Source organism: Mytilus edulis, chromosome 4 (assembly GCF_963676685.1).
Source record: "Mytilus edulis chromosome 4, xbMytEdul2.2, whole genome shotgun sequence".
NCBI lineage: Eukaryota > Metazoa > Mollusca > Bivalvia > Mytilida > Mytilidae > Mytilus > Mytilus edulis.
The window spans coordinates 88,333,222-88,405,310 of record NC_092347.1 but is presented as its reverse complement, the minus strand read 5'-3'; the positions used below and the strand labels follow the sequence as shown (position 1 = coordinate 88,405,310).

Here is a 72,089-nt window from a genome sequence, read left to right as displayed (position 1 = left end):
CTTAAAGGAGAGCATTACCATTTCACGAACAACTAAATTATTAAAACTAATTCCGATGTTTAACAGTTAACAAAAAATCCTAGAGATTTCCTGTCAAAATATGTCACGGTTATACTGTCAGTAAAACTTTCAAGCTTCCAAGCATGGAGTATTTAATCAATCAATATATAAACCTTCACATAGCCGTCCCTTGTAACCATCAGGACACAGACAGAAAAATGAACCATCCACTACTGCGCATGTGCCACCATAAAAAACGTGGATTTACTAAACAAGATGAACCTTTAGTCTGCGAATTGCATGCGCAGTTACCTGAAAAATACAGCACACTTTGATTTAATGTTATCTTTTAATATACATTGAAATTTTATTCATCAAAGTGTATACATGTAACTGATGTTTGGAGTATTTGAATCGTTCGAAAGTATGTTTGGTACATTGGTTATGTACTCTGTAAGATCGCTTTACACTTTTGTTTACAAGGGATATCTAGCAGGAAAGCCTAGGTCCAGCAACATAACGACATACGAAAATTTTTAGAACTCCGGTCATATATCAGCTAGGACCAAGTACAATGATGGAGTAAGGCAATATTAATTGAATTGAATATTTAGAATAGCTTGTTTGATACATTATGATATATATTTGATTTGCCTAGTGATAGTAATATAGTGAAAAGTTCTTCATACTGTTGGACAACCGTTATCAATAAAGACTGGTTATAACCATATTCTTTACATTGCATAAATCCGTAGTTTCTTTCTCACTTATTAAAATATCTTTAATTTAGTTGTGTTTACATTTCTTTTTACAAAATTGACTTTAATAAAAGCAAATGATTTTTAAAAACATGCAAATTAGATTTATCTGATTAAATGATTTGTAAAAGAATTAATTTTTACGATGATGTTTATTATTTAAGTCCTCAATAAGGATGCAACCACTTTTATTTGTCCTTCGAATGAACTAATTTTAAAGCTTCACGATCATTTAATATTGTAATACAGAACGATACTAACATTGATTCTATCAACTACATCACTTTTTAACTAAAAATGAATAAGGATTATTTTTGCCAATGAGACATCTATTCATTTACAAATTCTACGTCACAGTACATACTATCGAAATGATCCAAACCGATACTGTATAGTCAACTTAAAAAATTAAAAGTAAATACACAGAAAGAAACACAGAAGAGTGCAAATGATCAGCCAAAGTGAACACAGCTTCCATTCTAGATATTTTCCTCTCTTACGAATTGCAGCTTCAGTAAATTGGTTGTTCGTTTTCTGTCCTAACTATAGCCTTGTTAGATATCAGTGGTGTCACTGCAAATATATGTAAAAGTCTATATGGACAATCATAGATTCAAGAAATAAAAACAATAACAAAAATAGTTTCGTTTCTTTTCTTTTTCCTGCACTTTTTTTTTAACTTATTTACCATCATATCTCCCACAAGCCACTAATTTGGAATTTCATTTCTATTTAGCAACATTCCAGCGCATTATAAGAAGGATATATCAACCAATTGAAAGAAAGTTCTAGACCATGAGATTCCTATCATCATTTAATTGGTGGCTCCAAATTGTATTCCTTCGAATGATGATGGACTTCCCCACGAGTGAAATGAACGTAAGGGAATATCAGTTTTTAAGGTTGTCAAATCTACTTTTCTTCTATAAAAACATCATCAAATGAAACTCAAAACAGAATCTGTATTTACCACGAGTAACGCGCCAAGTACTATTATAGGAGCAGGAATTACCCTTACGAGATCACCACAGTTCTAAATGAGGCTTTTTGTGCTGATTTTTTATTTGCTATGTAGATTTGTTTGACTTTGTTCAGTTTTTTCTTTCTACTCTGAGTTCATGTTTGTTTAGTTATTAGAAGAAGCTAAACACAACATACCGATCAAATTGCATTAACTGTCAATAACTTGAAACATTTTCTAATATTTTTTTTTCCTTTTTGTTTATTTAGGTCAAATATTGTATTCATATGCCAATTTTTAAAACATTTGATTTGTGCACATGATTCAAAAAATCACTTTTTATAACTGTCTGGATAGTTCATACATGTTATGTGTGCAATATATAATTGTCAGACTACTTTAATAGTTTATGTAGTTGAATAAATCAATAATTAAATACTTGACATACAGCATATACAGCATTTACAACAAACAAAGGTTGCATTTATAAAAATGATAGATTTAAATTTTTTTTTTTTTTTTTTTTTAATTAAATTTCAACATCGACACAAGGACATCCTTCGTAAATTTAAATCAACATGTAGACATAAAATCTTTTATGGTAATATTCAGTACAAAGCACACACATATTGGCATTTACAGCAAAAGCTAATCAAACCTTTAAACAAATTTATTCAGAAGGAATATCGTTACAATGGCTTTGCCCATTGTTGAAGGCCGTACGGTGACCTATAGTTGTTAATATCTGTCATTTTGTGGATAGTTGTCTCATTGGCAATCATACCACATCTTCTTTTTTATAATACTGTTGTCAGGTTATTAAAGATGGACTATTTTGTTATAAATATTGATTCAGTCATAGGGTCTTTGCATTAGGAATACACTTTTTCTAAATAAAGGCAACGATACTATACCGCTAATAGAAAACCAGTTGTTGAAATGATGAGGGTTCTTTTCATATATTTTATGATATTATGATATTTAACCCGAACGGAAAGGATTGTGCTTGATTATCATATAATGAAGACATAATAATGTAAGCAGTTTAATTGAGGTCTGCAGTTGGCATGTCAGTAACTGCTGTAGTCATTCGTAAATTATGGAATCATTAGATATAGGAAGATGTGGTGTGAGTGCCAATGAGACAACTCTCCATACAAATAACAATTTAAAAAGTAAACCATTATAGGTTAAAGTACGGCCTTCAACACGGAGCCTTGGCTCACACCGAACAACAAGCTATAAAGTCTATTTGCCTAGTATCTTTTGCTACCTATTCTAAAATCGGGCTCAGCATTTTCAAACTGAATTCTACTTTGCATTTTGTTGCGTGGTTGAGTTTTTTCTACATTGGCTAGAGGTAAAAGGGTAGGTTGAGATCTCACTAAACATGTTTAACCTCGCCGCATTTTTGTGCCTGTCCCGATTCAGGAGCATGTGGCTTATGTTAGTGTTCTATGATTTTTATTTAAGTTCATTTATGTGTTTTGGAATGTAGTACACATTTTTGTTGAGGGGTCAGCAGTAGCCCATCGCCGGGTATAGGCTTTTCTCGCTGTGTTGAAGACACATTGGTGGCCGTCGGTTGTTTTGTGGTCTTTGGTTGGGATGTTGTGTCTTTGACACATTCACCATTGCTATTCTCAATTTAATATGTGTATATAAGAAAAACGATTCTCTAAATTTTTATTTTGTTATTTTTGTGTAATTGTTTTTCATGGTAAAGTGTATTTACGTGTGGTAAACTATTTTCATTTATATGAGTGGGTTTTCTTATGCAAAAATCTTTTGTTCAACTTTTTTTCAAAACAATTGCTGAAATCGTTCTCATTGATAATAACAAATTAAGTATGTACACCTCTGAGGAGCCAAATAGTTCCAGAATTTAACTTTTTTTCTTAACAAGATTTTTGGGTTTATATGACTTTAAAAAAATACAGAAAAAATCTTATGGTGGTGCACTTCTTTTTTGGCCCTTTGAAAATACCCAATTTTGATGATTTTCCCATTTTGTTTTAATTTTTACCTATTTTTGGGCTATTATCGTGACAATAATCACAGTTCTACAACTAAACTTTTCTTCATACGTTCAATAAAGATGAAGCGGACCAATCTCAATAAATTTAACTAAAAAAACTATAGGTAAGTGTTAATATAAGACAGTTTTATCATATTCTGATGCTTTTTTGTGTCACATTTACCATGCTGCCAATTTTGTAAATTTGTGATTTTTCTCAAAATGCATATTATTTCAATTTTTTTGTTATAAATGATTGAAAAATATTGAAAAGACAAAAATGATATGGCATGTACATGATTCTTATCAAATCGTCTTTTTTTGTACCCCTCACCCATTTCTCAAAATTTTGGCTAAAAAGACTGACTTAATTTGTCGTAAAATTTGAAAACTAGATTACTCAAAAACTATACATTGTAAATACACAATATTTTCACAGAGTTATGTTTGGTTATACTATTTTTTAAAATTCATTGATATTTTCCACTGGTATCACATGTATTGGAAATAATTCCAGAACGAGATTTCAACAAGACTGAAACGTCAGAAGAATACATCCTTAAGGATGATGCATTGTATATGTTAACGAGAGATCAATTTAACAACAACAACAAACAAAATATCTTAACACGATGACAGTAGTATACAAAATAATAACAAAAACTTCCGAGAAAACAAAAGAAAAAAACCCCAACTCAAACATATTACCGTTACAAGCAATACTAAAAGCAAGCCAAAATGACTTAACTTGTGCAGATGAAATCTTGTTTAGCTTTACTGTAATGTCGGCTCTTTGAGTGTATTTGATTTAATAATGTCCAGGAAGAAACTTTGCATTGCATAGGGCACATCTCTAGAGAAGTTTAATGCAGAAATAAATATTGTTTAATTTTATAACACGATTACTTAGTGGAATGATATAAATGCCCTTAAAATCAGATGCAGATCTTCTTAAAATGTCTTGTACCAAGTTAGGAACATGGCAGTTGTTATCAAATAGTTTTTTTTTTTAATTCAAGCATGTTGCATTAGCGTTTGTTTTTGTTGCACTTCAGTGTTTCCGTTGTTTTACTCTTATAGTGTTTTCCTCGGTTTTAGTTTATAATTCGAATTTGTTTTCTCTCAATCGATTCATTACTTTTGAACAGTGGTATATAAAGGCAACAGTAGTATACCGATGTTCAAAATTCATAAATCGATAGGAAAAAAAATCAGGGGTACAAACTAAAACTGAGGGAAACGTATCAAATATAAGAGAAATACGACACAACACCGAAATGTAACACACACAGAAACGAACTATACTGTAACATTGGCCATTTTCCTGACTTGGTACAGGGCATTTTATGAAAAAATGGTGGGTTGGACCTGGTTTTGTGGTATACTACTGTTGCTTTTATCTATTATCATACTTCGCGTCAAAATACCAGATTAGTATTGGTTAATACGAGAGAGACAATTCACTTTATCCCATGGCAAATACTCTATTACCCTTCACGGAGAAAGAAGTAAAATCACAAAAATACAGAACTTAGAGGAAAATTTAACCGGAAAGTCCAAAATCAAATGACAAAACACGCTTATTAAAAGCTTAATATTAAATGGGATGACACCTGCATACTTATATGAGTTAGTCCAGCCATATCTTCCCAGACAAACCCCTTATACTTTGAGGAATGAAAATAACACTTTTTATCCGCCTCTTGCTAGAACTAGCTCTTATTTCAATAGTTTCATTCCTTCCACTGTAAGACTTTGGAATAGTCTTCCTTTGAGTTTACAAAAATCCCAAAGTTTGGGTATATTTAGAAGTGGACTGGAAAAGTTTTATAGGACTGATGATATATTTAAACCCTTCAACTATGGGATAAGGAAACTTAATATAAGTCATTGTCAACTCAGAAATAATGCTAGCAACTTAAAATCTCATCTGTTTAATCAATTCTTATCCGAGAACACTTTTTGTGCAAACTGTAATCACCCTGTTGAGGATAACAAACATTTCTTTTTCATTTGCCCTAAGTACAATGATGAAAGACAGATCCTTCTTGATTCCATTAACTCCATTGCTGATAATGTTGATATAAATATTGAATTATTACTTTTTGGAAACAGATTATTTTCATATGATATGAATATTGCTATTTTTAAATCTGTTCATAAATATATCAGTGACACTCAACGTTTTGTCTGAAACTAACTTATTTTTTGTTTCATTTAGTTTTATTTTTTATTTTTTTTCCTCCACTTAAACATTAATTCATTTAATCCACTAAGCAAGCTTAGTGTCTCTTTCAAGTCATATATATATATATATATATATATTTCTAATGACTTATAAAGGATATTTGCATGTTTCAAGGTTCTTGAATACATGATGAGTAATTGCCTATATACCTAAATATACTTTGCATTTAGTAAGTAACACTGTAAACATATATTTGCTCGTGTGTGCTCATAAGTAGCATGCATGTTCCACTACATGTATATTGCATTATTTTAATACAGTTGTTATAATTGAATTATACCTTGAACATGTAATATGGAGAGAGCTTTTATAGGCTGTGTTGCTCAATCCTTTTCATATCTTAATGAATAAAATATGTTTAAAATCAAACAAAACACGCTTGGTCAAGAGACGCTTGGTCAAGTTTGTGCTTTATCAAATACGTATGTTTGGTATGCACAAAACTGCAGCGTAAAAAAAAAAGTAAAGTCACAAAAATAATGCAATCCGTGGAAAATTCAAACGAGGAAAGTCCTTAATCAAATGGCAAAATCAAAACCTCAACTGAAACAGTGTTCCATGTAGCAGAAGAGGACCTTGGTAACCCAGGTGACGTCCAAGTCTGTTTGTTCTTTGTATTATTTGTTTTCATCATGCATAAAGCTACCAAGTTATAAATATCATTTGAATAAAATATCTTATAGACAGTAATAACAGAACATTCAGAATAACAAATCAGATAAATTCGATAACACATATCTGAGAAGGTTAAATGTAATTGAGTAGATTGTTTCCTCATGGAAAGACATTCCAAACTTGCCTTCGCCTTAGTTTGCAGTGTTTTCTTGTTGTAACAACCTACACTATTACCCTCTCATGTATACGTGTTATTTCTATGATACACTTTATCTTTATTAGTTACCTCCTATACACATAGTATCTTTTGTAACTCCAAATGTTTTGCTGTCTTAAATCTTGATCAGTTTAATTGAGCTAATCATAAGTACCACATTCAAAACTGTGTACGCAAAACGCGCGTTTCGTTTACAAAAGAATAATCAGTGATGATCGAAACAAAAACAAAAAAACTTTATTAGCTCAATGAAGTGAATAGCATTGATGGTCGAAAATTCTGTAAGGGTTTGCCAGATACAGCTAGAGATAATTATTCCTGGCGCAGAAAATCCGTAGTATTTTGAAAAATTTGAATGTTTGTCAACAGTTAATTTTTAAGTATTACCATATGAATAATGCTTCGTGTCGACATAGAAATACCGACTGCTGCGTTTGTGACCCTCTGAGAGAAAATCTCAACCATCAGTGGTATGGACTCATGACAACTACTATTACTAACTAACTACTGTGTTTGTTGTATTCTTCTTTTTTTTTAAATAAATAATTTCTATAACGTTGTGTATTAATCATATTAAATAATCATAAGTATGAAATTAATGTTGATTGTTCTGATCCTTGTGGGTGCTGTGATTAGCAATAAAAGAGAGACGAAAGATACCAGAGTGAGAGTCAAACTCATAGAAATAAAATATTTGTTTGTTTGTTTGTTTGTTTGTTTGATAGATACCTACCGTTACATTGTGTACGCTAGACGCACGTTTCTTCTATAAAAAAAAACTAATCAGTGATAATCGCATCAAAAAAATTAACAAGTCCAAACAAAGTTGAGTTCAATCTAGACACAAAATTCCGTAGGTTTTGCAAAAGATAGCTAAGTTTAAATATTCCTAGATACTAAAATAGTGGCCTGATCAGTAATTTTACTGATTGAATCTTTTTCACGATTGTGTAATATTTTCGATTGTGTTAAATTCCTGACTGAGATATCTGTATTGAGTTTTAATTTCGCATAGCAAGTGATGCATGCATAGCAGAAAACAATTTACTTGTCAACGCACCTGTTCTCGCTCCTTTTGGAGCTCTTGCGGTTTCCTCAGTTTTTGTTTACTACTCTGAAATCCCTCTTCCAAATTGACTGACGAGAATTAAATATAACTAGACTACTGACACCTTAATCTCTATCTGATAAAAAGTATGGATGACATTGAATATAATTAAATGAAAGAATGACATGAGCCCTCCCTTAAATAAAGTACGTCTCTGAATTATTCCAAAAAATGTCGTTCTTGTAGATGTAAAGTAGATAATTGATACACAATATTCCTATTTCGATCTTATGAATTAACTCTCCCGGTTGATCTCGGGTCATCCGGGGTAAGACGTGTCTTGAGATAACTGTATTCTATGCTGCACATATTGTAAATACAATCATTATGACGCGAAGATGTTTGCTCTATGACGACAAAGTTGTCCGAGAAAAGCACAAGTTGGATGATCATATAGAGTTTTATTTTGCATATCAATTAGGTCTTAAATAAGAATAGACAAGTGAAGATGTGCTGTAATTTACTACAAATCCCTTGTCGAAAGATAAAATATTTACTGAATGAAATGACATTTTTTTATATTTGTAGCTTAAGTTACATTAACACATTTAACTTGTGTATTTGGAAATCAAATTCCCATCAATTTGATCAAAAGACCATCTAATACAATCATATAGAATAGTTAAATTCATTAAAGGGATGTGTGAGACGATAAACTGAACAATACATTTTAGTAAACAGTGTCTGATTTATATCTTAAGGGTCGGTTAATAAAGCCATCACTGGTAGATAACATATATATCTACCATTGTACACACAACAGTAAAAGACAATTTAGACGCCATTTAGGGATCAATTGCATCATGCATATCACTTCTTATAAAAACAAACAAAAAATAGTAATATTGACACTTAAATTATGGGATACGAGCAACACTCTCAATAAAACAAAATCTATTTTTTTGTTACCACTTGCAACAATTCTACTTGTATATTCAATGTTTCAAAGATGTGCACGACAACATCTATTTTCTTTACTCATATTACTTTGGTGGCTTGTTTTGAGAGCACAATAAACTAAAAAAACATCTTTGAAAGTTTTATGAAAGAGAAGGCTACACACTCATGTGATCCTCGTCATTTTCATACACACTATTATTTGTGTTTTGGTTTTTTTTAATTTATAGGTTTCTCTGTACTGTCTGAATATTATAAGTCCTTAATTGTATTCTATGTTGCACATATTGAATAAAATTGGTCCAATTGAATTCTTGGTTTAGAAGATTCCTTGTCAGAAGCAACCCTCTATCAAGAAAATCATGATATAAAAATGCAAGCATCAATTGGGAGATATATTCCCCAAAGACGGACACTGCTCAGATATTGCTTCAGAAAAACGGAAAGTTTATAACTAGCTAGGAGTCTGAAATCATCTGTTTTGTAGTAGATATTTTGTGAAAACCGACCCTCATTGACAGTTTCTAAATAAAAGTCAAGAAATTAAGCATACTTAACTGTACATACTGTAGCTGTGACGTTCTTTATTTAAAGTTAGATGGGATAGATGCATAAAACAAGCCACCAAAATTAGAATAGTCTAGTGAGAGGAAATAATCTATAAAGTAGAACGGAAGGTAAAGGCTAATGCTAGCTTCTTGACGATCTTCAAAAAAAGCTTTCAGTGTGAAATCTCTTTCTAGGAATCAAGGAACAATTTGCAAGAAGAGGAGCACAGTTTGTTCCATGAATTTGCAGATCGTTTGTGTAAAACGTGTCTGCTGAACGTAACAAATATGTCTATTAAGAAATCTAAATATCAATATTCATAATGTCAGTTTCAGAGTGTTATCTGTTTGAATCAAAGTGTTATTCTACTTTGAATTATTTTTTTCTTTCCTTAAACAAGATGATTGTATCTAGTAAACCTATCTTTGTCAAATTGTTTTTAAGTTTTTAATAGGGAACACTGGTGTAGATGGAGGGAAAAGTCAAATGTTTTTTAAACTACTATAGTATTGCAAGAGGAAAGAGACTTGGATTGTAGCACTATAAAATTGCTTGGATGGACGTTTATTTGGATCAACACCATCGACATTTTCTTCATTTATGTTTTACTTGTTTTCACTGGTGCACGGGCTTGTTGTTGTCTGTATCTTCTGCAATGTAATTTGTATTTATTCAAGTCCAAATAAACGTTAAAAATCTAGCCTGCATACATTTTGAGGTAAACAAAATACGGTCTAAAACAGACCATTTTGTACTTTAGAGACTATTGTTATCAATGTTAATGAGAATATTATTAGAGATTTCCCTTTGCAACCTTCTTTCCCTTATTGCTTCAAAGAAGAAAATCGTCTGTTTGTGAACATAATAGAACAAATATACATTGGTTTTAAAACAAATTAACAACTCATCTGTAGTTGTACTGACAACTTCCAATCATTTTTAAGACAGACATATAATTTGATCAGACATTAAGATCATCACGACATCTTTGTTTGTAAATAATTTTCTTCGATAGTAATGTCATCAATTAGAAAATACTTCGTTGACAATGAGTCTGCGCATGCTCATACCCAAAATACAATGACAGCCCGTTAATCATCAATTTGTCTACAATTTGATTTACCTCGGTAACAAGACTATCAAATCATCATCTATTTTAACGAGAATATCAAATACAGTCTGTCTTTTATCTGTCGCTATACGGATGTTATTGTACAACAAATTACACCCAAAAGTAATAAGAGAAATCAATGCATAGTATTCTGATGTCAGAATCATCAGGACACAACAAAGTAAATACTTCAATCCCGCCGCGTTTTTTTATTTATTCCATAGAAGGTTGATATTCATAAGTTTTATCTACCAAAAAGTTCTAATTCTTGTAAAGTACTTCATGCAAGCTTTTTGTATCGGTTAACAAAAAAATAAGTCATTATCAATGAAATCAAATTGTTTTTGATATCGTTCTGAGCATCAAATTCTCTGTTGTTTTTTTTTTTTATTATTTAGCCACAAAACATCGTTCATGTTTTGAAAATGGTTGCATATCATATTTAAATTATCAAATGAATTTAACCAATATTACTATTAGATATATACCAAATCAAATACTTAAAATTATTGAAAAACACTTCCTTAATAACAGCAGTAATATCAGCTGCCAAAAACATGGAATTCAATGTAAGGATCTATGGTTTAGAATTTTGTATGCAGAAATTTTAATTCATAAATTATTTAATCCAACCGTAAGAGCTAGTTCACAAAATTGACCTTGACGAATTTTGTTCTGCAACTACTATGTTTTTGGTATAATTTTCTTAAATGTTAGATGCAAAACACGTAGATAACATTAATATCGGATTAAAGCAATGGGTTGTGCAAGCACCCTTTTAAGTTTTTGTTGTCTTTATTAATTTTTTGAAAAAGGGGGTGGGGAATTTTCAAAAGATCCAACCGGAAATCAATTTTTGTTAGTTAGTAAAAACAAAAACACAATTTTGATTAATAAATATATAACGTTAGCAGTTAATTTTGAGGACGTCAAAGCTACTTTTATATTTAGGTGAAATTATAAAATGAAGTTACTGAAAGTTATCTTACTGATGTTGGTTTTAGATGTTGTCTATGTGAGTAAATCGTTTTCAGGGTTATATATTTGACGGACAAGTCTGTCTCTGACCGCCGCTATTTAACCAGATTTATCTCGTTTTACTACATTCGACATAATTAATTACCGTAAAATATGGCTGATTGGAATCCTCAAGTTTGTCCACAGTGACTCAAATGTTTCATCGATCAACTATTTGGTTTTTTTTTTCCCTATTCATCTTTTGGCAATCAATCAGATTGAAGATAGAGATATCCAGAATAAATGCATAATATCGTTCAGTTGGTATGATTTATTCTAAACCTATTTGACTTGATCTTTCAAGCCATTGATTGAGGTTTAAGGGAATAATGACAACATAAAGTTCGTGATTAGTTCGAGGAAAATTTGTTAAAATTTAACATTAATTGATATAATAATCTCTATGCTATGGATCCTGTGCTTCAAATACTTTAAAAGATACTTAAAAGGTAAGTAAATTTGAATTTGTAATTCACGAATTGACGTTTTCTGACGGGAATTTCAATAAACCATAAACATTCATCTATTTGTAGTTGGAGCTGTATTTGAGTAAAAACAACATTTGTACATTATATATGTTCTGGACCATCTGAGTATTTGGACCATACGCGTATGGTCCTGGCCATATGCGTATACTCATATGGTCTGACCATACGCGTATGGTCGGACCGTATGAGTATATTATACTTGTTTAGTTATTCACGGGCCTGACTATACGAGTATTTGGGCCATGTAGGCATTTTTTCTTCTTCAAAAAACTACACAAGAATACAATAAACTTTATTTAAAAAAAACCAATGAAGGCTACATGAAAATGTAATAATTTTATAATTCAAAGGCTAAATAAAAACTTTATATTGATTCCATAGTTAGTTTTCATCACTAATTGCTTAGTGTATGTAGACTAAAGATGACATTTACTTCCTCACGATACTATAGCTTTTTTTTGTGCATGTGCACGTGTTTGTTGTGCAAAATCCTTTCCTGCTAAAGTTCTTGCTTGCAAGTGAACAGTTAGCCTTCTTATCACGTGCATTCCAATGTGTCTACGGTGTTTTATAGAAGCCTTGGATCTCAAATATCGTAACATGACTGCAGTAAACCGTATTAACAAGATAACGTAAATAAACTATGGTCCTTGACGGTGACTTCTTGTGTAACATATAAAAAAAAAGAATATTTGGTATGATTGCCAATGAGACAGTTCATTACAGAAAGTTTTGAAAGTTATCTTCCCAAGTCGACATTTTGTCATTAACTCGTAATAACAAATCGGTAATTACCATCGGTATCAAATGTGTTTCTTATAATTTTAATTAGTGAGTAAATTAACTATGTGATACTGCTTATTTTTATTTAGTTAATCATTTTATTATGATTTTATAATAAAATGACCTATATATATATGATAGCGTCTTTTTAAAGACGTGACGGCGAAAACGGTCATACCATGCGAATATTTTTTCAGTGTTTTAAAATTATACGTGTAACAGAGTGTTGATTACCCCGACCATACGTGTACAGTCAGACCATACGCGAATGGTCCAAGTACTCATAAGGTCCGGAAAATATATAAGTATAAATTACCATTTTTAGATTTGAAACCTCTTTCAGTATATTCGAATTTATAATGAATCAAGTAATGAAAAAACTATCCCTATCATTTTACTCACAATCCTCTGTGTAAATCATGAATTTACAGTTCAATGAATAATTTAAATGTTGATGCATATATTGATCGCATCACTGCATTTAAAACTCATCAAAGATACCAGGAGTAAACTCTTGTATGCAAAACGCCGGATTTGTCTTCAAAAGACTCGTCAGTTACGCTCGAAATAAAAAAAAAATTCAAATAAGGTAGGAAGTTTAGGAGCATGGATGACGCAAAAACTCCGAATGGTTTTGCCAAATAGTGCTAAGGTAATCTTGAACACCACAGATACAGGTAAGTCTGCTACATACCGTAACTCAGACATTACATGGAAGTATCTGTTCATAATTAAATATTACGAAATATGACATTAACCTAATTTTTTAATTGTAAAGACTCATTATCTATATATAGCTATTAGTCTTGTTCTTTATTTAAAAAAAACACTCATTGCGATATAGTTATAGTCATCAAAGGTACCAGGATTATAATTTGACATACGCAAGACGCGCATTTCGTCTACATAAGACTCATCAGTGAAGCTCATATTTAAATAGTTAAAAAGCCAAACAAGTACAAAGTTGAAGAGCATTGAGGACCTGAAATTCCAAAACGTTGTTCCAAATACTGCTAAGGTAATACATTGCTGGGATAAGAAAATCCTTAATTCTTTTCGAAAAATTTAAAAGTTTTGTCAACAGGATTTTTTTTTTTAGATGACCATATAATTGATATTCATGTCGGCACTGAAGTGCTGAATTTTTGTGCCGAGGATGCGTAAAGTGATCATAAATCAATCGTTCGACTTTACATCTACATCGGCAAGACCTTACATCATGAGAGCTAGACTTTTTTTCTCCAGCGCTTAGTTAATATCTTTATCTCTTCTGTACTAGACTTTACATCTCGTTTTCTAGGCTTTGAAACTACTACTCTTTATTATCTGTATAACAGTAATAGACCTACAAGACTCGACCAACCCAAACTAATTTCAAAACAACAACAAGTTACAATGACAACCACTAAACATTGGTTTCATGAATTTTTACGGTCGTATCTGATTGACATTTAACTAGTTGGAAGTTTTATTTGACAGAAAATCTCAACATTGTTCCAGAATATCACAACCGATACCAGGCAATCTCAACCTTACATACTTTAAATTTTTTTTAGCTTAATAAAATCATATTCATAAACAAAAAGAAAATGAAACTATTACTATACGTTTAAAGTGACAAAGTAGAACACTTATATGCTGAAATAGACTTTATATAGCTGACTATGAGATATGGGCCTTGCTCATTGTTGAAGGCCGTACAGTGACCTATAGTTGTTAATGTCTGTGTCATTTTGGTCTCTTGTGGACAGTTCTCTCATTGGCAATCATACCACATCTTCTTTTTTATATTTACATATTGATGAACTCTTTGTTATTTGGTCAAAACTTCACAATGCTGACCGTAATCTACCTGCGGGAGAAAAGTCAAAATCATATTGGTCCGAATAATGAGCGAGAAAAGCTCTCATATAGTTATCTGTGACATAACATTCTCCTACTTATCCAAATATTTACAGCTCGACAATACATTGAAAAAACGTGCCAGTAAACATATTTTTCTCACATAACCATTTGGTGAGATTTTATGGTTTACAGGCGTTAAATAAAAAGTAGGGTAAATTTAATGCAACTGACATAACAGTAACAATATATAAAACGGCTTCCTAAACTTTACCGTTCTAACACTACTATTGTAGAATTGGGCGACTAATCATAGCTAAAACGAGTAACGCATTTGTATTGCAACTATTTACAACCACTGGGTCGATAACAAAGCTGGTGGAGTTTTAATTCCCCAAGGGTATCACAAGCCCAGAAGTCAGCACTGTGCTGGCATGAATTATCATTGTTATGGTCATATCTATAAATTAATCGTTGACAAAACTTTTGATTTTTTGAAATTCTAAGGCTTTTCTTCCTAATACTTAACCTAGGTTAGCTGTATTTGGCAAAACTTTAAACTTCGTATTTTATTTGGCCTTTTTAACTTTTTTGGAATCGAGCGTCACTACTGAGTCTTTTGTAGACGAAACGTGCGTCTGGCGTAAATACAAAATTTAATCCTGGTATCTATGATGAGTTTATTCATTATGTCATATCTTAAAAGGTTTCTAGGGACCTCGGTGGACAAGTGGTCAAAGTAGTTCTACTACTGTTATCACTAGCCAGTCAACACTGAAGTTTTGAGGTGCAGGTGCACTTGACTCAATTTATTTACAACCACTGAGTCGATTTCACTGCTGGTGGAGTTTTAATTTCCCGATGAAATAACCAGCCCAATAGTCAGCACTTCTGTGCTGATATGAATTATCATATATGGTCATATTTATAAATTAACTGTTTACAAAAATTTAGAATTTTTGAATACTCAGGCTTTTCTACCTCAGGAATACCTTATCTGTATTTGACAAAACTTTTACGAATTTTGGTCCTCAATGCTCTTCAACTTCGTACTTTATTTGGCCTTATTTTTTTAAAAACTTTTTTGGATTCGAGCGTCACTAATGAGTCTATTGTAGACGAAACGTACGTCTACCGTAAATAGAAAAATGATACTGGTATATATCATAAGTTTATTTACAACCACGGAGTCGATGCCACTGCTGGTGGATAATTTCCCGAGAGTATCACCAGCCCAATACTCAGCACGTCTGTGATGACATTAATTATCATTAATATGGTCATATATTTAAATTAACTGTTTACAAAAACTTAGAATTTTTGAAATACTTAGGCTTTTCTACCTCAGGAATAGATTACATTAGCTGTATTTGGCAAAACGGTCGGAATTTGGTCCTAAATGCTCTTCAACTTCGTCCTTTATTTAAACTTTAAAACTGTTTTGGATTCGAGCGTCACTGATGAGTCTTTTGTAAACAAAACGCGAGTCTGGTGTAAATACAAATTTAATCCTGGTATCTATGATGAGTTTATTCATTATGTCATATCTTAAAAGGTTTCTAGGGACCTCGGTGGACAAGTGGTCAAGGTAGTTCTACTACTGTTATCACTAGCCAGTCAACACTGAAGTTTTGAGGTGCAGGTGCACTTGACTCAAACCTTATTTGACTAGGATTTTAAGTTTTCCTATATAAGGTCGGTGGTTTTTTCAGGGCACTCCGGCTTCCTCCACCATTAAAAACTTGCCGCCACGAAATAACCAAAAATAATGACGATAAAAAGTGCCGTTAAAACACCAACAACCAATCAATAAATAAAAGGTTCCTCCACTTAATACAAGTGGGAAGGTGACGTATTGGTATCGATATCGATACAGATATATATCAATTCTATATATACGTATTGGTCAATATAAGGATCAATAAATGTAGATGTAATTAGGTTTTTGTATCGTGATGTTAATATCTTGTTGACATATACATGGGCGCATATTATTTTATTTATAATTAAAAACGAGAAAATGTATCTTGTGGTGTAACAGAAAAGAAATAAGAAAAGTCTGAAAACATCAGAATATTCTTTTTTTATTATTTATAAGATTTTATATATTTTGATATGGAGCAATTATTGGATTCAAGATTGTAATCCCATAAATGCTCTTTAATAATATAAGTTTGTTAAATAATTTCCAGCACCTCAGAGCATACAAGCCTTAAGAAAAATAATAAACTGATTTATTATAAAAATGTGTCATTTTATAACAAACTAAACAAGTAAGGCATATATACATGATGTAATATGATACGTTAGACTTTAGCAACAAACGGAACGAACGGAAACATCTGTCATATATTCCTGACTTTGTACACGCATTTACCAATGGAAATGGTGTATTAAACCTGGTGTATTGCTGACTTAACCTCCCACTTACATGTCAGTTGTTTGTAGTTCTATTAACAAAAATGGGTGAGCAATACAAACGGGCATATTAGGTAAATGAAGCAATAATTGGGATCCAGCAGACAAAACTGTAGAGACCCATATCACCGACATACAACACAACTGACTAATAAAGGCAACAGTTGTATACAGCTGGTCAATGGTCATAGTTCACTTTTAAACTTCAAAATATCATAACTTTTTAGTCTGTCATCAGAATATCACATACTTTGAGGATCTGATCTACAGCATCAATGATATGTGCTGGACTCGTTTATGTGGTATTGGTTCCATTTAAGTGATTTTGGCTATTAAGCAAAGACATATCTAGGTAACAAACTAAAACTGAGGGATACAGGTCACCTATAGGAAATTACGATTTCAAAGAAACAAAGATAAAATTTACAACGAAAACAAAAACAGTTTGTTGTAGTCGATAGTAAATTTGACAAGGAAGCTAACAAATTGCATGTAGGAATTACTGGGGACAAACAAAGCTATAATATAAACCAAATGTAGTACTTACATTGTAGTAAATGCTCTATAAAATTAGCTGTATATCTGACAGTAAGAAAAATTAAAGTTGTGTATGTTGAAATTTCATTGGAGGAGTTTTTTTTAAAGTAAGAACTTATTTCGGGCTTTTTATATCTGACTATGCGGTATGTGCTTTGCTCATTGTTGAAAGCCGCACAGTAACCTTGTTAATATTTGTGTCATTTGGTCTCTTGTGTAGATTTGTGTCATTGACAATCAAATCACATCTTCTTTATATATAATATATCGATCTATTATGCTAGTTTAATCCACCAAGTGACAATGATGATGCCGCTCTCAAGTTTTCAGCAAATGACGGTACAGTAAAAAAAACCTAAGAATCACATATTTTTAATGTTATACAAATTATTGCTACTTTTGATGAACAACTGTACATCAAGTCCTTGTAAATAAGTTAACATTACAATTTATACCGAGGCTACAAATGTTGAAATCAACCTACCTCTCGAATTTCATAAATGTTCTTGAATGCTGAAACGTCTCATGAAATTTATACAGAATTATCAAAAATTTATAATTCATTCCCATACTAAGTGAACATACAAACTGCTATATTTGACAACCGTACGCATAATTTCATAAAGCAATTATCCAAATCATAATTAATTCCAATTTGTGTAAAAGAGGGACGAAAGACACAATATAACATATCGGTTTAACATTTTGATATAAAGATTTACACAATGCTTTTAAAAATGAATAGTTCGTTCCCATACTCAGTGGACATACAAACTGGGATTTATACAATTACATTTGATAGATAGATTCAACAACACTGACTGTTAATGATGATATTTTTTCGTTAGATTATAGAGAACTTTTAAATATACTGTCGACATTTACCCAAAGGAACTAACTTTAAATAATTCAAATATGAACGCTATTATCTGTCTTTCCCCCAGATTTAAATATTTCAGTTTTACAAGGGGAAATTCCACACTAAAATTTACGACAAAAGGGGCTATTTTTCGTTCTCGATTGTTATTTTTCCTTGTTTGGATGGTAATGTTCATTTGGCACCATCTTACTGTGTTTATATTTCACAACTCGTTCGCTATGACCGTGTCTGTTCTGACGTTTTATATTTTAAAGAACGTTATGAATGTAATAATGTGTTAAGTCAAGAATCTCGTTTCCACAAATTACAAATGTACTTAAAACTTAGATTCTTCCATATATATAAAGATTTGGTTTTGTAGTTCGGTTGTACCTTATTTCAAACAGGATATCACATCCTCATTTAACAGAGATGTTGTGTACCGTTCTCTGAGATTTAGAAACGATCCTGGTAAACTTATCGATCAGAATTCGGTGGGGTTGTCTATCGCATTTGGTATTTTGTCAGTTCTTTCTAACTCTGTTTTTTATGTTTTTCAAAGAATTCTAGTGATGTTATGATTGTGAACTACTGCTTGAAACACATAATTATTGATTGGTTGTAACGAATAATTCTCAATAAAATTGAGAATGGAAATGGGGAATGTGTCAAAAAGACAACAACCCGACCAAATAAAAAACAACAGCAGAGGGTCACCAACAGGTCTTCAATGTAGCGAGAAATTCCCGCACCCGGAAGCATTTTCTATTTTCTAAGTTTTTTAAACTCGATTTCGAAGTTTCTCTAAGAGTATTATGCTTGCCAGAGAAACATATCATTATTGGTTAGTTGTAACGGAAACTTCTCAAGCATTTTCTATTTTCTAAGTTCTTTTAAACTCGGTTAACACTCTTTGGCCATACAATGCAGTATACAAGTATCTTGGCTGTTTATATGACACATGTTACAGAGTGCAATCTAAAATTAATTTCGTTATCAATTATTTTTTAAGTAAAGGTTTTAACGAATTACGTTTTCACTAAAATAAAAATTAAACTGCCTTAAAAGATGAACCAGGATTTTAGAAGATTATTTTACTGTCATTCATGAGTCTTTTTCGAAGTTCCAGAACATGACATCTTGATTGAAAATTTCCGCTTCTGTTTTCAATATTCGAAATTGATTATTCTGTTATTGCTGTATGTTCACGTTGTATTTTATATAAAGGTAAAAGATTATCAAAGAATCTACTGCTTAAATTATTTAAAGTGCAGTTTTGAAATTAGCAGTTTGCAGTTTGCATTTTGTCCTTATCTTTATTCATTTGCCGGAATTCAGTCGGAATTCGTGAGAAATAGAAGCGACAAGGCATAAACAAAAACACTTGTAAGAATTTAAGAATTGTATTTTCAGATGAAAGCAATTACATTTAAAATGAAAAAAAAATTTTGGAATGGAATAAGGTGGGATTGGAAACAAAAGGGTAACACATTTTAATTTCTACATTACATTAATGAAAAAAAATAGTTAGAATAAAAACAAATAATTGGCATGCGCTCACCGTGAACATACTCTTTACACACGATGATGTACGAATTGTAGATGCCCCTGTCAGGGATGATTGCACTTACGGAAGCAGTAATGGGAAATAATCTCTTATATTCAGGCGAGCACGATTGTTTTTGAAAATGCACATTCTTTGTGATTCAAACACACTTTATAGAAACATCACCAGATATAAATATCTTTTGCAAAGTTTTCAACTTTGAACACATGACGATTATGTCTGCAAATTACAAGATCGTGGTGCTTAAATCAAAACAGTAAGAATTTCTAATATGAACTTGAAGTGCCCTTAACATGGAAAACGTTGTGACAATGACGGCCAAAGCAATCGTAAAAATTGTAAATGTTGGTGGAAAACGCAAATTCAGCTCAACAAATTTCAATACATTATTCTAATCATATGAAAAGATTTCAGAGAATCTCTAGAGAAAAAAAGCAAACTGTAAACGATAAAATCTTTAGAATACATCAATCTGCGAGGAAAAATATAAAAAGATTTGAATCGTTTAAGTTATACGAATATTGACTAATAGTTTAATATCGTGCTTTAAAAGCTAATAAAGTTCACACACTATACTCGAATTGGAACATCATAAAATAACAAATGACATCAAATAGTGACACCAGAACATGTTAGAATCATGAATATGAATTGCATTCTGAATAATAAAGTTTAATATACTTTATGCAAATTTCTTATATCATCCCTTCATTTCATTGGACACGCTGCATTTGTTAATTTTCACTAACCATTCATAAGCCCCGCCCACCAATAGCCAAATATGATAATATTAGCACAAGTTGTAAATGCCTAAAATTAACACCCGCATGAGCCCGAGGTTAGCTGATTCGAAACAATTAACATCCGCCACGGTCGAGTTTTAAACTAATTTTTATTCCAACATATTTCCATCGTTGTGTTGTTGTTATGGAAATAACTTAGACAACAAAAATGAATAATAAAGGTTATGGTATTTTTTTCAGTCGTTTAAATTCTTCTGTCGTTTAGATTAAGATTATAACTGGGGAAAATCCAACATATTTGTGATCATGTTATATATTTCTATTAATTTATTTATTAACATTTATGTGACAGCACCTCCGTCACTATTGAACATGGCATTGCTTTTAGTAGTCCATAAATTATTCTATTTCTTTGAATTTGATAACATCTTAATTTCAAAGGATCTCTCTTTGTTCATATAAACATGTGGTATAATGATGTAAAGTTCATCAGCTCAGCGCGGGATCGCATGGGAGTAAATGTTTATCAAAAATATAAATCTTAGGATTTGTTTACTGAAGAAACAGGCAGGCATACCATCCAGTTTAAGCTTAAACTTTTATATTTTGTAGCTGGTGTCATTACATATACTAAAGATGCGTATCTTGTCAGATTTTATTACAGGTTGTCGAATTTAGTATTTTTTAATAATATATTGCGCCAAGTTTGTTTTTTTACTTATATTGAGGGTGCATACATATTCTCAGGATCATGTATTTTTAATATTATTCGACGATTGACAGAATGTTGTACTCTGTCTATTAAAAATAAAATTGTTCATACAGTTTGCAAGCCACATTTTAACCATATACAGAGTAAACTGTATTAAGATTTTGTATTTTATTAGGATGTTTAATTTTCACAACCATTTTCTTTACCATTCAAGGCATGATGATTTCTCAATTGTCATACAAGTGAGAGGTTTAGCTAGCGTGATGATATATCACTAGTCATACAAGTGTGAGGTTTATCTAGTGTGATGATTTCTCACAAGTCATACAAATGAGAGGTTTAGCTAGTGTGATAATTTCTCACTAGTCGAACATGTGAAAAGTTTAGATAGTGTGATGATTTATCACTAGTCTACAAGTAAGAAGTTTGGCTAGTGTCATAATTTCGTGTAAAGAATCATCAGTCATACAAGTGAGAGATTTAGCTAGTGTGATGATTTATACTAGTCATACAAGGGAGAGGTCATACAACTGAGAGGTTTGGCTAGTGTGATGATTTATCACTAGTCATAAAACTGAGAAGTTTGGATAGGGTCATGATTTCGTGTAAAGAATCATCAGTCATACAAGTGAGAGATTTAGCTAGAGTGATGATTTATCACTAGTCATACAAGTGAGAGGTTTAGCTAGTGTTATGATTTATCAGTAGTCATTCAAGTGAGAGGTTTAATTAGTGGGATTATTCATCACTAGTCATATAAGTTGGAGGTTTAGCTAGTATGAAGATTATGTCTAGAAAATCACCAGTCATACAAGTGAGAGGTTTCGTAAGTGTGATTATTTCGTGTAGAGAATCACCAGTCATACAAGTGAGAGGTTAAGCTAGTGTGATGATTTCGTGTAGAGAATCACCAGTCATACAAGTGGGAGGTTGAGCTAGTGTGATGATTTCGTGTAGATAATCACCAGTCATACAAGTGGGAGGTTGAGCTAGTGTGATGATTTCGTGTAGAGAATCACCAGTCATACAAGTGGGAGGTTGAGCTAGTGTGATGATTTCGTGTAGAGAATCACCAGTCATACAAGTGGGAGGTTGAGCTAGTGTGATGATTTCGTGTAAAGAATCACCAGTCATACAAGTGGGAGGTTGAGCTAGTGTGATGATTTCATGTGCATGTCAGATCTGTGATGTTTTCGAATTAAAATAATTTCAATTTTCTGTAGACACGGGACGATTTTTATCTAAAAATATACAGTTATAAACTTTCTGTAAAACTATAGACATCGATCGGTTATCTGTTTCGTTAGGTTGCTTTTTTCGCGGAAGTGAACCCCGGTCCAGGATCTTTTTCTAAAAAACAGTTTAAATTAAAACTGTCTATAGTTGTGCATTTAAACGTCATTCAATCAATCAATCAATCAAAACTGAATTAAAATAAAACCTATCTGTCACGTTCCATATTCTACTTGAGAGGTAATTGAATGTCGCAGTCTTTATAGCTAAAATGATCAATCTTTGACATTCCGAAAGTCACCGCAGCAATAACGAACTCACAGGATAGAACGAACATAGGTGCAGCAATATCGAAGATATGTGGAAAGGAGACACTTATTACTGAATGCTTGACAAACTGCATATATATTAGCATGCTTTATATTTGATTGACATTTGGTCAGATAAGGTCCGTTGACTTGATATACAATCAGAGCATATAGGGTAGTAATGAATAAATTGTATTTCACTCAATAACATTGGATGCCTGGTTATGTACTGTACCGAAGAGTCACTTGAGTAATCTAGGGAAAGAAAAAAGATTTTAGATAAGGTTTGACATTGCAGTGCTGTCTAATTGAATTGTATCCAACTCTATTCTTGTTTTATTTAAATTTGTTCGTGTTCATCATCTCCCAAAAGGCAGACAATTTATTAATGAACATGGAGAATCCTAAAAAGTTGTATATTTGAATCCATAGAACCCATGAATACCCAATAACAGTAGAGTTTACATCATTTTGACAGTAAACCGGTTGTTGTAATTGAAATATTGGCTAAACTTCGTCCGTTTCATTCCACTGACGAGAAATAAATTTTTAAAATTTTATCTTTAGCTTCAATTGAAATTTTGTATTATATGATATTGTATATGAGAATAATATTTTTGAAATGAATCTCACAAAATAATTTGAAATGTATCAATCTTCTGTGTAAACTTGTAATAATAAAAAGAGATATAAGGCGAAATTGATTCTAGGCGACAGAACGAGACATGTTCTAAGATATACATATGTAAAGTACAATTATAACTTAGATTATTATTGACTTGTTTACTGTCATGACATTGCTTTTTATAACCCGCTTTATGCCTTTTGAGGACAAATCACGCAATGGCAAGTTTATGTATATATATTTTACGTGTTTAGAGCTATTAATCTCGAAGCCTCTTTCCTTGACAGTGTTTAATTGAATGTTGACATCTCTTTCTCTAACAGGATTGCAGGAGATGTTTTACCGGTAACACTTTGAGTTCTTAAGGAAATTTTGTGCTTTATCTTTTATCTTTTGACATCTGTTAAAATTTGATTGTGTTAAAAAAAAAATTTTGTAGTTTCTATTTTTTCTTCACCGTTATATTATTTTCTATGTAATTTTAGTTCACTCGTAGACTGGCGGTCAGTTATTACAGACTTACAATATATGTTTATGCCGATTCATGTATCCTGACCTTACAGAAAAATCATTGCATTAGAAAGTGACCTTTCCATATTCTGATAAAAAACAAAACATCATCAATTATTTAAATACTCCAACGTTTCAACTTGAGACTTTATATTGCCCTCTTCGTAGATTCCAATGTGGTTTTTTTTTTATATTGTACCATAATATAATGAAGATTGAGTGTACTGTTTTCTACAGACACATTAAAGTACATTTATATTAAGTTAAATACCGTATTGTATATCTTCTATTTACCCGTAATCTTCTCTTTACGGACACCCAAAGCATATACTTTTGCTACAATGACAGTGTATAATTGAAACCATTTCTTCCTGTCTGTGAAAGGACGAATATATCCAGTACAGTCAATGTTTTTATCAGAAAACAAAATGCTTCAGACAAAGTGAATTTATAAAGTGTTGTTGTTGGGTTTTTATAAGCACTGGGTCTTTACCTATGCTGCTGGAATATCTGTCCCCGATGGTTTTTAATAATAAAGAAACAAGTCTGCAAGAAAATGGCCACAATTCGTACCCATTGGAATGCCGATTGTCTTTTGAAAAACACGTCCTCCGAACGTAACAAATATGTTGTCAATCAAGAAATCAAGCATCTTGATAATGTCAGTTTCAGAGAATTTTTTGTTTGAATCAGAGTGATCCTTTACAAAGTAGGAATTATCCCTTCCTAAGACAAGATACTTGTATCTTCTCTGGCCATTCTTTTTATTTGAAACAAACCAATACCAACTCTTTCAATTTGTCTTTTGGTTATGAATGTGGAATACTTGTATAAAGTGTAGAAAAGTAAAATGCTTTAGTACTATTCCAAGATGAAAAGGAGATATATTGTATGTACTCTAAAAGATCTTTGGAATTTTAAGTTTCCACATCTGATTCATGCCACCTCTAGAATAGGTAGTTACACAATAACTTTGAAGCCCGTCTTTGATTGCTGATAAAATAGATGTTAACTATTTAGAAAGAGGTATCGTGGACCTTTTGGAAGACCCAGCAATATACCGTTGTTTGTAAGGACACTTATACAGTTTAGGTATCATTATCTAGGTAAACTATTCAGACATTTTTGAGTGTTGCTCGATCGCCCTGAGTCCATTAGAACTGTGAAAAAAATGAGTTTCAAGTTCAATTGAGTTTTGTATGGAGTTCAGAAAAACATGTTTAACAAAACATGTAACTAAAACAAAAACGTACGAGCTACTTTTTTTAACGAAAGAATATTCCTTTGAAGTCATATGAAACGAATGACCGGTGAAAAATTATGTTAATCCAATTTTTGAACCAATGCATACATATATCATAAACTTAGTCTTCTGTGCACGATTTTTATCATTTTTTTCGAATAAATTTCGTATAATCGTCATTTTTTTTCAATCGGTCAGTGTTGTGAAAATATGGCAGATAATTAAAGTTCGTGTTTTGAAGCTTAAGTTTAACGATTGTCACCCGTTTTAACAATCAACACACAAGCATGGATATTAAGCACATGTTTAACATGTACAATCAGATAATATTTTATTTCAGTGACAGATCAATGCGTATTGTGATCACCGGATTTTTACGAGCAGGATCACGCTAAGGTCACTTTGCATACGGAAAATATGTCGGCGAATTGCTTCCTGGAAGCAAGGAATTAAAAAAAAAAAAAACTTCTTCTGAAAGTGGACAAATAAAAGAATTTTCTTCAGAAAAAAGTATATGTACATAAGTTTGATAATGAAAACTATCAATTTTATTATAAAAAACATATGCTTCATTTTTTTTAATTTGATGTTTCATATTGCAGTTATATATTTCTTGGTACAACCCATCTGTACTTAAGTCATTTTTCATATACTTGTATTCTTATAATCAAAGGACATTTCTGAAGTAACATTATGTCTTCAAGTATGGTCTTTAAAACTAGAAACTGAAAAATTACTATCAAAGGGATCTTGATTTAACTTTTACCATACGGAAGTCTATAAGATCTTCGTGGAGAAATGATTAACTGCTACGAGTTAATGGATTGTTTAACTTAAAAAAATATCTGTCGATAAAAGAAAATATATTGGCGCTTGAACACGTTTGCAAAGGCGTCAATGAGCATAAACCAATTGATTATATTTGAATTTATTTCGCCTATTGGTGATACAGAATTACATATTACTTTAGCTGGAAGTTTTAGGTGCATTTTTATTCAAAATGTTTAGATTTAGAATTATAAATACTAAATTCAGTTTCTATTAAGAAAATATGCAGTTTTGTTATATATAAACTGCTTGAGAAATATATGCCAGTGAATAAAAAGTAGAATAAAAAAAATACTGAACTCCGAGGAAAATTAAAAACGGAAAGGCCTTATTCAAATGGCAAAACCAAACTTCAAACACATCAAACGAATGGATAAAGATGAATATTTGCATTTTATAAAAAATTAACACGAGAAAGTATCAACTTTTTTTTCTATAAAAGTTACTCTTTTTGTACTGAAGGAGAATGATGCTTTAGTGATAACAATGAATTCACATGTTCTATATTTTTGCTATGAATATTACATCATTATGAACTTATCACTCACAATTGCCCAATGTTCCAAACAGAGCCAGTTTTTTGAAGAAAATCAATTTTTTGATGTAGAAAAACAAACACACAGCAATACGCACAGTAAAACTCAGTTTCAAAGAAGCCCGAGTCAGATGTCAGAATAGGTAACAAAAAAAACTAAACAAAATGAAATTAAAACATAAATAAACAAAGGACTGCTAGCAGTTACTGACATGCCAGCTCCAGACCTCAATTAAAATGATTGAAAGACTATGTCTCCATCATATGAATATCAAGCACAATCCTTCTCGTTACAGGGGTTTAGTATCAGAGCATCCTAAAATATATGAGAAAAACATAATTTTATCATGCGAACAACTGGTTTTAAAATAAATGTGTTTAATTCCGATGCAAAGACCCTTTAAGTGAACCAATCTAATTTAAAATATGCCATCTCTAATGATCGAACCACAGTATCGTTAATATGTTCCTTCTTATAAAGTCTGTTGAAAGGTTTTGTTAGCATTTAAGGGGAACGCCAACATTTTTGTGCTTTGTTAATAATAATTATTATCGTAAAAGTTGGATGTGAAATACCCGAACGTATAAGATGTCTGCTTGTTGATTTATAGTTACGAGTGATGTCCTTGTACCGTTAATAAAATTTGGTTAATATTTTGACTAGTTTGTGATATCGAAAACCCTGGTGTAATAATTTTTTAGTAATTCATAGATTTCTTACGTTAAAATCAAATACGTTGTTTTATACATGAGCGATTCGACCAAGTTGAGATATTTAAACACCATTAAATGGTGACAAGGGAACTTAAAATGGATAATTAACAATAGGATATAAAAAAAATCATCTTTTTTGTAATAAATCTTGATATAAAGCTTCAAGTATTAGCTTCATTTGAAGTTGGTTCAACAGGATAAATTTGCTTTGGTGTGCATACTGAAGTCGTCATTATTAAAAGCCAATATATCATCCAAGCATTATCAAATTTTTGTATCAGATGTTGTTTCGATGGGTATTTACTGAATTTAGTCATAAATTGTAACTCATAACAATACAGAAAAAAGTTAGTTATTTTTCCTACTTTTAATCTTTTTTTTCACAAAACAAAGTCATCGAATTTGTTTGTTAAAACACACATTCATCAAAATTTCTGGATTTTGGATGCAGTGGAATTTTAAAGATAAATTCAAGTCGGTAAGGTAATTTGAACAACGATTGACAACTATTGACAACTCTCTGTCGTGGTCTGAGTGAATTACTGCTATGTTTTTCAAAACAAATCCTGTGAACTGGGAGTCAATAACGAAATTATTTTTATATAACTAGCTATAAAACCAGATTTAATCCACAATTTTCTTCATAAGAAAACGCATGTACCAAGTCAGGAATATGACAGTTGTTATCCACTCGTTTGATGTGTTTGAGCTTTTGATTTTGTCATGTGATTAGTGACATTTCGTTTTGAATTTACCGCTGAGTTCATCAGAATTTTTGTGATTTAATTTTTCCCTACATGAGAGTCGTATTTTATCTTATATATTATAACGGTACCAACATTGTTTTGGTTTATATTTTAACTATAGACTTTTTAAGGAAGAAATAGCATATATAGTTGCTTATAAACTAAAATGCAAGCTAGACATTTTATTAATGAAGGTAAAAATGTTTTTAGAAATTTCATTCCTTTTAATCATAGCTTTTCCAAAATAAGCATCGTGGCTAACTATACTGTATGTAATTGTATTCAAATATTCAATTTTTGAATGTTCATTTTGTATATCCTTGAAGATTAGTTTTACGCTTCTTTAGATAAACCTATTACTTACTATTTGTCTAAATCGTTGTTCAATTTTACAACATTTATATATATATATATCTAGAATCAATTGACTGGCACCTCGTAAGTTTTGATTATCTGATACGTGTCGTCTGTAGCAATATCCATGTCAGCTTTCAATATGGAATTGCTATTAAAATCATGCAGGGCCATCAAGTCAATCGATTTCGATTGAACATCTTTTGTTTATTGACTTGAAGTGGGTATACCGCAGCATACTACTGAAGTCTTCATACATAATAACATATGTAATGCTTATCAGACATCTTCTATTGATCCTAATTCTGATTCATGAATTGAACAATATTCGAAATTTTGCAAGTGAAGATTATTTTTTACAAAGCTACACGATGTTTTATATAATTCTTACATTCTGAACATACTGAAATTGAGGTTCCATTCTAGCCAAAATAATATTAGAACTTTAACTCCAATTCAAAGGAAGAGAATAGTATAGGTATTTGTCAGTGCAAGCCTATGCCATGCATAGGGTGAAACTTTAAAACTTCCTCCAATATTCAATACCACTTCCAGACAAGGTATTATGAATTGTTTCACACCAGTCATTTTAGTGCCCTTTATAGCTTGTTGTTTGGTGGGAGCCAAGTCCGTACTTTGACCTATAATTTTTTCTTTTTACACATTTTGCGCACGATTCAGAGTTGTCTCCTTGACACTCATACCACATCTTTTTATTTCTAATGATGTATTATAAAAACAATGTTTACTTCTACCAGACTTGGGATAATGAAGTGATAATAAACCATTAACCATATACTGTTGAAATGACAGCTATACTGGAAACCGAACATATATAATATTGGCGAATTATTTGATGTAATGGATGTTTTGATTGTAATTGATCAGATCTATACTGACGAACAAATCGGTATTTGTTATGGAAATACACGTAAAGTTCAAGTATGCAATAAGTATTCATGGTTATTCAAAAGTTTTATTTTACAAACAATCTCCAGACAATGTACTTTGCTAAATATAAAATAAACATCATTCTGTTTAATTTTATCAATATCAAAGGCGGAAGATACCGATTATAAGACACATAGAACTCCTAAGTCGAAGAAAAACAGACACCACATTAGGCAAATATATATGGAAATATAAGCCTTATTACTACCGAAAAGTATAAAACATCATTAATGCGTGTAAAGTTAGCTTTAAAGGATATTTGCAGCTCTGTAATTCTGTTGTTGTCCCTTTGAAACATTTTTCGGTTCCATTCTCTATTCTTTTGTAATGAGAAACATGCATTCACGGTAAATATTTCCTTAGCTGGGTTTGTGGTTAATACGTTGAATTGCTTTTTCTTTAAGAGGCATCGTCTGGTTCAACGCTGTATTGATTTTTTCCTTTAAAAATGTCCTGTACCAAGTCAGGAATATGGCCATTGTTATATTATAGTTCTTTTCTGTGTGTGTTACATTTAAACGTTGTGTTTCCGTTGTGTCGTTTGTTTTCTCTTATTTTTGAGTGTTTTCTCTTATTTTTGAGTGTGAATTCACATTACTATAAGACGTGTCACGGTACTTATCTATCCCAAATTCATGTTTTGGTTTTGATGTTATATTTGTTATTCTCATAGGATTTTGTCTAATGCTTAGTCCGTTTCTGTGTGTGTGTGTGTTTGTGTTATATTTTAATGTTGTGTCGTTGTTCTCCTCTTATTTTAATGCGTTTCCCTCAGTTTTAGTTTGTTACCCCGATTTTGATTTTTGTCCATGGATTTATGAGTTTTAAACAGCGGTATACTACTGTTGCCTTTATTGAGTTGGTTTGATTACCAAGGAAAACGTTTTACTATCATAGATTTTGAATGGTGCATACCTTAATTGCAAAGCTGTCGAAACTCAAACCAATGATACTGAAATAATTAAGCAGTAAATTTGTTTCGATTTTAAACATCGTTTACAATTTTTTTTTAATGGAGAAAAGAAAGATACACTATGACTGGCGAACGGCAAAGTCACTTTGTCATATAAGAAAGGTCAGCTTTACACATTTTGGAGCATGAAACATCGCGAATGAGTTAGATTTAGTAGAACACACCAACAACATCACAGGAAAAGCCAGCCGAAGCCTTGATTTCTTACATCGCTACCTCCACATCAGCTAAAAATCCACCAAAGAGAATGCTAATAAAATATTAGTAGAACACTAAACACTGAATAACAAGTACCCCATCAAAAGTTGGTAGGAATATCAGGTGTTCCGAAAGATTTAGCAGATTTTAGTCCACTACAGTGTGTTCATTTAGCCATGAAATAAAATTAATCATGAAGGATTATATTTTCAGTAAATAGTCATTATCTTATTAGAGTTAAAATTCAATATAAATAAACCAGCTAAACTTTGACATTATCAATACTGATGATCATATAATTGTTATATAATACATACCTTTAAGAATCAGTGGGTTGTTGCATGGTTTTTGTTATGTATTCTATATCATAAATTGGAGTCGCTTGCGAATAAAGTAAAATACCATCAATTAAATTAATGTTAAATGAAATTATCGTTTGCTGTTATTCGATAGAGTTATCTTTCTTACGCAAGTGTACATCCCAAAGAGACTTCGAATTATTTATTGTCAATCTACCAATATTCAAAATTATCCTTATATTTCTATATAACAGCATTCTAGCAGCACCTCCGTATAGAATCTATTTCCCAGATGATACGATATTCCAGAACTAGTGTTTTCTATCAGATTTATTTCAACGATAAATCGTTCTGCTTAGAAAGAAACAATTGAACCAAGTATTTCAAGTGGTAAATAAAGGCAACAATAGTATACCGCTGTTCAAAACTCATAAATCCAGGGACAAAAAACAAAATCGGGGTAACAAACTAAAACCGAGGGAAACGCATTAAATATAAGAGGAGAACAACGACATAACACCGAAACGTAACACACACAGAAACGGACCAAGCATCAGACAAAACACCACGAGAATAACAAATATAACAAGAAAACCAAATACATGAATTTGGGATAGACAAGTACCGTGCCACGTCTGATCTCAATATCTCAAAAATAGGAGAAAACACAAACGACTCAACGTTAAAATGCAACACACACAGAAACGAACAATAATATAACAATGGCCATCTTCCTGACTTGGTACAGGACACTTTTAAAGGGGAATAAAAGTGGTGGGTTGAACCTGGTTTTGTGGCATGCCAAACCTCGCACTTTAATGGCAAAGTTAAATATAACATTGAAATGACAACATAATATTACAGGACCACAATACAAATAAATAGGAGAACATACTAGACAAAGAAAAACACGACTAATAGATAACAAAAAGCATCAGGTTTAAAATTCAATACGCCAAAAACGCGCCTTGTCCACACAGGACTTACAAGTGACGCCCAGATATAAAAGATCGAAAGTGAAAAAAGTACAAAGTTGTACAGCACTGGAGATAAAAAGTTAAAAGGTTTCGCCAAATACGGCATTGTTTTTATGCCCGGGATAACAACATTCTTATTATATAGAACAATTCATGCTATTGAAGTTATTGAATGTAAAATTGAAGTTATTCTATCTATCATAGTTTTACGGATGTCATTATATTTAGTTAATCGTTTTGTGTGTCCCAAATGTTCACCGATATGTTTCATTTGTCGTAGCCTCAATCTCGTCATCTTTTCTTCGACACGTGCCAAACATTAGCATTCAATTTGTACTGGACGACATATACAATTTATGTATACCACATGAAAGCAAGGCTTACGCAATTAGGTTTAACGACATAATCATAATTAAAATATTCATTATTTTTGGAAAATGACATTATCTTAAATATCTATTCCATAAAAACAAATTGTGGTTCGCCTTTAAGTCTTAATTAGAATCAGATCTTTATTATAACAAGGTAAGTTTTTATTATCAATACTACATGATTAATAGCCAATATACCCTTATCAGTTTAAAGACACAGGCTGCAGAATAAAAACCCAACGACATGTTACTAATTGAAATAATATTATACAGGTAATTAAATCCCTCTAAAAAGCCAATTACGTTAACTAGGGCCTTTTGAAGACTGCCTTTTTTTCGTAAATTACTTCCCATTTTGCAGTAATAGGGATGCCTTGTTCCAATATAATAAACTGTCTACGGATCAAATATGAAACAAAACCGATTACTCTTAAAAGTTAAGAAAAACAATCCTCTTATAGCTTTGTCTATGATCGCATTCATACAGGATGGAGTTATTTAAATGATACCGAGGTTTATAGGCTTTTAACACGTGATCTGATCATTCAGAAGTGAAGGTAATTCGCATGAGGTACTTTAGGTCCGAATTCACCCATATACTTTACTGAACTCGGAGTTAATTGATTAGTTGACTTTGTGTTATCTGTAATTTTAAGATTTGTTACGTTTATTCACTGGGTGCTGTTATCAGTCTGTTATTCAGAAAATATTTCTGAAATCAGTAATTGTTCTGACAACTAATACGACTTCTATTAATGTACTACTACTTTTTAAAAATATGATAGCAATACAAATATTACCATTTTCAAAATAAAACGTTAATTATTATTTAAAGTAAGGCATCTCTTAACAACACAAAATAGACTGAGGATTATATGTCAAGTAGGAAATGTGTTTTATATTGTATTTCCATTTATCCAAGAGCAAGAAGCTTTACACTTTGGTAATAATACTAATATGTGTACCAATTATTCTATTTCTGCATGATTGTTGTCAATTACGTATCATAATTTGCAAATTTCATTCATGCTTGGCAGACAATTATTCTCATTCCAGTGAACTGCCGATCTAGTGGTTAAAATTCACGATAAATAACTATGTTTGAATGTAAAAGTGTTATGAAATGTAATAAAGTTGATGGAAAGTGAGAATCAATATTTTGACAAATATAAGCACGAATTTTCCTTCATTAAATGTACTCTTCTAATAAAGAGCGAAAAATGGAAATGTAACACTTTGATTTAGTCGTTCGTTAACTATCATCTTGTCCATGAAAGATTTAATTTTCAAAAAGAATATTGAATATTTTCCCATCGGACAATAACCACTAGTTCACAATTCTATTTTATGTCATTGTGTAAATACTATTGTAATAACAACATAAAAAGGATAAAAATACAATAGACCACACAAACTAAAAACAAACGACTCCCCAGAAAAAAAACAGACATACAAAAAAAAAAAAACAACAACAAACAGTCCAAGTAGTGAAAAGTAAACAATAGCAATAATACCGAATTAATAATAATTAATAATAATTAAATTATAATCCTGGTACCTTTGATAACTATTTACACCATGCACTGGGTTGATGCCATTGCTGATGGACGTTTTGTCCCCGAGGGTATCACCAGCCCAGTAGTCAGCACTAACTAAGGATTTTCTTATCCCAGAAATAGATTAGCTTAGTCGTATTAAGCATAACTTTTTGGAATTTTTGGTCCTCAATGGTCTTCAACTTTGTACTAGTGTGATTTTATATTTTTTTTATCTGATCGTCACTGATGAGTCTAATGTAGACGAAACGCTCGTCTGGCGTATTAAATTATAATCCTTATACCTTTTATAACTATTGATATGTTTTATGATTGCATCCAAAATACATGTTTGCATAATAAGAACATGAGATGAGACAAACAAAAAAAATACAAACCTATTCCTGATCGGTATTGCCAAAGTATAATTTTGACGACCATTTACTTGTATAAATAAATAAAAAAGAGGCACTCAAATGACAAAGCTCGATCCAGGAAAGGAAACTAACTAGAGGAGAAAATAAAAAAAAAAGTTCGCAGATTTTATAAATGTTCATCATGAAAGTGAATTCAAATCGACAATATTATTGAGAGGTCATTAAGTATTCATGTCGCTATACCATCGGAAGTTTTAATAAATATATAACAATGTTAATAACGGTTGTGAAATTAACAAACAATTGATTTACTCACCGCGTTAAAATTGCATGCTATAAAAACAAAATCCAAAAGTGCCTTACTTGTAAAGCATAGCGTAATATTTTAGCTTAAAAAAACATGTTACATTTTTTAAAGTAGCAAAATTAAAATTAACTATAATTAGTCATTGGTACCATCTACACTGGTCCTTACAATTGATTAGATCTGCATTCAGACGGCGATTTCATAAATATAGGCCTTTTTGCATTTTAAACATCTAAAAATTAATTGCGCCTGAGAAGAACATGTTTACTGTTTAAACAGAATTTAGATAAAAAAAAAAGTATAAAGAATCAGTGCTGCATATTAAATAAGTCAATCAACTTGAGTATAACGACCGCCTGTACATGATATATTGCAATATTCCGTCTTAGTCTTTCAAAAAGTAATTTTTGCAAGGTCTGTTTGATCGTGTGACGTCATGCGTCATAAAGACCATTGTACCAAACATAAATTCAATCTATCATATATATAAATGTGCACGCAATTGTTCTTCAAGTCTGGAATAAAAACACTGTATGGGACGTCAAAGATAACGTCACAAGTAGGTTCTTCTAACAGATACAATTCATTATTACCAGCGTGATATCGTGTTGTTTATAAAAAAATGACACAAAGAAATATTCATGCCAGTATTTCTTTCTAATGAAAGTAGTCATGTTTAAATTATGGAAATCCAGGAAGTGACTTGATTAATCTGATACTCTATTAGTGCTTAGGACATTGTGTAAGAAAAATAATATAAGTTATTAATCCTGTTATGCATTATGCGGTGTCACGACAGTTTTATACCGCTGGTCAAGACTTGATGTCCTTCATAGACGCGTGATAATCACACAGTTATATAAGTCATAATTGGGATAAAAACCTTGAACAAAAACACTTTTTATAACTTTTTGTTATAGTGAAAATATATAAAATAGATAATAGTACAAGGCTACAATAATAGACAACAGCCGACTACAAAAGTGAAAAAACAGACTCGAAAGGAGACAAACAACAAACAAAACACAGTTTAGACAGTCTGACCTGGTAAAGACTATGCTATGAGCTTCAACAAGGTTTACGTGTCACATATAATAATTGCATTTCGTTATGCCTATCTTGCTACCTATCATATACCTTTAACGCTCAATACACCACGTGCATAATGCAGCAACTAATATGGTGAACAATAAGTTCAAAAGGTAAACAAAAAGACGGAATATGATTTGAAGCAAATAAGGCTGAATTAAGTTTATGCTTGCTGTAAGTGGCGGTTTTGAACAACCAGTATAATCTTGAGCCTTCGTGATGAAGGTAAATCCATTACCGCGCTTCGTGTTGATCTGATTAGTCAAGCCATTTTTATTTGAGTTGTTTTAATTTTGTACATTGTGTTGTTGAGTCATTTTAAAAGAATTGGACGATAGTTTGGCGCACACATACATATTTAACCCAAACACATTCTTTATATGACTCCTCTTTTCCTAATTAGTTTGATTACTAGTGTACAACTTTTGATTGGTACTTTGATGTGTCTCTTCCTACTCGATTTACGTGATTTCAACATCGGTAATCTACTGTCTCCTTCATTACTTTTCAAAACATAGAGGAAACATAAACAAGAATTTAGTTTAGTATTGGGAACTGATTTAACATTAAAACCCAGACTTTAATACTACAGGATATAGCGTTTCTCATAAAGTATTTTATAGTATTTCAAAAATATTGTTACAATACAATGTTGTAATAATCAAATATAAAAGTGAAAGTAATCGGAGATGCATATATATATATGTTGAAGTGCAAACAGTTTAAACAAGTACAGTAATTATAGATTTAATTTTCTGTTCGGACTGCATAACCATGACTTATAATTCCAAAGTGACATCTATCAGCACTTAAGAATGCTTAAAAATATGTTTAATTCTTACATGGCATAATATCATTAGTGGAAATAAAGACCGAATAAAATGTCACAAGTGAATAGATGAACTGATATAGCAATTAACAAATTAATAAAGATAGTTTGAATATTTGTCATTCTTTTCGAAGTCTCTAGTTATCCCTGTTATATTTCTTTAATCCCACTTCATCTTTTCCTAATCAGTTTGATTACTAGTGTACATTTTCTATTTTAAATCTTGTCAAACACGCTTTTTAAAGTAACAAGATCTGATTGCATAGAACATTTCTATCAAATAAATAAGCACTTATTATATAATATAGTTTTTCTCATTAAGTTTTATGATTTGATATGTCTTTCTAGGTGTATGTTTCTTTTTCAAGTTAATTAAAACGACGAACTTCATACGTCATTTAAAATAATTTTGAGCATTAAGGAAGTTCGCTTCTCAGTTTCAAAGTAATTAACTTTTCAAAACACTAGTTTATATTGATAAGGAATTAATAAAGGAATCCAAAGATCAACAAAAATATATAGGTCACCGTGCTTGTTTTCGAGATAAGAGCCATTGAAATTTTGGTGGGAAAATATTCTCTCTTGACTTTTCGTAGCTTTATCATTGACAAGTTAAAGTTCTCAAAAACTGTTAAAAAGTAATTAAAATTTTATAAGACTTTTACAGATTGCTTATCATTATACATGTTAAAGAATTACAAAAAGAAAAATGGGGGTCACTGGGCAAAATTTTTTAAGGCATTCAAATGGATAAAACCAGAGGATTCCGAAAATCTGACAAAAAATCCAAAACATGACAAGCCAGCTTCCTTAACTTAAGATGGATGTAAAAATGTATAAACAAGTCAGACAAAATTTAAACTGAACTTGTTATCTCTCTTTTTTAAGACAAAGGTTCGAAGTCAGAAAAATTCGTCATAAGTTTTTGTTTCATGATCGTGTAGTTCCCTTGACATATAATGGTTTACTTTTATGAATTGTGACTTAGATGGAGAACTGTGTCATTGGCACTCATACCACATCTTCCTATATCTTTTGAATCGTGTAATAAAGATGGTTAATTTTTCTTCTTAAATTGAAATTCTTGTGGATATTTTAAAAATGGTCTCAAATGATATAACAAGACATTTAATAAAGGAAATGTATTTTATCTTAAGCTTAGTTAAAGCAAATATATCAAAATGAGCATTCCTTTGCATGTTTTTGGTCATACTCTCCCTCTTCCATGAAATATTTTGTCTGAAACTAATCCCTCATTTATTGGCATTTGAGAGAATTTTTTTGTCAACTAAAATAATAATTACAACATAAAAAGCAAAACTAGTATCTCAAATAATGGTATTGTTTCAATTACACACATTCAAATGTTTATGTTTATTCCATAGAATCAATAGAAATTTTCAGCTCTCTTAAAAGATATAAATAATTAATATCAGGCAGCAAGTAATAATAATCGACTAACATAACTTTATAAGATTTAAACCAAAACTATGATTGTTCAAATTTGTTATTAACAGAGAGAACAAAAGAATACTATAAGTATATATCTACACTTACTTGTCGTTCTGATGGTTTTCTCGCCCACAGAGGTCTCTTTATGGGGAAAGTGTGCAGAGTATATATGACACTGTCCTGAAACCGATTGGTAGTTTGCCGCGTAACAGTTTGATATACTAGTGCACGAGCTAGCACAATCCAAGAAATATTTGGTAATTAATGTTCTGATAGACGAATTGGTTGGCACAATTCGTGTATCTGTTTCAATTTCGAATTTCTGTACGTTAATATTCATGCTGCTGGTATAAAGTAACATGAAAGTAGCCGTTGCTACTACTGTGTAGATGATTTGATGAAACATTCTAGTAATATATATTCTTATCTAGATTTCTTTTCTTTCTTTCAAATTAAGTAATGAAAATATAGGTCTTACATACATCTATATCAGCAATCTGGACATAATAATCAAATAAAATCAACTGAATTTCATTGGATATACCGTATGCTGAAAAACTTATTGTTAAATATGACTTCCTTATGCAACTGTGGTGGCTCATTCAAATGAGCTATGGTACATAATATTAGAATTGTTCCAGAATTACGTGATGGTGGAATGCAGTAGTTGCATTCATCCAATTAATTGGTAACTTAAATTGGAACAAAAAGATATACTTAGATATCCTTTGGGATTTTGTGAAGGATTATATAACATCTTGGACAAAAAATCTCTATTCTTACAAGATAAGGTCGTAATACAAATTTGAATTTTACAAAATGTATTGAAATTAATATTAATGATCATTAATCCTATAAATTTGGAAGACGACAACAAAGTACAAAAACAGACTTATTTCCATGTTGTTTGTACCGACAATAACTAATGTAGGTTTAGTGCGAAAGTATTAGTTTCTTGATTAATAATTAATATTAACAAAACGCTTTTAAAGTTAACATGTTGTTGATTACAGTATTTAATTTAATTTTGGATGTAACGCGTCTTCTGATTGGCTGACCGTCAAGTCATCAACGGTTTTTCATTATTTACTCTGGTTTAAAATGGAATTAAGAATTAAATTATAAGCAATGACCGTAACATTTTTCTGCCTATTCAAATAACATTAAAAAAAATGTGGTGCAAACTTTAAAATAACTCTCTACGCGGGTTATTCAGTTTGCACCACATTTTTATGTTATTTCTTTATAGACAGTCATTGCTTGAATATTGTTTGACGGTCATATGCTTTATACAAATGATTTGACTTCTATTGAATAATTCAAAGTTTGGTTGATCACTTACAGAATTAAAGAATGTTGTGACTAGAGTGAATAGATTACCTCGTCAAAGACACCAGGATTTCAATTTCGTCTACAAAAAACTCCATAATAGCTCGAATCAAAAACGTTAAGAGACCAAGTTGAGTACGAAGATCATTGAGGTTCCAATATTTCGGAAAGATTATGATGAAAACTGATGTCAGATTACTTAAAATGCTGAAAGGACACATTTCTATTTTTGAGTTACCAAAGAAACAGCTCATGGCGATAATACAAACAATCTGTATGCGGTTAAAATAACAATCGAATTTATTACTTAAATGAGACAATTTTTATCAAATTGATGATAATGTTTCATTTCTTTGTTAGACTATACGAATCGTAATTTACCACAAACTACACATGTGACCGTTCATCTACCGTTGAAATTGTCAAATATAAAACTGAATACAACTTTTTATGTTTTTCACTGAAATAGACTTAACAAAATCGTCAGTAAAATTGACATTGACAGGTAGCTATTCCTAAGCAAAAAAATGAAGACGTCATTCAATAAATGAACGTCTGAAACGATTATCTGGATTAACCTTCAGCATGAAGGTTAAAAGCCAAATATTTAAACACCAAGTATGCAGAAGAACCGAAATGATCGAATATCTACAACACCAAAAAGGATCTAAAAATAATAGCTAAATGATACAATTGTCAATCAAGGCTACTGTTATATCAGTAGCAATGACTGATTCCTGGCTTCATAACATTTTCCTGAACGGATAGTCCACCTACAGATGTAAGAAACATACACTTAACTTGGAAAAAAAAGTCAATCGTCCATAAAATACCATAAAGAAATAAACACTAAAAATAGAGCAACGGACAACTCACAGAATAAGGACTAAAGCTTATGAAAGGATAAGCAGGTTATTGTTTTTATTTGTCACACTTATAATACTGCTCAAGGCAATGGTAAATCCTGCGTAATATCTCTCTCTCGTAAACTTCGTAAACTTTGTAAACTTAAAACAAACTTACGACACATACAACCAAAATATAGTTAACTTAATGCAATTCTAAAAAGGAATGTACAATTAATCCACATTAAAATCATCCGGAATTTTGAAACAATGTAAAGAAATTAAAAAAAAAGCTAATCATAGATATTTTGGTAGATGACAGAAGATACCATTGAAAATGATATCAAAATGAATTGGTTACCTTCGACTGTTATCTGCTCTTTGGTCGGGTTGTTGTCTCTCTGACATATTCCTCATTTCCATTCTCAATTATATAAGAAGATACATTTACACGTGAGCTAATAGAAAAATGAGAAATACTATAGCAGTAGAAGACAGTATCATCTTACCGAAATATTTTCCATGAGGATTATCAGGATAGATTATAATATCATACCTAAAACAAAAAAATCTGTTTAATTTAGGTAAGGGTGTTAGTGGATAGCTTTCATTTGAAAATTTATAAGCATCTGAATTAAAATAGTGTACAGAAAATTTATCATTACATAGAAATTATGTTAAGCGTCTATATTATTAAATTAAAAAACAACTGATTGTCATTTTCAAACCTAATATATCTGACAAATGTAAGAATATTCGGAGTTTCCCGAGGATGTTTCCATTAGTCTAGTTGTTCCATCCGTTCGTAAATAATTCCCTTCAACACCTGGTTCCCCTGGATTCCAATTGAAATATGTTAAATTATTGCCTTCATCATCCAAGAAAGGTGAATATTGGTCGATTCGTTCAGCTTGAAAATAAATACGTTGAATTCCGTACGCATCTGAAATAAAGCAAAAGTCGTTTTATATCAAGCAGGTGGGCACATTTTTAATATCGATAATTTGAAGAAGAATAAAAACAGAAATTGGATTAAATTTGATAAGATTACATCAAACTTTTCCCTTATAAGTACTACTACTATGCAAATAAACAACATCATCTACATTAAATAATCTGGCTTCTTTGATTCTCTTGTTTTTTACAAGTGTCTGGAGGAACTCCGATTCATATGAAAATAAGAAGAGGTCGGCAAAAAGAGGCGCACAGTTTATTCCCATAGGAATGCCGACAATTTGTTGGAAAAGTCTACCTCCAAACTCAACAAATATGTTGTCGATAAGAAACTCCAGCATACTGACCACTTGTTCTTCTGTGTAGCATATTTTACCTTTTTGTTTGTCACTATTTACGAAATATGCCTTATGAAATCCCAAAGTAATAAATTTATAGCGTATGCTACCATTTTTATGTTGAAAGGCATTGTGGATTATTTCTTTTAGGCGATTTTTCAATTTCACATGGGGAATGGTGGTATACAGGGTTGAAAAATCAAAAGTTTTGATGGAACTAATTTCAGAAAAAGACCGAGATTTAAAATTGTCTAGAAGTTCTTTAGAATTTTTAAGAATCCACATATGGTTAATACCACTACGCGAGTAAACAGTTTCACAGTATTTCTGAAGACCCTCCTTCACTGCGGACAGAATTTTAGTCAATCTATTGGACAATTCTTAAGTGGAACATGAAGATGAGCCAGCAATATACCGTTGTTTGTACAGAATTTTATGAAGCTTTGGTATCCAATACAAACAAGATAAGTCCTCCGATTTGGTGTTCAATGCAATGTTTATTGAAGCCATGAAGGACTTATGATTTGCTAAAATCTCATCCTTGTCAAATGATATGTCTTTGTATGTGGGATTACCTGAGTGCTCCTTTATACCCAATTCTTTTACAAGACATTCGTAGTAATACGATTTACATACAAAGACAATATTATTTGAAGCTTTGTCCGCAAAAACAACAACATACTTATCATGAAGAGTTGATAGACATTTCATGGCCTCTTTGTCTCTGAAAACGGACTTTGGTCGATCGTTCACACAGTTTTTCAACTTGTGAACGCGACGTTTTATCAGAGACCTGATAGTTTTAACCCATTCTGACAAAGTGTCCAGTTCAACTTCTTCTCGCTTAGCCCATGCTCTGGCGTAGTCCTCAATGGAATCCATAATTATTTTGAAGTTATGGTTCCAATTGATGTGTTGGGGTTCTCTAAACTTAGGACCATGAGAAATCACCTTTCGGAAATTATGTTTAGATCCCCAGTTATAACATGACCAGAGGGGCTGTAATTATAAGGCGAGTGGGAACAGCCACATGTCGTAGGTTGTTTTAGGTATTGTTCTAAGTCAAGGTCCTGCAATGCTTGTTTATAGTTAGATATTTTAGGTGCAATGGTTTTGGTGTAACTGTAGGATACAATAGGAACAGACTGACTTTGAAAATAAATAGGAATTTTAGATGTTACCTCCTTGTGATGTAGAACGTTGCAGATATTGATTGCATCAATTCCTCTATTGACAAAATCAACAGGAAGGATCTCCTCTTTTCCTCATGTAAAGTTTCCGATCTTACTGGTTTGAAAAGACGGAAAAGAGCTACATCACAAATAATACTGACTAGTCTGTATGTTGCAGAAAATGTATTGGTGCCTCCTTTGTCAAGTGCATAATCTCTCAAACGTTTTAGAAAATTAACTGGCAGTGAAAAGAGAATAGTTCTTATGTAATGTAACCCTAGTGGATGATGAAGATGTGAAAGAAGGTCATCAAAGCTCCCAGATGGTGATCTAGATTTGGAAGACTTTTTTACATTAGGCCGATGGTAATGTTTTTGCCCATGACTACGTTGTTGTCGTAAGGTAGTATTAAATAAACTCATTACATTAACATCACTGCAGGCAGGACTTGACAAATTTCCTACTCCTTTAATATTGTCATTGCAACCATATGGCATTGCAGTCCCTAACTCCCTTATCCAGAAATTTTCTCTATCTTTGCGGAAAGGAGTACTTAGTACAGGGCTATTTGTGTGGTGATAAATTTTCTCAACGATGCGTACTTTCATAGATAAAGAAGGATCATGGTCCGGTTGATTAAAATGGTTATAAAGAACCCTAAATTGAGGATCTTTATTATCAGACCGGTGTTGATTCATTCTTTTACGCAAAGTTTGACGAGTTTCACCAACATAAATAAAAGAAGTCCACACAAAGTACATTCGATTGAAACAGATATTCCATAACGGTCTACCATCTCATTGTAGCTTCCTTCAAGTTTTATAGTAAATGATTTAAACTGCGTCACTTATTTTTTTCAATAGTTTTCTATCAAGGAAATCATAATAGGAAATGCACGAACCAATAATCACAACATGGATACGAGGATAAAATCAACTTGGATATATATATATAAACCGTAGACAGAGGTTAGTCAAGATCTGAGGATGACTTAACTTGGATATATATATATATATATAAACCGTAGACAGAGGTTAGTCAAGATCTGAGGATGAGTTAACTTGGATATATATATATATATATAAACCGTAGACAGAGGTTAGTCAAGATCTGAGGATGAGTTAACTTTTTATGCTGTATCCTTCAATTTGGATAGGGTAAATGTGTCCAACAAAGTCCCTAGACTTTGAATTATTGATTGAAAGGACATAATTTATATAACGAATCTTAATGTTAGAGGGTAATGATAGATCCATTTTTATTCTTTATAAGACGTCATATAACAAATTAATAACTAAATGATATGCCTCTTATGTAAACTTTGTCTGAGATTGTTGACACCTTAATATATAAATGACTCTTAATCTCTAAACCACTACAGGTTTGTTGTAAAGCATGACAATACCGAATTATTAACCTTTGAGCGGATGAAACAGTGTGAGACTGATATTTAACCAACAGCAGTATCGACCCGGTGCTCTAAAAACTAAAACACTTTTCATACATTTATACGGCTTTGCGTAAGGTTTGACATACAATAAAAATTCCTTATAATGAATTAATGTGTAAAATCATACCCATTAGATTCACAGCCCATCCGTACACATCCACAGAATCGATAAGTAGGAGATGTGCAGAGTCTGAAACACATTGTTCCTTAGCTGATGTATAATCTCTCGAAGTTACAACAGCTTTGTAACAAATGTTCATGCTTGTGTCATAGGTATATCCTGTTGCTGTATTACAGGGTACTGAAATCATAAATAAATATCACATACACGTGTGTATTACATCGATAAATAATGTTCCTCTAGATAAAGTCGTCAATGGATAAAGAGAGGGGCAAATTAGTAATTAATATTTATCTTTTTTGTTCTTCTGACGAACAGTTATCGCTTGTGATTTGGTGTAACGAGACATCAATCCAACGCGCTGGCCTGTTTTACTAGCGAAATACTAACTCTGAAAGATGCAAAACATTATTTAGAAGGACTAAAAAATACCAATATGGAAGACTTGATTCTAGAAAAAAAATCTTTACGCAGATAATATGAGTGTGGAAGAATAACAGTTATACTGGAACCTCTCGATGAAAGTTGTTTATTCAATACTACGATTGTTTATTAAGTCAGCAATACTTTAACGATTTGCAAACCTCCTTAATTGCTGAAGACAACCTAAATTTACAAATAAAAAAACGGAAACTGCATGAACTTCAAAAGGTGCAAGACTGAATGCGTACCATGCATGCATACCAGGTGACACCTACCCTGACAACTCTCCTGGTCTTACATCTTTTGAAGATTATGCGACTAATTAAGTATTTGTTTGTAACCTTGATTTGTAATTCTTAATCGAAATACAACATTTGAACAATGGTAAACTAAAGTCGCCTTTTTGTACATAAAAATATAGCATTTGTTATCTTACAGATTGTTTCTGTGTATGTTGCATTTTAGTATTTCTGTTGTGTCATTGTGTCATTGTTTTCCTCTTATATTTGATGTTTTCCCTCAGTTTTAGATTGTAATCCGGATTTGTTTTTTCTCAATCGATCTATGAATTTCGTAACATCTTTATTTACCTAGAATAACATTCTTTTTTGAAGTTGTCATTTACTAGAAATGGAATGTGAACGGAACAACTGTGACAAAATTCCAGGAGTGACGTTATTGTAACAAATCTGAATGTAATGACAAAACAATGTTCTTGCTATAAATAAAGATCATAAATATTTATTTTCCTTACAAGTAACAGACTATAATTGTCAACTTTTCGACTGTTTGAAACCTGTCTAGTTTTTTCAAACTTTATGGAGAAATTGAGAAATGCAATTGGAAAATTTAAAAATCATCGGAAATTGTCTTCCTTAATGTTATTTTTTCCGCAAAAAACTATTAGTATATACCTTAGACGTGCATTTCGTTTATATAATATTCATCAATGTGTCTCGATTAAAAAAAGTTTGAAGGTCAAATAAAAAAACAAAAATAATGTGTTAAATGATAATTTATGAATATAAATTCATCAATAACTCTCAAACCAAAATAACAACACTATCCATAAAGTTTTGATATTTGAGGAGCAATATGAATTAAACAAACATGAATTCAATAGCAAAAACTATCCTAAGTAAAATATGCTAAGATCAGCGAATCATACAATAGGAATATATTGAAACTCATTGATATAGTCATATTTATAAATTAACTGTTTATAAAACTATTGAATATTTGAAATATTAAGGCTTTTCTACTTCAGGAATAGATTACCTTAGCTGTATTTGGCAAAACTTTTAGGAATATTTGTCCTCAATGTTCTTCAACTTCGTATTTTATTTGGCCTTTTGAACTGTTTTGAATTCGACCGTCACTGGTGAGTCTTTTGTGTACAAAACACGCGACTTGCGTAAATACAAAATTAAAATCCTGGTATCTATGATGATAAAATTGAGAAAGGAAATGGGGAATGTGTCAACGCGACAACAACCCGACCATAGAGCAGACAACAGCAGAAGGCCACCAATGGGTCTTCAATGTAGCGAGAAACTCCCGCACCCGGAGGCGTCCTTCAGCTGTCCCCTTAAAAATGTGTATACTAGTACAGTGATAATGGACGTCATAATAAAATCCGAATTATACACAAGAAACTAAATTTAAAGATCATACAAGACTAACAAAGGACAGAGGCTCCTGACTTGGGACAGGCGCAAAATTGTCCGATGTCAGAAGATGTAACAAAAGAAAGTGAGTTTATTTTTACAGGCAAACTGAAAACGCCAAGACACAGACGAAATTTGATCAAAAGGACTGGTAAAAAATTAGTCTCAAACGATTGTGAATGTCTAAACATCATCAGAAAGTCTGAATTATACACTATTCAGACGTATTCGATCAGCAGTCGATTTCAGACATATACCTTTTTTGTATTGTTTCCTATCTATTTTACAAATAAGAAACTTTACCATTAAATGTTTGCCTTAAACAAATAAAGTATCACATTATCCTTCTCTTTTATGTTGAGTAAACAATAATGCTAAAACTGATATCTGCGTAAATATATACATAAACTGTGTATGTTAATGTAGATTTCCATGAGCATCAACAATTACAAGCGTATTGTATAAGGCGATTCTCATTGATTAAGAGAAAAGAATAAGACTGTATGAATGCCTTGGTTTGTGGTAAAACTACAAACAGTTATGATACAGTTAGGAAACCTATCTGATTAAATTTTCGGTCTTATAAATCAGCAAAGAGTTGTCAATTTCTACCACTCTGTTTTTGGAAAGAACGTTTAAAGTGTTCAAAATATGTTCAAATGCTTCTCAGCAAATGTTCGATACATATTATCGGTCTAAATCATGTGACTTCAACGGACGTATATATGTGTGGCACTGTTTAGCCCGGTAGTATTATAAGGGGGTGGTGACTTTATTCATCTTAACTATAGTTTGCCTGATAAGTATTTACAGTTGAGTAAAATTTCACCAGAATTATTGAAGGATATTTTCAAATATTAACGATTTTAAGAAATATATACCTCCGATTGGAGAAATAATGGTCACCTGATGAGTTGACCAAATTGATGTTACGTGTACAGGTGATGTAGACAAGAACTCTGTCTGGCTTGTTTCTGCCATAATTTTAAACAATATTTGATATATAGATATATGTTAATTTCAAAAATTGTTAATGTAAGCAGATCCGGCTCCAAATGTGGCATCCATCGTGTTGATCATGTTGATACAAAACCGGTAACAAGCCTTATTTGGTTTGACATATATTCGTGAAAAGTACGAAAGTTAAGACATAAGGAACATATCCGCTATCATGTGTGAAACGGATATTCCATAACTCTTCTTTGAAACAAAGCAATACCAATTTTTCACATTGTCTCTTAGTTTGGAATGAAGAATATGTGTGTAAAGTGTAGAAAAGTCATCTGTTTTAAAACGGTTGCAAGATGAAAGAGTCTTAGATTGTATGTACTCTAAAAGTTCTTTGAAATATAGTTTTAGTAACCAAATCTGATTCATGCTACCTCTAGAATAGGCAGTTTTACAAAAACTTTGAAGCCCGGCTTTAAGCCTCGGTCACACCTTACCGGATAGCTCGAACGGACGCCTAACGGATAACTTTTTTCAATCCGTTCATGTCCGTTAAACGTCCGTTTTTATCTGTTAGACGTACGTCCATGTCCGTTGCGTGTCCGTTAAGCGTACGTTTTATCCGTCCACGTCCGTGCTGTCCGGTGGAAATTTTGAGCATGTTCAAAACTTTGAACGGACGTCCAACGGATAAAATGTCCGTTGAACGTCCGTTAGGCGTCCGTTTTGTACGGTACTCGTCCGTTTCGTTTCCGTTTTGTATCCGTTACGTGTCCGTTATACATCCGTTGGAGGTCTGGAAGATAAATTCACCAACGGACTTCTACCGGACGTTTAACGGATGAAACGGATGAGAAACGGACTTCTACCGGACGTATAACGGATAAAACGGACGATGAACGGATCTGAAATAGATAATTGCCAATTGAAATGTTAGAAATGCCAATTATTGGTATGTCAGATTTCTTAAGGTTCATGAATTCTTATCATTCATAATCGATCTTAGAGTATAGGCACGCCTTCACAATCAAGCAGTTCTTATTCAGGCCAGACACTGCCCTTTGAGGGAATTTTTGAAGAACAAACCAAAACCAGTTGCACAGAAACATTTTGAATATTTATTCGATTTACATGTATTATTATTGTCGCCTTTGATTTTTCCGTATATCTTGTTCATCCGTTTTATCCGGTACGCTTCCGTTAGGTGTCCGTTTTATCCGGTACTCGTCCGTTGGATGTACGTTCGACATCCGTTCTGTCCGGTACGTGTCCGTTTCTCGTACGTTGCATATCCGGTGTGTGTCCGTTATGCATCCGTTAAACGTCCGTTTTATTCGGTCAGTACATCAACGGACTCCTAACGGATAACAATTTTGACAACGGACAACTTTTATTTTTATCCGTTAGCGTCCGTTCGTGCTATCCGGTAAGGTGTGACCGAGGCTTTAAAAAATGTTTATGTAGATTTAAATAATTTTTAAGAGATTTCATGGATCGTATTGAAGAACAAGAAGTATACCGTTGTTTGTTATGACACTTATACAGTAAAGATCTCGAATACGGTGGTTGAAATTCCAAAGGAACATTGGACAGACCTATGATTATCCAGATTTCCTCTTTAGTAAGTGTCGTGGGGTAAATGTTGAATTTTCAAGGAAATGGTCAATACCTTATTCATTTAATAGGCAGTTTATGTAATGTGGTTTACACACACAACCTATGTTGTTTAGGGCAATATTATCTGCGAGAACAACAACCTACTACTTGTCATGTAGGTTAGACAAGTGTTTTGCAACATTTGGGTCTGTATAGATTGATGTAGCATGGATATCAAATGGATATTGATTCAGGTTGGATTTTGTTTTGGCTGATTTGTATCAACGATCTCACGGTTTTAATTCTTTCGGAAAGAGTATCTACAGGCTTTTTGTTTTGCGTTTCAACCGACATAATCCTTAATAGTTCAATATAAATATTACCTTTCCGAAAACATTTAATACTTCAAATTATGTTATCTATTATTCACTCCGTAACATGGAAGGGTTCAAAGTGAATAATTACTTATAATGGATGTCCAGAAATCATAACATTTAGTTCACATGATTATTTGACTTATCTCACATACACATTATTAATATCAGTGTGATTACATCACATATACATTATTAATATCATTGTGATTACATCACATACACATTATTAATATCAGTGTGATTACATCACATATACATTATTAATATCATTGTGATTACATCCCATATACATTATTAATATTATTGTGATTACATCACATATACATTATTAATATTATTGTGATTACATCCCATATACATTATTAATATTATTGTGATTACATCACATATACATTATTAATATTATTGTGATTACATCCCATATATATTATTAATATTATTGTGATTACATCACATATACATTATTAATATTATTGTGATTACATCCCATATACATTATTAATATTATTGTGATTACATCACATATACATTATTAATATTATTGTGATTACATCCCATATACATTATTAATATTATTGTGATTACATACGGTAAAAAGTAAAATAACAAAAATACCGCGTTATATTCCCTAATCAAACGGCAAAATCATAAGCTCAAACACTTCAAACGAATGGATAACAACTGTCATATTCCTGACTAAGTACAGGCATTTTCTTACATGTATGTACACAATGGTGGATTAAAATTTTTTTAAAGATAGTTATCTGTTTTCTATTGGAGGGATCAGTGGTTAATATATTGGCAAAAAAAGGTATGCGCTGATTTACAAAAAAAAAAACATTTGACTTGCCATTGTTAAAACAAATTAAAACAACTCATTATAAATTGCAGGCGTCCGATGTGTTTTTCTGAAGATCTTCTTTCAGCTTGAATGGTCAAAGCCGAACATTTGAAAGCCATGGATGTATGAGAACCGAAACATTTACGTTCTCTACTCGTTACAAAAATGTGTTACTGTCGTTTTCGTCTTCGGAATTAAAGATATTATGTTTTCGTTTACCGTTCGTGAATTTTGATTAACGAACCAGTTGGTTGTACTTATAAAGGTTCAGAGACAAAATGTTGTGGTAGTATTATCATGGTAAAACTATGTTAAAGCATTACTTACACAGAATATGAAAGGTACACCTGTCATGCGCTAACACATCCTTTACTTTTTTTTGTTTTTCATATAACTTTATGAATATTTTCCTTTTTTAAACATATTTGTGTTAATTTATATATATGTATATACAAGTAAAACTGGAAAAGTGCTGTCTTACGCTTCACATTATCATCTATGAAGAGCAGTTTTACAACTTACAATCAACACTCAACAAGAGCGTTGTTAATTTTTTCTTGTTTTTTCCAAGAGATAGAGTCTTACTTATAATTTGTTTTACTAATCACGGTTAATCTTTTGTTTTACTTAATTCGAAAATATATTTTGTTTCATAATAGCGCTCTAATTAGTGAGCATTTTACTAAACGTATATGATCCTTCAAATACTAAACTGCTGTTAAAATAATAGGTTTAAAAATACATGTATATTCATTGGTTTAATATATATATATAAATATTTGTTTCGAGTAGCTTAATTCAATGTGGAAACTAACTCATATCAAATTAATGCCATAGATGATTTGAATGTCTTTGTATCTTTCGCCTCTCTTTTTGGTTTTGTTGTTGTCCGTTTGAAATTATTTCATATTCTTTCCAGATAAGAAAAAAACAGTTGTATTTTTCAAACGCTTCGAGTGGATTGTCAACATTGAGCTGCATATCGTTGAGTCAATCTATTAACGAAATTATCGAACGAATCATTTAACTATGTAACTACAGACTGTATGTAATGTTAACTTGAAGAAAAACTAAGTTCATTCATAAGTAATATACAGAAAAACAGTGAATAGAAAATTTCCTTTTAGATACTAGCTAGCTTCAGGTTTCAAAACAAGTTGCTGTTTAAGTTTTGTACAATTCGGGATAGTTAAAACAAATCCATTGAATGTTTTTGAAATTAAGTCACAGAGTGAATGTTATGTTTTAACTAGCAGAAAAACTAAGTCCATTTATAAAATACGGATCAACAGATTTTTTTTTACAAAATTTACTTCTGGATACTATCTTATGATCATAAACAAGCTGCATTCCAACGCCGATGACGGGATGTAAAATCGCTATTTCTCGCAGGCTGGACTAAAACAATGTTTAACCATCCTCTGGTAATTATTCGTATCAAGTTCGGAAATTGGCAGTTGTTTTTCACTTGTCCCGTTGATTGAAAGCGTTTAAATTTGTCAGGGTTTTTATAGACGGCACCTTTTGTAACTTGCTTTAGAGATTAGTATTATGTTATACATTTTTCTTCAAAAAGCAAAGGAAATAAAAACACTTCCTGTGATATTTATCAGAGATTGTGAAATCGTTCTAATTATACGTCTACCTTTTAAATCAATCTTTTAAAAACAGGAATGAACAACTGAGACGTGTTGTAAAGTAGGAAAAAATGTGGAAATATGAACCTTTATAAATTATAATCAAGATAACTGAGGAAAAACAAAACTTAAACATAAGGAGTCATTTGTTCGACTATACTCCTATGTCGTCTTTACAAAACTAACCAAGAGTACTCGATTCGAACCAGTTGTAAACCAAATGAAAAAAACAGAATTAAAGAATGGTCTATACATTGCTGAAAAGTAATTGCTGAAAAGTAATTGTGTGACAATTTAAGCTTAAGACACATCTTACTTAACATGCCCATTTGGACTTCGAAACAGAGCAGGCTAATGCCGCTGCAAGGAGGCACTGACACCCGCAAAGCGGAAAGGGATTGATACAAGGTATAATAGCTTGTTTATCAATCCACTATAAATAAATATGTTTAAACTTAACATCGTCTTGTCAAACGAACTATTTACAGGGATTATGATGATAGATTAAAACTGTATTAATACTGGAAACTGTGCACTGTATGTCAAAATTTAAATATTTGGCTTGAAAAAGTTGTTCTTACTATATCTGTAAGAAAGCATCTTGAGTATGTCGATCAGTCTTCGACCGAGTACAAACTATTGAACTTATCTGCCAAAGACACCATTGCCATATTAATTGTTACATTAAAACTAAATGTATGATGTATGAGTCCAAAACTCAAGCTTAAGATGGTTCCCTGATGTCCAAAATCTATACTGTAATCATGTTGTAAAATCGTCAGCAAGCTCAAATGATTAGGCCTCGATATTGATTCAAATGATTCAAAATGCACTTTGCTAATTTCAGAAACTGCTGTAATATGTAAAGAAATGTTAATTTCGGCAGCTCTACAAAAAGTTTATATATAATCCCTGTAAATACGACAGATAGAGACAATTAAAATTCGTTAGATACGGAATTTGTGTTGATGCACCTTATTTTCAAAATTAATGTTTCAATGTGCGTTTCATGTATGAAATTTCAATTTCAATATATAATACCAGTACTAAAATGGTAAGAGTATAAATATTTCAATGTTTCACATGTTGAACAAACAATGGACTAAAACATTTTGTTACATCACTGATCGATTTCAATTACAGGCTGACATGTAAAGTATTTTTCGATGTCCCGTTAGGTTTATTATTTCTATGTAAATGAAATTTAATCTATAAACTTAAATGTACATGCTAATTGGTTTAGACTGTGAAACAGCTCCAACTGAATATTTATACTTTTGTTCAATATCATATACTGAAATTATTTGCTAATGAGTTTAACCTTTTCATATCTAAGTTTCTACTAAACTAGAAAAAAAAACACATATTTACAAGGTATAGATTGGGATTTTTTTTCTTTCTGAAAATCCCATCTGGGTGGGCTCCAATAATGATTGTTTTATTTTGAAATATTTTAATAAGCTTCATTCAATTTGCAATAGAAAAATTCGAATACCAAGCCTTGGAAATTGTCGATAAGTGTATTTCAAATTATCAGAACAAATTCTTTTTTTAAATCGTGGACAGTTAATCATATAAAATTTAAAAGGTAAATTGTTTTGCTTTTTTTCACTTCGAGGAAAATTCAAAACGGAAATTCCCTAATCACATGGCAAAATCAAAAGCTCAAACACATCAAGCGAATGAATAACAAATTTCATATTCCTGACTCAATACAAGCTTTTTCTTGTGTATCAAATGGTGGATTTAACCTTGTTATACAGCTATCTAGTAAACCCCTTAGCACATTTTGCCATATTAATAATAAGTGTTTTTGAAGCATGTATTCACATTTTAAAAACAAAAAAGATTAAAGATTACAAATTTCAAAAAACGAAAGACCGAGCAACACAGACCAACAAGCAAATTGGGGAGGTATCATGTGCTTCGGAAAGGTAGCAATTCTGCTCTAAATTTATCACCCCTCATGTTGATACTGTTAAATACAAAGACGGTGATGTTGATAAGCATAATTCGTTGATTTGCCAAAATTTCAATATTAAAATAACGGAGTAAAAAGGACGTGTTTATGGTTATGATTATATGTTTACATTGTTTTGAAGTAACCATAAATATGACTATGTATTTTGCCTCTTGTTACAAATGTAAATGTGTCTGAGTCACTGACTCATTTACCTGACGGTATCAGGATATAGGTATTTAGTCGGATCTTAACATGTATTTGTGATTTGTTTATAACCGGTATTAATAAAGGTAAACTATGTCGAAATGTTCAGGACTTAATTAAATCTGTATTTGGGTAAGTTGATGCAAGCATACGATTTTCATTGCGTCTTACACTTTGAGAAGCAAATAATCTTTAACTACTTTATTAAAATATTGTGTAAAAACGTTAATTATGAGCTATGAAAGTCAAGTGGCTCGAGCATTTTTCTGAGTAAGTTTTAAAAAATTTCAAAGAAATATATTTTACATTGGGTTAGCTTAAATTAGTCTTCACTATCTATAGATTAACAACTTTTGGTTATATTAATAATTTAGAATCTTTATTGAAGGTAGAGCACGAATGCACAGTTATTTAATTATATGTATGTGCCATTTGTATGCAAGAGTGACATTCCTTTGTATTATGCTTAGATTCGAATAAGTCAATATGGGATTGTCTCCCTTTAACAGGATCATTATTTTATAATTAAGTATAGGTTTCTGATTTAATTTTGAATATTTACAAAATTTATCAATTCAATAGATTTCAGTTTTTGTTATTGATGTATCAAAGACATTGATGTACGAATATAGTTACATAAATTTGTAACGTTTAAAATAATTACATACCAATATAAAGAACCGTTCATCATTCTTAAAAAAAAGACTATAAATAAAAGTGGAAATATTTATCTCCGCTTCATGATAGATTAATTGGAAAATTAACCAGAGTTATCTGGTATTAATCACAGAGAGTGACTAACAAGCATTTTTAATTTAGCTTATCTAACGTTAAAACAATTTTCCACGATAAACGAATGTTACTTTATACAAATATAAGGACTTTGTTAGCTAAATCTACAAATTTTATTAGATATTATGATTTGTTTTTACAATAGATAAACATGCTACAGTGAGTGTTTCCAATAAATTTTATAGTTACTTATTGTTGTTATTGTTGATAATTGTATATCATTAGTAGTTATCTGTGACTATAATGGTCATGCGACTATAGGTAGAGATTGCATCCGACTATCCTGCGAAGGGATAACTTGTTATGATGTTGCCTTTACTCAGCATAACAGTGGATTATCATAAAAGTAAAATACCACAAACACCGAACTCCCAGGAAAATTTATATCAGAAAGTCCCTTATCGAATGTCAAAATCAAAAGTTCAATCACATCAAACAATTGGAAAACAACTGTCATATTTCTGACTTGGTACAGCCATGTCCCTGCGGTGGAATGTTAGTTTTAAAAACATATGGTCATTTTCTATCAGGAATGTTGTCCCTCAGAAGAAATAAAAGGTCAGGATCATAAGTCAAATCTCCCTTTTTTTTTCACTTGGGTCTATAAATCGTTAAAATTAAAGTACACCAACTTTGATAGTTCCGACGTGACAATTTTTACAAAATAATACGACGTCTCTAAAAGTTAATAGCTCATTCCAGCAGCACCTGCATACGGGATATATATCTCCCAATTGATACGATATTCCCGTGCTTGCATTTCCTATCATGATTTTCTTGATAGAGGGTTACTGCTCACAAGGAAGCTATAAAACCAAGAGTTCCAAATGGTGAAATCATCCATTCGTAAATTTTACGGACGCCATCACGAGTTGGTTGACCGTTATGGAATAACCGTTTCACAAATGATATCGGATATGTTCCTTACGTCGTAACTACAATCCCCTTCCCTTTCATGAATTTGACCTACCGAATTAGACTATTTAACGGATTTGTAATCACATAAGCAACACGACGGGTGCCACATGTGGAGCAGGATCTGCTTACCCTTCCGGAGCACCTGAGATCACCCCTAGTTTTTGGTGGGGTTCGTGTTGTTTATTCTTTAGTTTTCTATGTTGTGTCATGTGTACTATTGTTTTTCTGTTTGTCTTTTTCATTTTTAGCCATGGCGTTGTCAGTTTGTTTTGGATTTATGAGTTTGACTGTCCCTTTGGTATCTTTCGTCCCTCTTTTCTTAATACGTTGTATGGTGATATAACTCAGAGGCCTATGTCATTTTGATTTTGATCCTTAATGACCTTTGCAATCATGTTTGAATTTGATTGATACTTTTAAACCAAACGTGGCGTCACGTTGTGTAAAATGGGGATAGTGTTTTTTTTTACATATTAAATTAAACACGAGAAACATTTTTTTGAAAAAAGTGAAACGACCTATCATTTTAAACGTTTATGAAATTTTGAAAACCAGAAACTCATCTAAGATACACAGTATAATTGGGATTTGTTTTCTCTTAATCAAATTGACTTTTCAATAGCGGTATACATGGTATATACTGCTGTTGTCTTTATACGCCATACGCAATTGTTAACAATATTCAAACAGGTTAGATTCAGTATAAACAAAATATGTGTTTCTTTGTGTTGATATCACATTTGCCTTAAATAAAGGCAACAGTAGTATACCGGTGTTCAAACTCATAAATCCATGGACAAAAAACAAAATCGGGGTAACAAACTAAAACTGAGGGAAACGCATAAATATAAGAGAACAACGACACAACACTACAATGTAACTAACACACACAGAAACGGACCAAGCATCAGACAAAATCCCACGAGAATAACAAATATAACATCAAAACCAAATACATGAATTTGGGATAGATAGTACCCTGACACGTCTTATCGCAATGTCAATTTACACTCAAAAATAAGAGAAAACAAACGACGCAACGTTAAATTGTAACACACACAGAAACAAACTATATTATAACAATGGCCATATTCCTGACTTGGTACAGGACATTTTAAAACTTTTTATATATGTTTACAATACTTGAAACTGTTTTCCTAATTTCCTTTCACCTAGTCTTTTAAATTTTACAAACATGTATTTCAATATTTGATTAAAAAAGAATATTATGTATATATGTTTTGTTGGAAATTCATTTATCTTTACATGTACAATCAATTTCTATCTTTTGCACGGAAGGAAATGAAATATTGATCAAATTTGTGAACCTTCATGGATTGTTATGGAAATTAGACAGAAGCTCATCTTGAAGACCAAGAAATAACATCTAAGATTTTTTTTTAATTCTGTAGTTTACTGATAAATGGATTATTTTTTAGTTAACATTACACTTTTACGCTGACAGCAGCATAACATCGCGAGAGAAAGGGTTTCGATTTTTGTATAACATGTATTCCTTTTCGGTTATCGTCATTATAAAATATTTTTTCTTTGTTCATATCAATATCCGTTTTGCTACTTTTGCAGATAAGATATATTTAAACTAAATGGCTTTCTTTTAATTGTTTATATCGTTCTTTTCTCATTGTTTAAAACTTTATTGCACCAGTATTTAGGTTATGTTCGGTAATTGTTCCATTTTTTTACTATCGTACCATATCATTTTCATAGTAATAATAACATTTGCAAAGCTATTTTCTATTATATATAATTATTGAAACAATTTTAATGGGAGTTAGGACCGTTCTGTGTTGTTGCATACCCGAAACTTGATTGTTCTAGTCCCAATTTTATGTATATTTTTTATCTATTGATTTCGTGGTTTTAACAATTTATGCATAAAAAGCCTATAGAAAAAAATTAATTCGTTGACTTAAAATATTTGTTCACCTGTACCTACGAAAGCCATAAAAATTGGTATCAAACGAACCTTAATGTTGAATCCCGCACAGTATCAAAATATCTGACAAATTTTTTTTTTATAAATATACCCTTCCCATATCTTCATGAAAGAGTGCTGCTTTTTTTTTAATTAACAGCTACTGATAGATTAGATAGTTTCAAACGCCCTCGAAATAAAAAAAAAGAAAAATATAATATTTCAACCGGAGTTATTATAATTGAACAAAAAAGCACTCCCTGCCAAAAACGCGGACGTGACAGTAGACACTTTTTAGTAGCGTCAACAGTAAACATTGGTATAAAATTTATTGTCTAGATGTTTTTGTTCATATATCACAAACAAATGGTTTGGTCCAGATATTTCTGATTGTTCTGTTGAAATAACTTGTTATACATATGAATTGTAAGTACATAGCACGCAAATTATCTTTTACTTTACTCGAAAGTCAGTGTGAAAGGAGATCAAAGTTGGAAAATTTACCAAAGTCGTCCTTTCAAGGCGTGGTAAAAGCGTATCTGCAAACTTAAATATGCACTGTCTACCAAGACGGTAGCGAGATATGATATATGTGTCATTTGAATTGTCACTGATTTCAATCCTGCCCTGAAAACCCTTTGTCGTCTAAAAATTCGGCGTCGGTTGTGCCCCAAAATATGCAAGGCGACGGCCATCTTTTATTTAACGATCGCATTGCGACAGGTTTAACCACACGTAAATAGCGTTCACGATTCACACGCAATGTACGACCATCGCAAAGTACGATTGTTTTATGAAACGGAATATTAGCGTAACGTTTGGTTAACGTTCAAACGTACGCTAACGATCGTTTTATGAAACGGCAGCCTGGTTAGTTTTTTTTAAGACAAAACGCAAGTCGTGTATCTATAATTAAGCTTTGTATCTTTGATTAGTTTGTTGTACCCAGATGAGGGAAAATATACAGAACATTAGTTATTTTCTCTGCATAATACATTTCTAAATAATTTAATTTTGTATGTAACGCGTCTCCTGAATGGCTGACGTTATTTTGTTATGAGCTCATAGACATAATTAAGTCATGTGACCGTGACGTCATCAACGTTTTTTCATGGTTTTCTACGGTTTAAAATGGAATTTAAAATTAAATTATAAGAAATGACTGTAATATTTTTTCTGTCTATTCGAAATAACATAAAAAAATGTGGTGCACACTGTAAAATAACCCGCTACGCGCGTTATTCAGTGTGCACCAAATTTTTAATGTTATTTCTTCATAGACAGAAAAAATAACTAACATGTTTATACTATTTATGTCTATTTGAAGAAACAACTACATTATCTAAATAAAGATATATATTTATTTTTAACGGTATCTTTTCGATGTCAAACGTTTGACATTGTTATGCTGCTTTAGAAACGAGAAGTTGACAAAAGTCTAAAGTCATACTTTGAATTTGGTCATGGTCTAATATCGAAATACTAAACGCACTGGTTTATAATACTGATGTCAAATACAATAAAAACACTTTTAAAACAAAAGTTTTTCAAATGCTTATATCTATGAAAGCTTAATTTGAATCCGTCTCTTTCGTATACAGTTAGAAGTGATATAAAGTGTTAAGCACTAAACTACTGACCTTCACATTGCTGTCCGTTAAATCCATCAGGGCAAACACAGACGTACGATTCCCCTGTTACTGTGCAGGTACCATTAAATAAACAGGGTGTGTTGGTACATGGCGTGACTGGAAAAATAGTAAGTTTATCATCATGTGACATCGATTTGTTTTAACAATGGAATATACAATTTATTTATAGGTAAATGTACACTTGGATGGAGAGTTGTCTCGTTGGCACTCATACCACATCTTCTTATATCTATATTATGATTCCTTATCACGATTTTATATTTATGTTCTTTTAATGTTTGTGTTAACTTTTCAGATTTTCAAATATATTTGGGCTCATCACTGAAGAAACATTTATGGTCAAAATGCGAACTTATGCAATACATTGTTTACCATTTATACTTTTAGTAAAAGGAGAGCATTAACATTTCGCGAACAACTAAATTATTAAAAACTAATTCCGATGTTAAACAGTTAACAAAAAATCCTAGAGATTACTGTCATAATATGTCACGGTTATACTGCCAGTAAAAATTTCAAGCAACCGAGCATGTAATATTTAATAAATAAATTTATAAACCTTCACATAGCTGTCCCGTGTAACCAGCAGCACACAGACAAAACAATGAATCATCCACTACTGCGCATGTGCCACCATATAAACATGGATTTACCGAACAAGGTGAACCTTTATTTTGCGAATTGCATGCGCAGTTGTCTGAAAAATAAAGCACTCTTTAATTTAATGTTATCTTTAAATATATTGCTATTTTATTCATTAAAGTGTATGCATGTAAGTGATGTTTTGAGTATTTGAATCGTTTGAAAGAATGTTTGGTACATTAGTTATATACTCAGCAAGATCGCTTTACACTTTTTTTATTTTTACAAGAGATATCTAGCAGAAAAGACTAGATCAAACAACATAAAGACATATGCAAATTTCTGGAACTCGGAACAAGTACAATGAGGGAGTATGGCAATATTAGTTGAATTGAATTTAAAAAAAAGCTTACTAGATACATCTTGATATATATTTGATTTGACTAGTGATGGTAATATAGTGAATGGTTTTCTCGCTGCATTAAAAACCATTGGTGGCCTTCGGCTGTTGTCTGCTCTTTGGTCCAGTTGTTGTCTCTTTGACACAATCCCCATTTCCATTCTCCTTGTTATCTTCATTTAATTGGCCATAAAGACTTCCTATAAACATATTCTTTACATTGCATAAATACGTTGTTTGTTTCTTTCTTATTAAAATATTTGAGATTATAAAATTTTTATATTTTCTTTAATCTGGTTTAATTCAATCAAATATTCGTGTGGGTGCGTGGGTGTTGCAGCCTGTAGCTCAATGCCATATTTGACATGACCATAGTGGCGCTCGCAGCGTGAATCAGAATTTTGGAATTCCCGTATCAGCTAGAATAGAATTTTGGAATTCCCGTATCGGCACTTGTTAATTTGCTACCGACAAGAAAGCAAGTGTTACGCAAATAAGAAAAAAAAGAAGATGCCTCACAAGACAAATGACGTAGGATCGCCATCAAGGGCCATGGAGAAGAAAAGAAGAACGACCAGCAGGACAGGAGGAAAGAAAGTGCAGCCCGAAGAAATTGCCCAAAAGAAAGAAGGAGCTGGCCGGAGAAGACCTGCCAAGAAAAACAAAAGAGGTCGGACATGTGGTGGCAGAAGTACCTGAGGAAACTACTGATATCTCATCAGGTAATGAGTCGGAGGAGGATGCAAGGGCATTCCCCTCCTTAAGGCACGAAATTGCAAATAATTCCATTGATTTCACTCCGTCACAAGAATCTAGCGTTCATAACACAGTGGGGGAACACGTGTCTTTTAAAATTAAAGAAAAGATTTGGGAGGGAAGGTTTATAGAGCTTCATTCTCTTTTGAGAACGCAAAAAGAAATGGAAGAGGTTGACGAGGGCGATTTGAAATTATAAAGGGGAAAAATTTGCATTGAAAAAAGATCATCGGGGGTTTATTTGTCAATAAATGAATGGACTTCAGCATTCATGATTTTTATGAGTGTCTACATTGAGAAATACAGCACACGGGCACAGGAATTGTTAGAATATATGCGTGATATAAGATTAGCGGCAACAAGGTCTGAAAACTGGGCCACCTATGACGAGCAATTTAGGCTAAAAATAGAAAAGAATCCAAATTTATCTTGGGGAAATATACACGGTGAATATTGGTTATTACACATCACATCTCCCACAGTACATAACAGTGTGTCAGTGCAATCACAGGGTTATAGGACAAATACACAAAATCGTGGTAATTATAACTCAAATGCAGCTACACTTTCAAACAATAGAACACATCAACAATCACAGGTAACTAGTGGAAGTGTAAATATGTCATGTAAATACTATAATAATGGTAATGACTGTCCCTACTTCCCTCGTTGTAGGTTTAAACACATATGTGAAATATGCAGTGGCAAACACAGAAAGGCCCAATGTAATAACCGGGCCCAAGGAAGAAGTAACAAAAAGTATTAATTTTTATTCATTGGGAAATACTCCTATAAAAGTATCAGTCTTGGAAAATTATTTAGAATTCTAACCACTTAACAATGTAGCACATGAAATTATATCTGGTTTCAAATACGGTTTTTCATTAAAATATTTTGGCTCTAGGGAACCAAGGGAGAGTTCCAATTTAAAAAGTGCATTACATGTACAGCTACCCATAATTTTTAAAGAAAAAATATTGAAGGAAGTTAAACTTGATCGCATTGCTGGTCCTTTCAGATACCCACCTTTTCCCACACTTCGGATATCACCAATGGGGCTAGTGCCAAAAAAGGATGGAAATTTCAGACTTATTCAACATTTATCCTATCCTGAGAATAATTCAATAAACGATTTTATTGATAAAGATCATTGTTCAGTGCAGTACAGTTCAGTGGACGAAGCAGCATGTTTGATTAATAGACACAAAACATTTGCCCGATTAAGTCAGTGTGACGTAAAAGCGGCTTTTCGTTTGTGTCCAATTGCCCCGCACGATTTTGACTTGTTTGGGATAAAATTTCAGGGTGAATATTATCTTAATAAAATGCTCCCTATGGGGGCCTCAATAAGTTGTGCCCTGTGGGAGGAATTTGCAAAAGTTTTGCATTGGGTAATACAGCTAAAAAGCGGAAATGATGATATCCTCCAATTATTTAGATGATTTTCTTTTTGTCGAGTCGAACCAAACATCAAAAGTTGGCAATACTTTGAAGTTATTCCAAGAGGTATGCAACTAAATATGTATTCCTCTTGCTAGTGACAAGAATACTTTGCCGACTACACTACTCATGTTTTTGGGTATAGAATTTGATACACAGAATTTAATCATGCGACTTCCAAATGAAAAACTTGTCAAACTCTCACAAAAAATCAGAGATACCTTGGACAGTTCTAAAATATCTCTTAAAGATATGCAATCCCTTCTTTGGCTCCTGAATTTTGCTTGTAAGGTAGTGGCTCCAGGCCGCACCTTCTGTCGCAGACTCATAAATTCAACAATCGGGGTAACAAAATCGTATTACAAAATTCGAGTAAACAAGCAGATGAAAGCAGATTTACAAGTTTGGTTAGACTTTTTAAAACAATACAATGGTGTCACTGTAATAACAGACAATGTATGGGTTTCAAATGAAACATTGGAGTTGTTCACTGATAGTGCAGGGGTGTCCAAAGGCGGGTATGAGATCTATTTTGCAGGTCAATGGGCCCAAGGCATATGGCCAAAACATTGGGTTGAGACTGGAATCACCAGAGATATGACATTGTTAGAGTTGTTTCCAGTTGTAGCTGCTCTATGTCCTGGGAATCCTATTTTGTTAACAAAAAAGTTATTTTCCATGTTGATAATCAGGCGGTTGTTCAAATCATTAATATGAAAACTAGAAAATCAAGTAGAGTTATGACTTTAGTAAGACAGATGGTTTAAATGAACTTAAAAAATAATACATGAGTAAAGGCAATTTATATCCCTTCAAAAAAAAAAAAAAAAAATGCTGATTGTCTTTCTCGTTCTCAGTGGGGGAAGTTCAGAAGCCTAGCTCCAGAAGCAGACCAGTGGCCAACCAAAATTCCAACACAGATCTGGAACATTTAAGTCAGGTGGCTGATTATATTGTCAATCAAGGTGTGTCCAAAAATACACAAAAATCATACAATTTTGCTCTTCAAAACTTTATACTTTTAGATCATCTTATAAATTGAAACAGGATTGGCCGGTGCCAGTCAATGATTTGTTAAATTTTATAGCTTTTTTGTCTGTACAGGGTCTTTCGGGGGGACCATATTATCTTATATATCAGGAGTTTCATACCATCATAAAATTCAAGGGATACAGGATACTACAAAATTCTTTATAATTTGAAAGGCATTAGAAGGAATAAAAACAATTCAAGGGGGAAAACGTAATGACATTAGAGCACCAATTACAGTGCAATTGTTATCAGATATGATTAGTTGTTTAGATAAAGTATGTAAGAATAAATATGAAGCTGCTTTATTTTCAGCAGTTTTTTCTGTTGCCTTCTTTGGTTTGCTAAGAGTAGGGGAAATCACTACTTCAAAATCCAAGTCTGTTATAAATGGCTCCAACTTAACAATTTCTGATATTTTAGTTAGGAGAAAAGTGACATAAGGGAAAGTCTGTTACTTTGTTGATACCTCAGAACGGAAAAAAAAACACTGTCCGGTACGACTCATTAACGAATATTTAAAGGTACGACCTACCTGTAACAATACAGATTTGTTTATCCATTATACTGGTATGCCTTTAACTTGATACCAATTCAGTAGTATACTGGAAAAAGCTTTACATTTTCTTCATATTATTAAAGGTCATTTTAGAATTGGGTGAGCCACGGAACTAGCCAGGCAGGGGGTCTCAGAGGAGGTAATTATGAGATTAGGCAGATGGAAATCGCATGCTTATTCTCGCTATATTAGGTTACAATTTTTCTAGTTTCAAAAGGCTAACAAGCTACAGATTTCACAGGTCCCAAGATTTTATGGATTGTTGGAAGTTTCCTTGTTCATTGGGCCAACGTAGAGGCGAAGAAATATTGTAGGAACAACCTGGGACTGGGGTCAAATGGTGTAACAACATACTGGATTTGGCAACCTGGTTTACAGATTAAAGATTTGGACTCCCTACTGGACGCAAAAAGAAAATTTTTACCTTTTCCTCATTTTATAATTATTAACTGTGGAGCTAATGATTTGACAGATTTAGAATTGACAGGGAAGGGTTTAATCGAAAATGTAAAATGTTATATCCTACGTTACAAGGCTTTATTTAAAAATGTTATTATAATATGGTCTTCAATGCTACAGCGCAGGTACTGGCATTTTGCGCCCTTGTATGCGGGTGCAATAATCGAACAGAAGAGAAAAACAGTGAATTCAGTCGTCAAAAACTTTGTAATAGAAAACGGGGGGAAAGCTATATTACATGAGAACATTAGGGCAAGTGAAGTGTCTTTATACAGAACAGATGGAACTCATTTGTTACAAACTGGAAATCAGGTTTTCTTTAATAATATACAAGGGGGGTTGAGTCTTTCCTACGCACAACAAAAATCAACTTTTCCAATGATTCAATAATGAAAATTTTGTTGAGAACCCCAGTCAGATTTGGTAGCGGACTTGGGCTCTCATGTGGCGGTCCAGGGAGACTGGTAGTGATTGGGGGATTATTTCACTCGGCCCTTGCTCTGGGCCTGACAAGTTCTACAATTTGCAGGTTTGGAAAATGTGGTTAGAGGTTACGGTGTGGTCTACAGATGGGTAACTCTGGGACCTCCTCCACCTCATCTTATAGAAAGGAGGCCTACACCTGCCAACAGGTGGGGCACTAATAACTGGAGCATTGGTAATACAAGTGTTTTCCCCGGTCACTCCCCATGGTAGGTGGTGGTGTTACCGTGTTTAACGACCAGGGGTTTTATGACACTATGTCAACATAGGTCAGCTGATAGCCATTGTGTATAAGTAATCGGTAGTCACCCTGGCGCCTCAACAAAATATTATAAAATACTCTGTAGCCAAAGTAAGTCCACAAAGTAAAAATGTATATTCTAGTCATAAAAATGTAAATACAGGTTGGTGTAATAAAATGTATGTTTAATTCAAAGGATTGTTTTTGTATTAGTTGTAAAAGTTATAAATGAAAAACAGAAGATGGAACCTCTACACAAATGAGTATAATATACAGAAAGTCTGTATAATATTAATTTTGGTATTTGTGAATTACTGTAAAACAACAGATAAAGAGAGACAACTCTAGATGAATTTTTAATCACTTTGTGATTAAAGGAAGGGCTTTAACATAGTTTAGAAATACGTCAACAACTCTTGATCGTTGTTCTTCATCTCATTGTTATTCGTTCAGTATTGATATAGGGTCTTCTTCTATGAGTATTGCAATTAATTTAAATTTAGTTGTGTTTACATTTCTTTTTACAAAATTGACTTTTATAAAAGCAAACGATTTTTAAAACATGCAAATTACATTTATCTGATTAAATGATTTGAAGAAGTATTAATGTTTACGATGATGTTTATCATTTAAGTCCTCAATAAAGATGCAACCACTTTTATTTGAGTTGTCTTCGAATGAACTAATTTTAAAGCTACACGATCATTTAATATTGTAATACAGAATGATACTAACATTGATTCTATCCTAACTAGTTCATTTTTTTTTACTAAACTGAATAAGGATTATTTTTGTCAATGAGACATCTATTCAACAGAGCCCAAATAACATTCATTTAGCAATTCTACGTCATCGTACACCCTTCAAAAATGATCTAAACCGATACTGAATAGTCAAGTAAAAAAATTGCCAACATTACAAAAAGAAAATTCAAACGAAAAACTAACGACTGCATATTGGAAGTTTCATTCAAAAAACAAAACCCATATTAAACAGACAGCAATACACGACAACCCCTCAACTACAGGCTCCTAACTTGGGACAAAAACAAACAGAATATTTGATCGCTCAACCTTCCTAGTACCTGGGACGATAATGGTTTAACACAACGTCATATATACTGTACAAAAAAGTAAAATAACAACAATACCGAACTCCGAGGAAAATTCAAAACGGAAAGTCCGTAATCAAAAAGCAAATTCAAAAGCTTCAACACATCAAACGAATAGATAACAACTTTTTTTTTAATCTTGGTACATTCATTTTCTTATGTAGAAAATGGTGGATTACACCTGGTTTTATGTTCGGAGGACGTGTTTTTCAACAGACTGTCGGCATTCCAATGGGAACAAACAGTGCCCCTCTACTTGCCGACTTGTTTCTTTATTATTATGAGGCTGACTTCATGCAGGAACTTCTTAGGAAGAAAGATAAGAAGTTAGCACTATCCTTTAACTCTACGTTTCGCTATATAGATGATGTTCTTTCACTAAATAATTCAAAATTTGGTGACTATGTGGAACGCATCTTTCCAATCGAGCTAGAGATAAAGGATACTACAAATACAGTTAAGTCGGCCTCATATCTTGACTTACATCTAGAAATTGACTATGAGGGTCGGTTGAAAACAAAACTTTACGACAAAAGAGATGATTTCAGCTTTCCAATTGTGAACTTTCCATTTCTAAGTAGCAACATTCCAGCAACACCTGCATACGGGGTATATATCTCCCAATTGATACGATACTCCCGTGCTTGTATTTCCTATCATGATTTTCTTGATAGAGGGTTGCTGCTCACAAGGAAGCTATTAAACCAAGAGTTCCAAATGGTGAAGTTGAAATCATCCCTTCGTAATTTTTACGGACGCCATCACGAGTTGGTTGACCGTTATGGAATAACCGTATCACAAATGATATCGGATATGTTCCTTACGTCGTAACTACAATCCCCTTCCCTTTCCTGAATGTGACCTACCGAATAAGACTATTTACCGGATTTGTTATCACATAAGCAACACGACGGGTGCCGCATGTGGAGCAGGATCTGCTTACCCTTCCGGAGCACCTGAGATCACCCCTAGTTTTTGGTGGGGTTCGTGTTGTTTATTCTTTAGTTTTCTATGTTGTGTCAAGTGTACTATTGTTTTTCTGTTTGTCTTTTTCATTTTTAGCCATGGCGTTGTCAGTTTGTTTTAGATTTATGAGTTTGACTGTCCCTTTGGTATCTTTCGTCCCTATTTTATAGCAAATGATTGGACATGACTTAACACTTCAAATCAAACATCTTCACCCGTGGTGGATTAAGCTAGAGTTCCGAATCCACAAGGTTGCATACTAGCAAAACGCGTCGTAAGATGACCACGTATAAAATGTAGAAATATAGATTCCACAACTGCAACAAGTGTATTACGATATTTCTCCACTCGAGACAGTTAAATTTTAATATCTAAAGCGCTAGGCTTGCCGAGCTTTTTAAATAATTAAAATTTAACTGTTAAAAGTGGAGAAATATCGTAATACACGAGTTACAGAGGTGGAATCTGTTTATCTTATGATTTTTATCCTTTGATATTCAGACACAACCATTTTATACCTCCACACTGAAGACTGTTTAAGTGCTGCCATTAGTCAATAATGATGAAGTCGAAATGGGCATGACTTTTATCTATCGGTAGTTGACGCAGTATTAATATTATAATCACAAATCTTGGATCAATCTGTCAAAGGTGGATAAAGTTGGATGGGATAGTAGCCATTGCCTAGCGAAGATACAGATCGAACCGAAGGCCAAAACATCAGCTAACATAAAGACCAAAGACAAAAACTGCCGAATTTAACCCTCTTGGTGCCAGTATTTCAAGGTTGAATTTCGTTTGCCAGAAAATAAGACAGCTCGACGACTGTGACATCACATGTCCAACAATGACGCCATTTGATATATTTTATCATCCAATAATGACCCATTGAATAAAAAATTAACTGTTTAATCTTCGGTCTTTAAATTTAAAGAGATACCGCAATGATGAGAAGCTTGCATAAATCAAAACATGTGTCTCTCCAGTACTAGCAGTTATTGAAAATTATTTCGAAGTCAATTTAAACAATAACAATTCTCAATGTACAACTAGACTTTAAAACCAAATCTGTGTATATATGAATTTATGTTTAGAAGTTTAAAGTTATTTATGTTAACGAGATAACTGTATCAATGATTTAGAATACCTTTTTGATTTTGAGTGGCATATTTGCACTTGTACTTCTTATGTCTTGAATAAAATGCAAAATTAAATCAACTGCAAAAACATTGTTGAGGTTAAAAATGTGGCAATATATACCAACACGTCTGTTCAGCCACAACTCATAAAGATATAAGTGCTAACGTTGGCGTCAGTGATGTCGGCGATGTCGAAAATGGTAATGAACAAACTAAAGAACGTCTTTTTCCAGCAATAATATCGACAAACAGCTTTTTTTTTTTAGATGAATTCATTACTATTTCATATAAGTTATATCGTATATTGCATTGTTAGCTTTAAATAGCTGAAAAATTTAAGTATATAGTTAAATTGTTTGAAAAAGTTTTTTTTATCCATTGGTAACGTACCTTTATTTTCAAGATAATAGTAAATACACAGAAAGAAACAGAGTAGAGTGCAAATGATCAGCAAAAGTGTACACAGCTTCCATTCTAGATATTTTCCTCTCTTCCGAATTGCAGCTTCAGTAGATTGGTTCTCCATTTTCTGTCCAAACTATAGCCTTGTTAGATATCAGTGTTGTCACTGCCTCACTGCAAATATATGTAAAAGTATATATGGAAAATCATAGATTCAAGAAATAAAAAAAAAAAAGATAGTTTCGTTTTTTTTCTTTTTCCTGCACTTTTTTCAACTTATTTACCATCATATCTCCCACTAGCCACTAATTTGGAATTTCATTTCTATGTAGCAACATTCCTGCGCATGCATAAGAAGGATATATCAACCAGTTGAAAGAAAGTTCTAGAGCATCAGGTTCCTATAATCATTTAATTGATGGCTCCAAAATGTATTCCTTCGAATGATGATGGACTTCCCCACGAGTGAAATGAACATAAGGGAATATCTGTTTTTAAGGTTGTCAAATCTACTTTTCTTCTATTATAACATCATCAAATGAGACTCAAAACAGAATCTGTATTTACCATGAGTAACGCGACAAGTACCATTAAAAGAGCAGGAATTACCCTTACGAGATCACCACAGTTCTAAATGAGGCTTTTTGTGTTGATTTTTTATTTGCTATGTAGATTGTTTTGAATTTGTTCTGTTTTTCTTTCTACTCTGAGTTCATGTTTGTTTAGTTATTAGAATGAAGCTAAACACAACATACCGATCAAATTGCATTAACTGTCAATTTCTTGAAACAATGTCTAATAATTTTTTTTTTCCTTTTTGTTTATTCAGGTCAAATATTGTTTTCATATGCCAATTTTTAAAACATTTGATTTGTGCACATGATTCAAAAAATCACTTTTTATAACTGTCTTGATAGTTCATAAATGTAGTGTTTGCAATATATAATTGTCAGACTACTTTAATGGTTTATGTAGTTGAATAAATCAATAATTAAATACTTGACATACAGCATATACAGCATTTACAGCAAACAAAGGCTGCATTTATAAAAATGATAGATTTAAAAAAACAAAACAAAACAATTTTTTTTTATTAAATTTCATGTTCCTTTAAATAGTTTTTTAAAGCATTTAGGTTTGGCAAAACTTCTTGTAATTTTGTTCTGTAAATGTAGTATTTTGAAAGTAGAATAATCTTATTTTTAACAAAACTCAATTTAACATTTTCGTAGATACCAAATAAAATAATCATAATATTCAAAGGCAGTTCAATACTTGTCATTTCAAAAATCCAGATGTTAAGTGCATGCCAGAGACTGGCAACCATCGGACAGCTCCAAAATAAATGTTCTATGGTCTCTGGTCCTTCTTTACAAAATGTACATATGTTACTGCTATTTATTTTCATCTTGTAAAGTAGTGAATTAGTTCCCAAAATTCTATGGATAGTTCTATATTGGAACCAGCAAAGCTTAGTGCTTTTACTATATTTTGTACACGAAGTGTGTATTTTTTTCCAGTTAATACCAGTCATATTAAGATGGTTCTCCCATTTTTCCTTTGCAGCAAATGTAACATATTTTTCATTCAATACTTTGTACATTTCCCTTGAACCTTTTTTTGATTCAAAAAAGATACTTATGTTAAAAGGTAGTATTGCATGAATTTTTTTCTCATTTATTTCAATATTAATCGTGTTTAACCACTCATTAAGCGAGTGCGCTATTCCATAATAATGTAAAATATTTGGCCTAAATTGATATAATTGTTGGAAATTTTGAAATGACATAACTTTGCCCTGGTCATCTAACAAATCTTGTACTGTCCAAATTCCCGCATTTGCCCAGTTTTTATAGTAGACTCTTGAACCACCAATTTTAAAATTTTCTACCTCCCATAAAGAATACGATAGAATTTCATCAATACATCTTGGTTTTCTAATTTGATTAAGGGTTTTCCAAGCATCAAAAACCTCTTGCCAAAATTTATTTGTTGACCTTTTAATAGGCCCAATATAACTTATTTCAATAAAATTTATTTGCTCCACAATAGAGACTAATCTCACCCACTTTGAGTTCGAATTATACAGACGTCTTACCCATGTAAGTTTTAGTCCCTGTATAAAAGCTTTTAAATTTAGCATTTTTAAACCACCTTTATAATAATCTTGACATAAAAGATCTCGCTTGACCTTATCTGGTTTATTATCCCAGATAAAAGCATACATTTTATTTGTTAAATTACGTAACATATTCTCATCTGGACTAGGGATAGATAGAAACAGATGATTTAATTTAGCTATGACCAAAGTTTTTAAAATGGTAATCTTTCCAAAGGGGGTGAGATACTGTTTTGACCATTTTTTCAAAGTGTTGTCTATATTATCTAAAACTGGCCTATAATTTAAATTAATCATTCTATCTAGGTCGACTGAAAACGTAATTCCAAGCAACTTAAATGTACTGGAGCCCCATTTCAATCCCCACTTGACACAAATTTGATCCTGGCTATGTTTTTTGCTACCTATCCAAATAACACTTGTTTTTTCTATATTAATCTTAAGTCCCGAGATTTCAGCATACAATTGGAGAACACGAAGAGATGCATCGAGCGATTCTGGCGAGCCATCTAATATCAATGATGTATCATCCGCATATTGAGAAAGTACAAATTCTGTATCATCTATAGTAATACCCTTTATCTCCCTACTATTTCTTACCAAAATGCCTAATATTTCTGCACATAGCAAGAAAATATAAGGGGATAAAGGATCTCCCTGTCTACAGCCTCTCTCTATAGTGAAGAATTCTGACAGACAACAGTTTTGCGTCACCGCAGCTGTTATATTGTTATAGAAGGTTTTAACCCAGGATATAACGGATTCACCAAAATTAAAATATCTTAATGTATCATAAAGAAATGACCACGATATGGAATCGAATGCCTTCTCAAAATCAATCAGCAAGAGAATTCCTGGAATATTATTTTCTTCAGTAAAATGTAAAATATCATATATTAAACGACAATTTTCGCCTATATATCTACCTGGAACAAAACCAGTTTGATCCGAACTTATTAATTTTGACAAAACAGATTTTATTCTCTCTGCTATACAGCTTGATGCCAATTTATATGTAGAATTTAGTAGAGTAATTGGTCTCCAATTTTTAAGAAATTGTTTTGGTTTACCATCTTTTGGAATACATGTAATCACTCCCTGCCTCTGGGTGACAGACATTTGGCCCTTCCCATATCCAAAATTTATAGATCTAAGGACAAATTTACCAATATCAATCCAAAAAAATTTGAAAAATTCTGCAGTGAAACCATCAGACCCCGGACTTTTGTTATTTTTCATCCTCTTTAATGCTGCAGTTAATTCAGAAAAAAATAATATTTCCCTCCAATAACTGCTTTTCATCCTCGCTAAGCTTCGGTATCTCGCCATAACAAAA

At 32.1% G+C, this 72,089-nt stretch overlaps 1 protein-coding gene across 1 annotated transcript; it reads right to left on the bottom strand.

Moving 5' to 3' along the window:
• Positions 1-40,676: 40,676 nt before the first annotated feature.
• On the bottom strand, positions 40,677-60,210 carry LOC139521591 (brevican core protein-like). The gene is made up of 4 exons (XM_071315068.1): positions 60,063-60,210; positions 59,056-59,163; positions 44,117-44,290; positions 40,677-41,018 (listed from the first exon to the last, which is right to left on the bottom strand). Exons 1-4 carry the CDS (start codon positions 60,208-60,210, stop codon positions 40,804-40,806), a joined length of 645 nt encoding a protein of 214 aa, XP_071171169.1. The 3' UTR covers positions 40,677-40,803.
• Between the last annotated feature and the right edge of the window lie 11,879 nt (positions 60,211-72,089).

Excerpts from the sequence above, each read along its gene's own strand:
- LOC139521591 (XM_071315068.1), bottom strand. The coding sequence starts at position 60,210 with ATGGAAATGGGGATTGTGTCAAAGAGACAACAACTGGACCAAAGAGCA. Across the intron at positions 59,164-60,062 it reads TATATATCAAGATGTATCTA|TCACGCCATGTACCAACACA; the intron begins GTAAGCTTTTTT and ends CTATTTTTCCAG. Across the intron at positions 44,291-59,055 it reads TAACGGACAGCAATGTGAAG|TACCCTGTAATACAGCAACA; the intron begins GTCAGTAGTTTA and ends TTATGATTTCAG.